The sequence below is a fragment of the Struthio camelus genome, chromosome 3, assembly GCF_040807025.1.
Source record: "Struthio camelus isolate bStrCam1 chromosome 3, bStrCam1.hap1, whole genome shotgun sequence".
NCBI lineage: Eukaryota > Metazoa > Chordata > Aves > Struthioniformes > Struthionidae > Struthio > Struthio camelus.
The window spans coordinates 19,600,979-19,673,067 of record NC_090944.1 but is presented as its reverse complement, the minus strand read 5'-3'; the positions used below and the strand labels follow the sequence as shown (position 1 = coordinate 19,673,067).

Here is a 72,089-nt window from a genome sequence, read left to right as displayed (position 1 = left end):
ATTTAATCCCAAAATGAACGTTCTTTCTTGAACAAATGAACTGTGGCTTCTGGACTGAAACTGGCTTTTCATAAGCCTTTGACTGTGCAAGTATTCAAGAGCAGTGCATTAAAAAAAACCCGTAACTAACCAAATTTATTTTTCTGATTGATCATATCCTTTATAGAAGTCACTTGAATTGTTGCTATAGTTACTTGTTAAATCAAAGCAGGAGTTGTCTATTCAATGCAATTATGATTTTATGAATAGCCAAGTTTTTATTACTCCATTTTCTTACACCGGTATCCTCTTCTGACATCAATGACGAGAAGTCAAAGCTGCAATTTGGGTAAAACTTCTTTTATTTATTCACTGGGCTGGATCTGGGGAAATGGTAGTTAAGAGGTGGCAGATGAGAGGTCCTTCAGGAACATCAACCCAATGTTGGGGCAGGACTCTGTTTCAAGAAATTAAGCTTATCAGAGACCATGCTGCAAGATCAATTTCCCTATTAGACGTTCCTTCTCAAAGGAATCTCGCATAGCCCTCAGCAAGTATCACAGCAGGCATGGTTTAACCATGGGGCCTTCATGCTCTTCAGCACTCTGGTGAGAAATTTGCATTCCTCGAGCCCTGGGGTTTGTGAAGTGCCATCACAGCACATCAGATTTCCTCCTATACCTTGAACTCATATCAGACACAGGGAGAAAAATGAGATATTATGCCGAATCTTTTTTCCTCCCATCTGCATCCCTATCTGAGACGGCTCTTCGCCGTCTATCTTTCCCCTGCTTCTAATTTGCCTGCAAATCCCCCATCACGTGAAGTAATGCAGACAGTAATGCAATGTGGTCTCGACGCCTGCCAAGCTGCAATGGCCTTGCAATGCAGTTAGTTCATATAGGATCGCACAGAGAAATTATGAGCAGGATGCTTGGTCCTTCTCTGCTCCTCTAGTCTCTGCTGACATTAAGAAAACACTTCGACTTCCATTGCTCAACCAAACATGGTACAGCATGTCTTGCCTGTATTGAATATTTGCTCATATGCCAGGAAAAAGACTATTTGTACTTGGAAGACTATTTGTAACAGACCATCTGTTGACTTTTGCCATAACACTATAAAAATGCAATTTAAATAAATATTTAACTAGAAAAAAGAATGTAACTAAATACTCCGTGCTTTTTCCTCTAAAAGTTTTATTTAATATTTGGGGTGGAAGGACTGTATGTGTGTCTATATATAAAGAGCACCTAAGGGAAAAGAGTCCAGAAACATTAAATCATAGTATAGAGAAACTTTGTAATTGTTAACCATCACAAACTGGCGCAGAGACACATCCTTTTATTCTCTGCTCTCAGATTCTGGGATGGATCCTGTATAGGTTTTACTCACAAGAAATATTAAAGTAGTAAACTTTTTTTCTTTCATATTCCTACAGACCCATAAACAGGGTGGCAAGTAAAAGAAGTGCATGTTAGAAATGCTGCAGCTGTTCCCCACATCCAGTATGCCTTCATTTTCAAGCGTACTCCTCACTCAATTTTCTTTATTCAAAACACATAGTAAAAATAGCAGCTAAGGAGAGAGAAAAGTTCTCACGGAGGTTTATATACTTTCATCTGACACCCTTATTGCTGTCACACACTCATGTATCCTTTTCCCGCTTCACCCGTAAACCCACACAGTACCAGTTTATAAGGAGTGTTTGACTCTGCGCTCTTTCAGACACTGCCCAGCACCACTGCCAGTCTATCTTATGGCCCTCACAACCCACCAAAGTTCAGCTTGAAGTGGTCAGTTACTCTTGCCAAGGTTGTTTTCATCTTTTATCTCAATTAGATCTATTAGCAGTTCACCCTTGGTTTCCCACACCCTTTATAAGTGTTTTGTCTACCAGTCTGCCCCCTGTTTTTCTGTCTGCCTCCTCCTTCTATGCATATATCATCATTTATGCAAAATGAAAGATCCCCAACAGGAGGAATGCCAACTGACACAAATTATTTGAAATATTCATGCAGAACTGAGGTTTAACCTAAACTCCCACATTCTAAAGGTATTTGCCTTTCTTTTCTTTAAACTTTTGACACTTTGGGAGCTTGTCCCAGTGAGGCACGGGAACACGAAAAGTTTTTTCCGGATATGACTAAAGTCACCTCACCTAACCCATTTCCATTCAAAATACTGCTGTGAAGATTGTTTCTCCAGCTAGTTCCCTTCTCCTGGAGAAAGCTATTTCCCTCCCGTGGTTATAATACCAAAGCTCAATTATTTTACTCACAGCAAGTGTGCCTCAGGTTAACGTTTTCCATCCATGGTCACAGTGTGAGACCTGGGAGTGCCATCATGCCTGTGTATCCATACCACACATTGGCATGACCCAATCCACAGACACTTGTTAAGCGCTTTGTAGCATTCACTTCTACATGCCCAGATCACACATCTGCACACAAAATATCTTGTGTTATGTTCTACCAACAACTTATAGCAAGAGGTGGGGGAAAGAGAGGAAATACGAAAAAGAAGCTGGATATCTTGATAAAAGATTGCCTCACTGGTTTGCTAATGTCTACCTATGCCTGCAGCTTACATAGGCCAGTGGTGCAGTCATAGTCTGACAGCCTCTGCTGACCTAAATATTTGCATAGTGCAGAACTAGTGTTTCTTCAGGACTCTGATCTCAGGACACACATATATATTTACATCCTGTGGGTTCCTTCCATGTGCCAAGTGCATGAATATTGTCTTCTGTGGAGGAAGCCCCAAGGCCTGACCTGAAATCAGAGTTGACTAGCATCCAGGAACAGGACCCAAACTCTCAGGAGGAAAGGAGAGACTCCCTTGGGGCTGTGTGGAGGGGAAGATTTTGCAATGAAGAGCTATTCCTAGAGCACTGACTCAGAAGGAAAGCTATAAGCTGTCAAGTGATGACATGTTGTCCCAGCAACTATCAAAGCGGTTACAGTTATCCAAGACAAACACTTTTACTTCCCTAGCTAGCACAGATTATGGACAAAGGACAGTAGCTAACAGCCAGCTTCTAGAGAAAAGGATTCAGAGTTGTACTTCAGAAGCCACTGGAGGTCGTGCACAGAGTTTAAAACAGCTAGAGAGACTATAGGACTGAGACCCATTTGTGTATGTGTGTCTGGTGTGCGTGTGTGTGTGTGTGTGTGTGTGTGTGTGCGTGCGTATATGAGAGAGAGTGTGTGAATGTGTGTCTGTATCAGCAACTGGAATGGGGCTTCAGGCCTTGGGGGCTCATATGTCCAGGTGCCTGCAACTGGGGAGATTGGGGCTCCAGGACAGCTGCTGGGTCAACTAAGTGTTTAAGCCCAGCTGCTAGAGGGATTCACATTGAACATATGTGTGTGCGTGCGTGTGCGTGCGTGTGTGCGTGTGCACGCGCGCGTGCCACTAATGGACCTTCCTCCTGATCAGCCATAGAGGGGAATAGGATGAGGTTGCTGCTGCTGTTTGTGTTTGAGTGAGTGCTGAGAGTGTCTGTCTGTGTCGATCTGTGTGGCTGGCCAGGTATATGTATACATATATGTTGTATATGTGCATTGGTTTGGCAGTCTACTGGGGAAATACTTGCTCAGCCTTATTCAGCTACTGGTTGGACCTGGGGACATGGAGTTGTGGGACCCCCAACCCATGAGCAATTGGATTTGGCCTCCTTACCTAACATGAAGGACAGTTTGGTTAGAATAAAGAAACAACATCAAAATCTTTCAGATATAGTGCTATGAACAGTGGGCTAAGTCATCCCAAACCCTGTGAATTCAGTTTGCTGCAGGCAGAACTGATACTGTCCCTAGATTCCTCTAAGGCCTCCCATAATTATGTCACTGCCATGTCCTTCTTGCTCTGGAAAGATGTAAATCACTGAGATAGATAGAATCAGAAGTCTCTCATGCTCCATTGTATCAGCCCGAATGATGCTTTGCCTATCAAGGTCTATGGCATGGACAGTTTGGGCTAAGACATCATTAATACTGACCCAGAAGACAGCCAGAGGCCATCTTCTAGAACTGATGAGAGAGCGGCAAGTGAGGGAGGTTAGGGAAGGGAAATTTCCAGCCTACCTGTCTACAGAGGTAATGGTCACTCAGGGAGACCTCCTGTAGTTACTATATGCATTATTTTGTATGGTAATTTGAAAAGTAACTGTGTCCCGGTGTAGTACCTGAGTGGTAGATTCACATTAAACATTTTGTGTCAGATGATAGCCTCCCCTCCTTCCCAGACTTCAGATCTCACTGTGTTATTAGTGGAGACCTTGGTATCTCAATCTTTCTAAAAGTTTTAAGAGTTAGGTTGAAGGAATACTACAGGAATATATTACAGATATTTCTATACAGTAATCAGAGAAAATCCAGAAGACTGGGCACACAAATGTGGGAGCCACAGTGTATGGCGAGGTGTTGAACTGGGTTGGGGCACATTGATACAATGGTACTTTGGGAAGGGATGGTAGCTGGACTTGAACGTCTAGGGTCACTCTAACCTGCCTTTCTATAGTATGCTGAGAAGGTGCTTCAGGAACTGGATGATCCTGAGATTTCTGCCTCTCTCCTTTGCTGATTGTGGTAGACTTGCTCAGCATTTCCCCAAAAGTTCAGCATGCCAGGGTGAGTTAGATAGGCAGTGAGTTTGGTCCACAAATGCTACATCTATGTGACAAACTAGCATAGTGCTGTTCTCAGTGCCAGGCTGACCTTCGCTAGCCCTGCAGGCAGCTGGCACTGTCTTGCCATAGACCTGCTATGAAATTCACTGTCCAAAGAGGGTGGCTGCATCCGAACTGCCTATGCCAATTTGTTCTTGGGCCAGCTTTAACTCCCAGAATAGGCCCAGAAATTTTTCTGGAAAAGTGTTAGTTCACCTGCATCAAAATGATTTTAAAATTTTAACCTTATAGATGAGTAAAGACCAGGGCCTGTGCTAGTGTCCTTAATTTGCTAATATAGATGTAAGCTGGTACTGGGAACATAGTGCTATGTTGACAGTCACTTATTCTCCCAACATTCTGCTCCTGTGCAGTAGAGAAATAGTATCTAACCATTTTCTTAGTGGGGGCTGAGACTAAGAAATTGGGAGTGATGCACACAAGCACATTGGGTGAAGGAGCAGTTTTCTTATGCTTCAGAATTTTGCTCTTTCAAGGCTCCTCTCTCCCTTTTGTTTTGAATAGAAGCTATTCACAAGTTTTTCTTATGCCTATCCTTTCTGCAGTGCTACTGAGAAGTCAACCTTTATGCCCATTGACATATTCATGACTTCTCACATCTCACAATTTAAGTAACATACCAGTAAACAGCTGTAAGTTCCCTTCACACTACTTCAGATTTCTACTAGAGCCTGTCCTACACTGACAAGCAATGAAAAAAATTAATGCTAAAGAGGGAAGCAGTATGTTGAGATATTTCTTGTTGTTGGTTAATAGTTTCATTGATCTCCAGTGTGCTGCTTTTACTTATTGTCCTATCATTAGAGTGAATTTTTTTCCAAAGAGCAGGGCACTCTTTTTTTCTACATACTGCTGGCAGAAAGGTAGGGTGGTCGTTTGTGACATAGGTATTTCACACATACATACACATATATTTATATATATATAAATATATATTTATATGTGTGTATGTACACATAGGTATTTCAAAATAGCAATGCAAATAATATTAATTTGATCTCATTTTTATGTGGAATCAGTTCATATAGAAAGCCTTAGTTTATAGCATTCACAGATTAGCCCTTACTTTAAAATCCTATAAAAAAGGCAGAAAAAGGAAAAGGAGAAATGAAAACAAACAAAAATTTGAAAATCATTAGAAAGGACTCAAAGAAAATTCTCCTTATGCACTTCCATTTTCATTATTCCCAGTAATATATCTTCTTCTAAGATTTTTGAAGTTACAATAAGAAAGGCTCTGTATATATTCCTTTCTCTGTTGCTCATAAGATATATTTTTCTCCCTTAGAGGTTACTGGGAGTTTAACATAGTGTAATATGGAAAATATAGCTCTGACTCATATTCTCTTCACCTACCCCCCAACTAGTCGCCCCCCACCCAAAACTTAGGACAAAGTGAGTTTAGTTTGATGTCTCAGCTGTTTTGTTACGGTCTATGCTAAATTTGGGGAAAAATGCTAAATTCACAGACTTTGATAAAAAAGCCGTTTATTTCCTTGCCAGATATAATGAAAACTGAAGCAAAGGGTCAGTAACAAACATGCACAAAAGTACATGCTAAAGTTTAACATGAAGACTCACATCAGAGAAGGTTTGAATAAAGTAAAGTTATGGCAAAAAGTCCTTTAATTTGCAACAGATTTTTGTTTTGATCAACAACTGAGGACATATCGATGATTAACTTACAGCTGGGTGCCCTTAGCTCTGCAAACTTGTTGAAGCACCTAGAAAACAAGACAGATACTTCCTGTCCTCTCAGTTCTTGAAGAATCCATATAACTACATATTATAGTCACCCTAAAAAATACTGAAACCTCCTGAATGAGCTCAAAATCTTACTCTTGAGAGAATATTTGAGGAAAAAAGAACTATAGAAGAGTAAACATCCTATTCAAGCCTTAGATTTGATGAAGAGAAAAAATCTGCATGAGGAAAAACTGCCAATTTACTGTTTCACAGTTTTTGTTTAAAAGTATCCAATATTTAAAATATCAGTAAATTAATTGTAGCAGTGATCGTGGACTGCAACACAAAATGCTACAAGAGACTATTTGAATTGTTGCAGGAGACTGTGTGGTATCCATGCGAATTGCATAATGCGATGACTGTCATTTTAATGCTAGTGGGTCTTATAGACGTTGTCCCCAGAAGCATATATATTCACACACACACACACACATACACATATATATATAATATATATAAAAATATATATTTATATGTGTGTATGTACATATGAAGGGCAGAATCTTCTGTTGCCTGTTTAAAGCTATTTTGCACAGTCTAAGTAGCATCTTTAACCATCTAGTGACAGTTGGTGAGGAATTTTCCTGGATCTTGGGAGCTAGCTACTACCAGAAAGTGAGCAGAAGGAAATCTTCACTGTTGTGCCAAGGTGACAGCAACAATGAGGTAGAGTGAAGGTGGATTAGATTGCTGCTCCCATGACTCCTCATTGGAAAATGAGACCTTCACAGAAGACTTATAATCTGGATCTGCTCTTATGCTGTTCCGTGTTTGTCTTTAGGTAGATAATTACAAATCGGGGCACCAGTTCAACTAGACATAGTGGCACACAGGAATTTGAATGCAAGCATTTAAATACAACATAATGAACAAAGCAAGATTTCAGCAACTAATGATATCTTAATATTTAAAAAAAAAATACAGAGGTTTTTTTTTTTTTTAACCACTAATCCTTTTAAGGAAAACCACCCAACATTTCCATTTGGATGCAACTTCATGAGGCAACCTTCATCCCTTCTATTTGGCCAACATTAATCCAAAATGACTTGTGAGAAAAGCTCACAATATTCCTTAGGCAGAGCAGTGAAAGCCCCAAGATTTAAGTTGCATAAGATTCCACTGATAATAGCATGTTTGGTATTTAGTAATGAAAAAAATCTGAGGCATAAATCATTGACTTTGTCAACATGTAGTACAGTCTGATGATTGCAAGAAGAGATAAAAGCTCTGATAAATGTTTTGTTATTTATAAACTTAGTAGGCATAGTTAGGAGTTCTTTAATTAAAGATTTAGTGCTCTCGGTCCCAGGCCTCTTGCCCTTCTCTCCAGAGATGCAGATGCATCTAAAACCCATATAAAGTCAAGCATCCCTGCCTGGTTTTAAATTTAACATAGCTGCTTAGTCAGGCTATTGGTCTTTGTCAGATAGTGGGTTACATCCACATTTGCAGAGCTTCCAGATAAAACAACAGTATAGCGCTGGAGCCTCCTTAACTACAAAGAATTAGTGTACATTAACATTGTTATTTTTAGAACTGGGCAAATACTGGAAACAATTACTACCCTAAGTTGCTTATTATAAATAATAGAGTCTAATTTCTTTCCAACACACAGTATTTTAAATAGGAAACCATAAGCAACTGTAAATATGATCATAAAGCACCCTCAGAAAGGGAGAAAAGTCTTGTACTTTAGGACTGAGAATCTAGGAAGCAGGATTAAATTTCCAATTTTGCCATTTATTTCCTATGTGACCACAGACATGTGATTTCACCTTACCCCTGAGACAACTAGCTCTGTACCAATTAGGCAGTCTGGAGTGTTGGGGGACCAGGATGGCAGAACGTATGTTGAGGTGCTGTGTGTCACAGCAGAGGTGGCTCCTCCAGAGACTGCTCACCAGAAGCTCGCTGAGTAGCACTCAGAAATGTTTCCCCATCACAGACTGTCACTACTGAGAGAGTCACAAAACCTGCAGGTTTCTTCTGGAGGCTCAAAAATCATTTTACTGGACTTCTTACCTCCCACAGTAACAGACATGTCAGTAGGACAGACTACAGGCAAGAGCTGGAAGCGTTCAAGATCCTCTCTACCTACTACTGGCAATAATATCTCTTCTAGAGGAATTTCATCCACATCATGATACATGTCCAGGTCCTAAGCACCAATAACAGCTTTACTTTGACACTAGCTTTCATTAGTTTGATATGTCAAACACCTGATACCCATTACTCCAAGTCTAGGTAGTGCTTATCCTATCTTCAAAAGCATTCCAGATACCCTGATACCAAGCACGCATGGCTAAAGACATCCCATACCAAATCCACTTGTAGCCCAGAACAGAGGCTTGTCATGGAACAGGTATCCCGTCTTGCTCTTCTGATAGTTAGGCCCAGGCATGAGGACCGGAACCAGAAATGAAAGGCTGTCTCCAGCAGGACCTAATTATGGGTATCAATTCACGAGCACAAAGGTCCCTGACCCATCCCACATCCACACTGCTATAAGACTTCTTCCTTTCCTAGTAGTCACTGGATTTTGTCCTATCCTGCCTTTAAACAAACCTTCTCATAGAAGAAAGTGTTTCTCTTCATTATTTCCTGCTTTCTTTCTAGAAACTTCTGCAGCTGTAAAGGCATTCAGATAACAAGTCATGACGTTCCCACCTCAAGGACTTATCCTGCTGAAGCTCCCTCTTATCTTCCTTCAAGGGATGATCAAACTCCACAGTTTGTAGGAAGAATCTGAAGTTATTTTAGGACTCACAGCAGAGTCAATTCCTCCTTTAAAAAGACCAATGTCAGCTACTCCGTATATAGATATTTTTTCCAGCCAATAGTTGATCATAGGTACTACTGGCATGTTCTTACTTACTGCCCATCAAGATCAAGATGAAATAATTATGATCATTAAAGGATGCAGTTTGAAATTAAGACCTCTCAATTTATATATCATCACATAATATCAATATGTAAGCTAAGTTCTTATTATAGTCTGCAGAGATTTAGTCACTACAGTGAGTGGAGCATGGCAAAGAATTTAGCTCATCCAAAAGCAGACACCTAATGTAGACACCTCTGGCAGGATTCAGAACCCTAAGCAGAAACCTAGTGCCATTTGAGATACCCTAACTTACCCAAGATACAGAATCACAGAATCACAGAATCACAGAATCGTTTAGGTTGGAAGGGACCTCTGGAGATCATCTCGTCCAACCTCCCTGCTCAAGCAGCGTCCTCTAGAGCATATTGCCCAGGATCACATCCAGACGGGTTTTGAATATCTCCAGGGAAGGAGACTCCACTACCTCTCTGGGCAACCTGTTCCAATGCTCTGTCACCCTCACAGCAAAAAAGTTCTTCCTCAGATTTAGATGGAACTTCCTACGTTTCAGTTTGTGCCCATTGCCTTTTGTCCTGTCGCTGGGCACCACGGAGAAGAGGCTGGCCTCATCCTCTTGACACTCCCCCTTCACATACTTGTCCACATTGATGACATCACCTCTCAGTCTTCTCTTCTCCAGGCTCAACAGGCCCAGCTTCCTCAGCCTTTCTGCAGAGGAGAGGTGCTCCAGCCCTCTAATCATCTTGGTAGCCCTCCGCTGGACTCTCTCCAGGAGTGCCATGTCTCTCTTGTACTGGGGAGCCCAGGACTGGACATAGCACTCCAGGTGAGGCCTCCCCAGGGCTGAGCAGAGGGGCAGGATCACCTGCCTCCACCTGCTGGCAACACTCTGCCTAATGCACCCCAGGATCCCACTGGCCTTCCTGGCCACAAGGGCACACTGCTGGCTCATGGTCAACTTGTTGTCCACCAGCACTCCCAGGGCCTTCTCTGCAGAGCTACTTTCCAGCAGGTCAACCCCCCTATGCATGCATAGCCCTGGCAGATACTGTATGGCACCAATAAGATACCCATATGCTTGTTGAGAAGCAGCTATACAATAGATGCAACAGTTTATAGTACCCAAATTAAAGAAATATATACCTATATTTAGGTGCATAGCTATATTATATACCTATATCTTATATAACCTATACTAAGGAAATGTATACCTCTCCATTAAGGAAACTTAATCCTGCTTCTAAATCTAAGTTTCTGAATTTCAAATAGAGTGCTGTACAAGGTGCCTCTTCTGCTTTCCTAACAGAAAGGCGCTCTGATTTCGGTCCAAAACAGTTCTGTGGTATTGGTCCTACTGAGCTGTACGGGGAAAATTCAGGATTAAGAAATCTGCTTGATATAAATGAATCACACTGCAGATATGTTGAAATGTAGAAACTGCCTCATTACCCAGAAAGATGTTGGAAAAAGTATGTTGTTTAAAAAAGAAAAAAGATAGGATATTTTTGTTAAATTAGGTTACTTGGATTGTCTGCAAGAACTGTTTACGGTTAGTAATGAGGGAAAAGGGTAACCATGCCAACATATTAATTGTTCCTATAAATGTGACAAAAATGATCTATCACTATAGCCAGTAAAAATTACATTTTAATTTCTTAATATACTTAAAAATGGTAGAAAATAAATATACTAATTTGAAAAGTAAAGTGTAAAAAACAAGATAAAGATTGATTCTCCTAAGCTATCCTCAGCTATTTCTGAATGTCCTGTCACCACGTTTGTCACAGGCTATGCTAGAATATAGAAGTAAACCAGTGTTTGATTTTAGCAGTAACTAGTGCTCTGCCTCTGACTTTCTGAAATAAGTTTGATGTCACTGGTCAGAAATTAACCAAGTAAGGGTAGCAGTTCTCAGCTGGGCCATTTTCTAGCTGTGGGAGCAGATAATAGACAAAGAAATCCGCCACTGTGACTAACTGGTGGTTTCACTGCCATTGGATCTGCTTTGCCTGCTGTTGGACAGCCATCTGTGAAGCTTCATCCTGCCATCCAAACATGCCCTTGCCAAACACAAGTGCTAAGAAGTGTTTCCACTGCAGATTTCTTTATTAAGCCTGATAGGTTAGTGTAAAGATATCCAGGACCAGTGCTGCACTTGCAGCTGCTGGCTGTTTGAAAGAATCCACAACCTACCTCCAGGTATAGGTCAGGTTACTACCAGAATCACCCATAGTGTGCAATTAGGTACGGATTTTCACTTCAGCATAGACAGTGAGCAAAGACACATACATTTTATGAGGAGTGCAGTCTGTGGGTGGCATTTCCCACCCTTCTTCCCTCACTCACTGGTAGTTGAGATTATGCATTTAACAGACCACCAAGATATCATGTGCAGTGCTGTAGAGGGTTGGGGATGTTTCCTCTAACTGCAGGTGATAAGATGTATATAGCTTTAATAAGTGAATGGACGTGAGGACTCTACCTTTTAGAAAAGTGCAGTGATTGGTAAGATCTTCATTAATTTCTTTTCTGAGGACAATTCAAATGGCTACCTCCAACATAAACGCGCTTCTACTTCTTTAAAGGTATTAATTCACTGAACATCAGACTTCTAATGGCTCAGAAGTGAACAACAGTTTTTGGCTATTGGTACTCCGTTCTGTTTCAAAAAGGTACAGCAAAAGAGGGAGGAAGATGAAGTGAAGGATTAGCTTCTGGGAAAGTGATAGTTGTCCCTGAAATATTCAGATGTAATTTCAGTCACCTTGGACCACATCTGAGCTGCAGTGAGAGGATAATCTCCTTTTGACTTAACGTCAGTATGAAATCAAAACTATGCAGTCATGTTACGTTCAGTGGTCCAAAATCAATTTTCCAGTAATAAACTCCCTGAAATTTTAGGAAACTCTGGAGACTTCTGTTCAGGCTCATTCTTAGCCTGAACAGAGAAGTGGGTTCAACTTCAATTCAATCAATTTATTCGGAGAGTTACATTAGAATGTGACAGTTAAAATTATCCAGATTCATTAACAGAGACAATAACGGTCAGTAATTCAAAGGGGGAGAAAAGTAAAATATCTGGCTTTCCAACTGAGCTACATTAAGATCTAATAAACACTGCCAAGAAGGTATCCAAATTGCTAATCGAAATAAATCTGAGGATTACTTTGTTCTACACTGTTTTAAAGCAAATAAGTCTCTTCAATTCAAAGTCTACGTTAAAGCAGTATTTTCTGCTGCAACTCACTGTCCTTTTGTTTAACAGGGCATCTCCTTCATGGCTTTCTAATGGCATCCTGTTGGTACAGGACATCAACAACTCCTGTCATTGGCAGTTGCTGTGGGTGCCCTTGAAACAGGTCCAGCTGTGGAGCACATGTAATCAGCTCTCTCTTCTCCAGAACATCATGCCTTGGGCCTCCATGGAGCAGGGTGTTACTCTGTGTTCACCTTTAACAACCTTCTCCCTCCAGCCCCCAAGAAGGGAGGTCTTGGGACTAGCGCATTATCTTATAGCTCAGGAGGGTTGGATTTAATTTCCTTGATTTACTACAGGCTTTCTGTTTGACTTGGGGCTAATCACTCTGGACTAAGGCCGCAAGGGGATTTAGGTACAACCCAGATCCTCACTCACTCTTGCTTATCCAATACCTAATTTTCTGCTGGTTGGCATGTGAAAAATTGCCTCAGCCCTGATTAGAGCCAGGCAATTTTTATGGAAGAAATCTTTGTTTGCTCAAAAATGCACTTTTGTGTTGATGGAAACTATCTGCAAATTTGTACCAGATTTGGTCAATTGTTTCAGCCAAAAACAAAAAAAAAAATGGAAATGTCAAAATGATTTGTTTGAACATTTTTAAGGAAAATATTTTTTGAAACTGTTCCATTTTGAATAAATAATCAAATATTCAGTGAAACATAACTGGGGCCTGACTTGCTTTCATCTTAGGTGAGAACCCCCCAAAAAGTTCTTTTCTTGCTTACTCTCTGTAATATCTGAGAGGGGGAAAAAAAAGAGAATTTATAGGGGAGAGACTGAATGTATCCAACAGAGTGGTAAGTTAATGTTCTCTGTGGAAAAGAAGAAACTTGAAACTCTTGTAATTAGACAGACAAGACAGGTTAAAAGTGATACTACCTTCCAGGCAAAAGCCTAAAGTGCTGGTCTATTAACAGATAAGTCAATGCTCTTTTATACCTGCTAGAAGATTCAGGGACATTATCTCCAGTTAATAATCCCAAAATAGCTGTCTGTTTTTGAGAGCTAGGGCCCACCTTTTCCTGCAGTATTCTTACAGACCACTTACTATTATCTCTCAGATCAGTTGACCAGCTTATAACCATTCCGATTCTTTCGAGTCATGCATGGCTTTATCAGTTCTATTTCAGTTATAATTCAGAGATGGAAAGCCCACTGGATGGAAGGAAATGTGAAAAGTAAGTACTGCAGTATATAAAGTCCCTCCGTAGACTTAGGCATTTGATTTCTTTTGTGCCACAGTTTTATGTCTGTGGATAATTTTCCCCCACCTCTCAAGGATATGGTATACTATTCTGAAAGCTTAAGAAAAATGGTACCTGCTTTGGTGAATGCCATTATATTTAGGACATGACTAATTCATCTAAACCTAGGTGTTCAATGGTACTTGAGATGACCTGGGGCATTTGCCTGGCCTCTAGCTTCTGCTTGAGAAGAATATGGACTTCCTATGGGAACTGCACGTCTGCCTTCCCCATATGGAGGTACTGCATTCCCCAGCGTGTCTCAAATACAGCTGAACTGAACCCTAAAAACCTTAAAGGTTTTCCTTGACTGGGATCCTGGTATTCAAAGAAAAAGTTCTTGCAAGCATTGTGTAACTTCTATAGTAAAAATAATACCCGTAAGTGCTGTGGAGATCTGCAAACAATCTGTATGTTAGACAATCTAAGCTCTGTTAGTCAAATAGTTTTAACTCATTGCATAAGCCAGAAGTTCTTTGCTGTATTCTTAAGAGACTAGCAGGAGATAAAGGCAGGGAAAGAGCCAAATTATTGTCTTCAGTTTATGAATGATCAAAAAAGTTTAAGGTTGACGCCTGGGCAAACCTGGGCATAGTAGTTTGTTTTTTTTGTTTGTTTGTTTTTGTTTTTTCCTTCCTAGCTAGTTCTCCCATGCGCATCAGTTTAAAAACTTTACCATGCAGGTTTATGTTTAAAACTGGTGTACGTCTTAGTTAGTGTAACGAACGTTTTTAAACTTATAAATAAGATAAAGACTTAGCCTGAGTTTCAAAATTTCCAACGGTTGAGTAGAAATTGAGGAATGAATTATGATGCATAAAACTAACCTATCGGAATTATTCTTTTTTTACATTCTTTCTCTTACTTTTTTTTTCCATTTTCACACTTTTTTGATGGGTGAAGTGCATGATTCCCTCCTGCTAAACCAAGGCCATTGTTTTTGAATGCATGGATATATGTATACACATATGTGGGTGTGTGGGTAGGTGTGTGTCTGTGTGATGTCCCCCCTCTGTTGGATGGCTCATAGTGAAGTAAAAGGACTATGTGCTCATTTATAGGTTAAAGGAGCTTTTGAAGCTGCAGAACCCAGCCTCCACTCCCTGGTTCTGGGTGATTTATATTCTAATGATGTCTGTTGTCTCCAGCACATGGATTCAATGAAGTGTGAGATGCTCTGTCTATAAAAAATGTTAGGAGTAAAAACATACAGTACATTCTTCTGTTTGTTAATAATGTTCAACAGGCATCTGTGCAAAGAATGTACAATAGTCAGTTTACTTATGTATAAATGAGGTCTCAGTGACTTCTGTAAGCTCATAAACTTCATTATCTATATCCAGTAAGCTATTTTCAATGCAAGCTTCCTTCTGAATGAACTAGTTATGGGCTGGTTCTCTGTAGCTCACAAATTCATAGTTTCTCTTCTAATTTAAAGAGTATTCAAAGTTCCGTAAGTTAATCACAGCTTTCTAACTTGAGATAAGGCTTGATGGATACCTTTTTTCCACCAAGCAGTAACAATCCTTTAAAATTCAGTTAACTTACTTTGAATTCACTGAATCATTTAGTTTGTCATAACACAGTCTTTTATAACTTTTTGTGTATAAATGGGGAAAATTAATTGCTTCTGGCAACATCAAAGTGTTGTTTCACTATACATTTAATCATTAGCTTTAAATGCTCCCAAACTAATGTTCCAAGACATTGTGAAGAGGTAATAAGTTCAAAGCAATATGAAACATAAAGCAGGACTCCAGAGTGAGTTAAAAGGATTTTCTTTAAATGCATAAGAGCTTTCAAACCCATTGTACAAAACTGTGTAGGAATTTTGGCCAGAACTAAAAGAAGAACCTTACTCCCATATTTGAATGAATTACCAGATCTGCTAGATACTGTATGCCCTTCTGAACTAAAGCAATCTGTCTCCGAGAAATAAAAAGTACAAAAATAAGCCTAATTGGTTCTGATACATGTCAGAAGTTGTGCTTGTGACATATTAATGAAACTGATGAATGACATACATGCTTAATATAAGGTCTCACAAAACGTGTAAGTATCACAGCGTTGTTAATATCAGGAACTTGAAATGGTGACTTTTCTTTTTCTTGTTCCGATTTCTTTTGTTTTCCTTTTTGATGAATAGCTAGTTCCAATTGCTTATGAAGGTACATATTTCAATAAAAAAGATTTGTTTTGAAGGAGTGATTTCTACAAACCATATGATCAGCACTCAAAATATCACTGCACTTGGATCCCAGGTGCTCAGAATGTCTTAAAAACACGCTTTTGTCCTGGGGAGAGTCACAACAAGGTGTTATGCAGAGATAAGTCATTTGATAATCTTACAGACAACAATGCAACAGAGATGAGGCTTAGGAAGGTCTTGTACACTTATTTTAAGGAGATTTAATGCCTGCTACAAAGCCTATTGCAGTCAGTAAGTCTTTCCTACGTGGCATTTGGATCAGGACCATAATGTCATTCCATACTGCCTTCAACCTATGTCCATAATTGGTAAGCTGAGAGCAGCAAGATCAAGGCTGTCCTTTTTGCTTTAGTTCCACGCAAAACTGCACACAGGTGAGGTTCACGCTGAAAGCATTTACTGCTGGTGTATAAAACAGAGATCTGTGAGTGTATGCGGGTGCATTGCCACATTGCCGCATTGGATAAAGCACCGGACCAGAAGCTCCGGTTCTACCATGGACTTACAGTGAGGGCTGCCTGAACCTTAGCTTCTGTAAGTAGAAGGCACTGCTACAGATTTTTATCCTTCTCAGAAGTTGTTACATGTAGCAATGACCAAAGGGTTTTTGGAGGGCATTCCTTGAAGTCTGCAAGATACAGCTGTCTTATGGTGAATATGTGCACCCACGACTGCAGTTTCTTGCAGGTGTAAAATCATACTCATCAATTCAGAGAGCAGCCTAACACCCTAAATGATATATTTCGATAGTTGCTTTTTTTCTTTTTCTTTTAGTGTGATCTCCCCTAGGTTATCAGAATTCTAGACTGACTTGAAAAAGGAGGCTTGCTGATCATCCTAAACATCTGCTTACTGGGCATATGTACAGAAAAAGGAGAAGACAATCAGGTACAGGTTTACAGACAGGCTCCAGTTGTCAACAGCCTTTACGCAATTCCATCCAAGTATAGTAGCTCAGACTATCTCCAGAAAGTGTGGGACACTGTGTTTTCCTGTGCAACTTCCCCAAATGTTGCTCACCTTTTTGAAGCTGAGTAACACCTGTTCTTTCACCAGGCGTCCTTTGAAGGTGCAAAGAATAACAATGAAGACATGTTGTAAGCCCTGTAATGAAACAGCCTCTTATTAATTAAACAGTAATCAAGAGCTGAAGGAAATTGTCTTTTCCTTGGCTTATTCAGTTCAGTCCATATTGTTTTAAATCAAGAAATAATCTAAAACTAAAACATTCCCTATATAAATCTGCAAAAGATCATCTGAGATAGACAGCACCACATATGTTTATAGTTGAGAATCTGGCAGCCAGAAGATGTAACAACTGATGGTCAAGATGTTCTGGTTCAGAGTTGGAAAGTAAATAATTCCTGAGAGGAAGGATTCTACAGTTCTGGGCAGCTGATCCGGTAATAAAATAAATAAGCAATAAAATCCACTTCCTGTTTTGAGAGTTCACATTTCATACTGGCAAAATTCTCCTATTAAATTCAATTTCTTGCTTCCATAAATAAACCTGGCACCTTTTTAAACACTTTTCCATCTGTTTTACAACTAGAAGTGTATTATTTAATGCACTCTTGGGATTCACACCAATGGGAAAAGAACTACTTGTGAAGAATACAACATTTTAGTTGGAGAGAGTACAGAAAAATAATCACTAGCTTTCCTAAATTCTCAAACAATTGTAACAGGACTCTGATGTAATCATTTTTATCAGGAAGGAGAAAGAATTTTTTTTTTTTTCATTTCTCTTGTGTATAAATGTTATTTTTATTCAACATGAAATGGATTTTGAACCAGAACACAGATATTTCTCCTTCTACAAGAGATGGAAAATGGCTCCTGTATAAGCTAACAGTGTAAGGAACTAAGCAAGTCAGTTAATCCCAGAAACTCTTTCTGTCAGGGGCAGTCTTTATTGACAAAAGAGCTGTAATGGTAATGAAAAGTAGTCATCTTTAATTTTTGGAGCCATCTGCATTTATAGATCTGAAATTGCTCTACAAAAGTCCCATTATCTTTATTTCACAGATGTGCTAGTGTACACACATCATATAATAAAATAAAAAAGTGAAATCATTTGTCCAAAGTTATCAGCAAGCCAGAGGTACATAAGTTTCTTGAGACCCAGGCAACACCAACAGATGCTTGAATCTCTCGTATCTCCAGCTGAGAGCAGCACTGAGGACATCTTACAATCCCCAGGGCTTTTCCAGTTGTCCTTGCTCTTAAACTGAGATACAGTGCTGGAAGTGACAGAAAGCACTTGACATTCATGTCTGTGTTCATTACTCACTGATCTTTCTGTCATTATTTCTTGTAAATAATTACAAAAGATAAGTGGCTTAGATTGCTTATTTTTAAGTATGAAATACACTAGTCTCGGATTTAGGGTATAGAGCCTCTTTTACTTCACAGCACTCCACTGAAGACCCAAACATAACTGAGCCTACAAAACCCCAGCACATGAAGCAACTTTTCACTGGGCAGAGAGAAAAAGCTTACAGAGAAAATATGTTTACTACTATATTGCAAGGACATGGCAGTGCGTCTCGTGCAAGGAAAACACAATATAAATAAACTGAGTAAATGTCCTCCTTTTGCAGGGAAATGTATGGGGAGCGACAAAGGAGAAACCGTCTCATCGTAGATGGTTCTTTGCGATACTGTTAAGGCTGCTTACCTTTAACTAAATCCTTTGACATATGCTCCATGCAGGAAGAAGTACAATATTTTTTATTTCACTTGTGATGGTAAAGACATCTGTTGCTGTACAGAAAGAGAATTTGGGTGCCGTGAATGACTTGTTCTTCCCCAAATTCAGTCAGTCTGTTACTGGATTGCCTCTGCAAGGGAAATGCTACTTGGAGGACTGAAAATCGCGCGGCAATGGACAGTCTTTCCATCCTCAGGCTGTAGAAAGGTGGCATAAAATGATTAAAGAACATCTGCTGTGGAGGGAGTGATAAAATGTTCACAAGCAATAGGCAGCAGCTCTCATGGCATCTAAAGAAGTCAGATTCATACCGTGGAAATGAGAAAAGATTTTTGTTTTCCAGGTGACCTTATACCCACTGCACAACAAGGGAACATAGGCAAAGAGCACCAGCTGCAAGACAAAGACTTATTGGTGAGCACCCCTCTCTCCTGTGGTTCCTTTTGACATTGCCACTACTGCTGTGGCCACAGTCATCCACTGCAGTGGTGACTAGTACAAAATCAGGAGTGGTCTGTTACTTGTGGTTCTTTACCTTCTGTTATGGAAAATAAACAAGGCTTGCTAGTCCTGTTTCATTTCTTTCCCATTTGAGTGCCCATGTGTACCAAACACTCATGTTGTTAGACCCATCAGTAATCGTAACATGAACTACAGAAGGCGTGCAAGGATACTCAGCTCTAACATATGCTGTGGATATTCTCATCAGTCAAAGGCCCTAATCCACGCGCTATAGGCTTTGAATGAGTTTGACCCCTCTTGGTCAGACATCTGTAGAGAGGCCTCTTGAAGTTTCCAATACGATGCATTTCCTTGGCATGCTGGATCCAGATGATTTTCTTATTTCTGCACTGTAGAGAAGTTTTACCTTTCTAAGCAACAGTTAGGAAAATTATTTAATACTGCATTTTTGATTTGGCCTCCACAATGTCTTTGTTGCTGGGGTAGATTTACTAGGGGATCAAGTGAACTAGGGGCAATAGTATCTCTTGATTATATCTGTCTTCATAAATTAAACAGTTCCAGAAAGCCTTCATGGGGTAGCGAATGTCATCATATATATTTGCTAAATTGTTAGCAGAGTCTCTGGCGTGGCTTTGACCAAGGTCAATGACTACTCTCCCAAACAATTTCTGGGGAGACTGGGAAGTTGAACTGGGCCAGGAAACCCTCCGAAAAATCATTTTGGGTGTCATTGCGGTGTTTTGGAGAGTAGGGGAATTCAGTTATGTGGATGTTGGTCTCATTGGCAGTGAATAATTCTGGGCATTAATTTTCCAGCCTCACAGTCCTTATGATTTCTGCTTTGCGCATGGCAGTAACGGAATGATAAAATAAGACTATTGCTGAGGTATCTCTCCTTATATCACCACTGCAGCTGAATCCAATTGGGTATCAAATGACTTTTAGGTTAAGAACAGATTAACCAGACATGGTTTGCTTTTCTGTATTTCCCCTTCTGCTCCTGCTATTTAGATTTTCTTGTCTCCTATAATGTTAATAGCTATTTTTAATAGGTAACATGCAAAATTCAAAAGCTCTTTGGTCTAGTTTGTTTCAAAGAAGCATCTTGGTGTTTTTTAATTGACCTATGCAATTTTGAATTCTCAGCCCTTTTCTCAGCAGGTAATGTCTCCTGTCAGCTTTTTCTTTCTGATGTTTAGGGACTAACAAGAACCCAGAAGCTTTTCCTTCGTTCACAGCTTCTAACCTCTCCCTATGGATTTCAAGCACATAAGTCTTTCTTGCTTTTTACAAACACAAGTTATTTCTGATAATCTCAATAATCAGCTTATTGATTCATATAATTTTCCTGGGCTTGTACAGGATTTTCTGGTATAATGTAGTACATATAGGAATTGCCTTGGAGGTGTGTGAATGTGTGTGCATGTAAGTCTAGGTACATATAACCATATATACACATATATGCATATATATATGACATGTACATACATGCATACATATATTTCAGGATGATAAATGTGATGTAGAAATGATCTGCTGGGCAGGTCATCTGGCTGTCAGTGTTATATGCAAATGAAGTGCCAGTGGATCTTGTACAAAACTCCAAATTCCATTTTAATAGTGTTTGGTTTTCCGCTCACCCTGCTCCTTCTGCAAAGCTGTTCCAAGATGTAACTACTGTAACAAATAAGAATTTTCTTCTATTCTCTAGACTGAATTTATTTAGGAACCAATTTATACCTTTCTTTTGTTGTGCCAGCATCATCCTTTGGTTTAAATCACTGTTCTTTCTCCATGGCATTTACTTCTCTGTTGTATACATGGATTGTAATATTGCTTCTAGATTTTGATATGCCAGGCTGAACAAGTTCTCACATGACAAATTGAATAAACCAGCCTTCTTCTGCATCTATTATTCATTGTGGGTTACCAGAACTGTACACAATATTACGTCTAACATCTCATTAGTGCTTTTCAAAATGCTACATCTATCTCTATATCATTTTGGTAGTAATCTTGCACTGAACTTACTATGGTGAAATTCTTCATCTCCTCAATGGTTTTCAGCTGATGAGCTCTTCATATTAAAAAAAAAAAAAAGTGATTTTTGTCTTGTTGAATCCCAGCTCACCCCTACAGTTCTCAAGATCACCCACTTCTGTCTCTCTGAGTTTCTTCCATACTCGCTCTCTCTCCTAACTCTGGGCCTCTGAAAGGCTTCATTGGCACAACTCACCTTTTGTATTAAAGCCATTCGTGGAAACAGTAATGCTCTGTCTCAAAAATGATCACCGAGGAACAAAGCTATTTCCTCCCACTCATGGAGCTCTTGTAGTGCCAACTGTTCTGGTGCACTTTCTAGCCAAATCCTAAGCAGCTTTGCAATGTCTCTACTAATTCCCATCTTCTTTGGCTTTACTGGTGATGTCCTAAGGGCCACCACATCAAAAGTTTTTACGGATATTTAGAATGATTGTATTTGTCTCGTTTCCTCTTTCTGGAAATTCATTTATTTCAACAAAGAAAACCAATGGTTATCATAACCTACCTGAGATAAACGTTCAGTAATTGACCTCCCTGACTTTAATAATTCTCTTATTCAGAATTTCTTTGTAAAATAGCAGATTATTGAAATAAAATTTAGGTCGCCAGTGGCTACTCTGATCACTTCCTCACTCGTACCTCTTTATTCTACGAGTGATGTTTACCGCTCTCCAAACATTAGGCACCACCTAGGCTTTATAAATTTATTAAAAATGCCTGCTGCTCCGCTTAAAATGTTATTTGCTAATCCCTTTTTGGTATCATACCTTCTTCCTCCTTTTTACTCTCCTAGAGTACATTACATACATTGAATTTTACTTCTTCCTAGACTGTGCAGCTTTCCATCTCTGTACCTTTTTTCTGCATTCTACCTTTTCCCCCCATGATCAAAATCTTTGCCTATTTCCTTGAAATCTGAGCTAAAGCATAATTCAATTTTCAGCCTATACTGATTTATTCTTAATTTCTACTCTATCCTCACCACATTCTATCCCTTCTCCTTTTTTCCATCCTTGTTCTTTTTATTCGCATGGATGAAGAACCTTCTGCTATGTGTTTTAATATCCTTTGCAAGGTCTAACTCAGTTTGACTCTTTGTTATTCTCACTTTATCTCCACATTTTTTGGCCTCTAAGGCAGTTTTCTTTGATGATCAGTCATTTTTTTTCCCTAATCGTTGTAGGCACTCTGCTTATTTCTAATATCCTTTTTTTTTTCCGTGACTATTCATCTGGTCAGCTCTGGAACTACTTTCTATAAGTTTTCTTTTTTTTCTGAGACAGAGATTCATGATAAGTTCTGCACCCTTGACTTTAAGGCTTCTTCTATATTTAAGTATCAAATTCAAGCCCGGCTGAGTTAACGGTCTAGTTTCTGCTGTCTATCAAAGTTTACCTTTTGAGAATTAAGAATGTTAATGAATATGATTTAAATTTCCATTTAATTTAAAATAATCAGCTTGTGGTAACTCAAATCCAATGTGCTTTCTTTGAAAATAACCCATTCATCTCTGAAATCTTCAATGCTTGTCAACATCAAGTTTAAATTTGAAGCATCTTGAACTGAATCAGTGGCTATGTGGTTAAGAGGTAGGCTACAAACTCAAGGACACAGCACCCTATTATTTTTTATTCTGCTTTAGATCTAGGCTGTGTTTATTACTTATCTGACCATTAGTATTTATGGCTATAGCTATGCTCGTAAAGACTACTGTGTTGTCTCTCAGTCCCAGCAGGCACCGTCTGACCACATCCATACTTGTTAAACTCTCTTTGACTTCAGAACATGGTGGTGACATCTGAACTCTCTGCTGGGAACACTTCTGCGCCCATTCAAACTCCTGAATAAGAAACTGCTTGTACACTGCTAACTGTCTGGGTCAAAACCACACTGAGCACCATTCTGACAATGTAATTGTATAGTCAGTTACATTCGGGTGCCCATGTCCATGCCCCAGCATTGCTTAATTTACAAGGCAGGCTAATCTGTATCGTTGGCTTTGCACTCAAAGCAAGTGGGAAGGGGGAGAAGAATATGAGCTCTCCTGCTTGCCTAGCAGAAAGGCAGGAAAGACTTGAGTTGCTGCACTCCTTGAGTATGGCAGTCTTTTCACTGGGCAAGGAGACACTGATCTTGGAGAGATCCAAACACTGTTGTGTTAGGAAAGACAGTATGGTCTCCAGTGTGCAAGCCTCTGGGCTGGTCACAGAATCACAGAATGACAGAACAGCTGGGTTTTTAAGGGACCTCTGGAGATCATCTAGTCCACCAAATCAAGCAGGTACAGCCACAGCACATTGCCCAGGACCGCGTCCAGACAGCTTTTGAATATCTCCAAGGATGGAGACTCCACAACCTCTCGGGGCAGCCTGCTCCAGTGCTCAGTTATCTTCACAGTAAAAAGTTTTTCCTTAGATTCAGATAGAAATTCCTGCGTTTCAGTTTGCGCTTGTTGTCTCTTGTCCTGTCACTGTGCACCACGGAGAAGAGTCTGGCCTCATCCTCTTGACACCTTCCCTTTAGATATATATAAACATTGATCAGATCGCCTCTCAGTCTTCTCTTCTCCAGGCTGAGCAGGCCCAGCTCTCTTAGACTTTCCTCACAGGATAGATGCTCTTGTCCCTTAATTATCTTTGTGGCCCTTCATTGGACCCATTCCAGTAAGTTCGTGCCTTTCTTGAACTGGGAAGCCCAGCACTGGACATAGTACTCCAGATGTGGACTCACCAGTGCTGAGTAGAGAGGAAGGATCGCCTCCTTCAATCTGCTGGCAACATTCTTCCTAATGAAGCCCAGGAGGCTGTTGGCCACCTTGATCTTGGACAGATCTTGGACAGATGCTATATGGGGAATGAGACAACCACTTCGATAATAGGTTTCAGACTTTCGCTGGGAAATGAAAAGGCTCAAGTGCCTGCGTTCCACTCCAGGATCTAATGTGCTTCAAGAGTCAGAGGGCTGTTTGATATCCAACAAAGCAAGGAGTTGTTAGGCTTCTTGGATATGATTTTCAGTCCCTTGAGACTTGCTGAAGATGTTTTTGTAACAAAAACTCATTAAGTAATTTACATTATTAAAAAATAACTTGCTTTCAGGTTCTTACGTAGGAAATTTGGCTCCAATTAGTCTGACATTATGCTACAATGCAAAATGGAAAATTCTGAAGTCAGTTTAGGTGGACTGATCACCTGCTTTAAAGTGAGGTAGCATGCTGATAAAAAGATTTTTGCTTTCTGGTTTCTAACCTGAAGTTCCAGGGTAAAATTCAGGGAAGACACTGCAGTAACATTTGTCTTCTAACTGAAAAGTTCAGATGTATTTATCAAAGAGCTTCAGTCTATTGAAATTTCAGATTATTCAGTTATTTGCAATTTGATTTTCAGTGAATGTAGGAACTTAGGTTTTGACATACTGCATTACACCACAAGTCAAAACATGCCAGATCGTCTCTGAGAAGCCATGAATGATGAACGGCAAATTCCAAAACATGGACAGGTTATGAACAATGGCTAAGTTTGGAGGTTTTTCATTAAAACTGTTCACATTTATATAAGCTATTACATTTGTGAATAACATGTAACTTCACAGGAATAAAAATTGCTTCCTGAAATAGAATCTTACCAAAAAAAAAAAAAGCTTGCCAGATATTTATTTCATATCTCATATATATAATTCTAAGAGTTTTCCTCGTACCTTTTTTAATGAAATGTTTCACAGTTATAAGATTGGATATTCTTTGAAAATAGAAGTCTATGTACATCTTTTTAATATACTGGATATAGAGTATGCCTCATCTAATTAAGGAAGATGTATAGTAATTAATCAGAAAGAAAGGAACCTTCATCCTGAAACATTATTACCTAGAAGTCTCCTCTGCCTCTTTATTCATTTTGTTAGATACCTTGCATAAAAGTCACCACCTGATGAAACGCAATGATGAGAAAGCCTTTGAGAAAGCCTGTCTCCTGGGAAGAGTACACTCAGGCAGTGCCACATATTATGGATGAAAAGCCCAACATTTACAGCTGAAATCTATTGTTATTTAAAAGTTCACAAACAATCAGTTCTGGTCCCAAATCACAAATAGCATGGGACCCCTAGAGGCATCATTCTTAAACATCAGATGTCCAATTCCTAAATTATTTTCAATGGAAATAGAATGGAAAAGGAAGATATACGGAGGAATGACAATTCAGAATGTTGCCATAGATTGTCTTTCGAAGTACCAAACATGAAAATAAACTTTTCATTGTACTGAATAATTGGTGTGGACTGGAATTATAGCTTCTTTTCCAATGTAAGAGAATTTGAAGCTGCTTTTCAGGGAGTACCTGCAGGAAAATATCCCCAGACCATATGTCAGATTCATCTTCAGATTTTTTATTAATAGAAGACTGCTGTCCGGGACTCAGATTGTTTCCCAAACAGATCATGTAAACTGTAAGTTCCACTTTGACAGACACCAGAAAGTAAGCACAATCAGAAAGGAGGAGGATGGATATGTAATGTCTCCTCTGAGGCAATACGGCACAAAAGTATTAAATTCTCATCAGACAGCTGATATATTTTACAAGCTTTCTGTTTTTCTAGGACATGTGTCTTTCCTGGCTGGTATTCTCAGAAGGGATGGTACATGTTGCTTCTGGGAATGCCACCACAGCTGGCCTTGCTCTAACAGTTTCCTTCTTCTGTTGAAATGAGTTTGCCATTTTGTTAATAAAACTTATTTTTCCCCTTCCCCCTCTTGAATTCTTTTTCTTCTGTGTCGGTTTTTCTAATCTGTCTCCAAATCTTGCTTGACTGCTTTCATATCTTTCAACCTTTATTTCTCTTATTTAATAATTTGTGTTGCTCTGTAAGTTAGCTTTTCTCTCTACGTCATTTGTTATATCAAATCCTCATCTTCATTTCCGATAACCTTGATGTATCAATCATCTGCTTCCTTCACTTTCCCCAGCTGTTCTAACAATGCCACCTATAATGTTTCCAAATGCTGTTCATTGTCATTCTTAGAACCTTACTTTCTCCAACGACCTGGAAATCTTGTGTTTTCTATTTGTCTCTGATCTGAGTGTTATTTAACTTGTCACCGCAACAAGAGTCAGACTTTTGTCTGAGAAAGTTGCTTGGCTTTAGATAATCTCGTTTGATGTTTTTCAGTTACAAGCTTTTTAATGATTGCTGCAGTGGTATCACTAACTTGATGATTGGCACAACATAGAGCCTTTTAAATTAAAAGGAGCTGTACAAACAAACTTAGCCTTTTCACTTCTACCTCAAGACTACATATATCTTTTGCATCTTGCTATCTAGTTGCTATTTATTAACTGTGCTGAATTTAATGGGCACATTGACTTTTTAAATATTGTACTAATATGATAAGATTTAATTTTGTCCTAAAAGAGCCTCCAGTGTATCATGCAGTGGTTTGAGTCTTGCTTTTTTTGGTCTTTAATTTCACATAGACCATTTTTAGTAAAGTTTTCCTTTTATTTTTGATCTGTAAATAAAACCTTCTATTTTTACATCTTCTTCTTTCTCCACCAATACCAGCACCATTAATTATTAATTAAAATATATTCTTGTAAACTGATAGCCAGCACAGTAAGATAAATATTTTTCTTATTGGCCCTACTATGATTCACACATTTCTTATATGGTGTTGGTATTTCTCTAAATGGAAATAGAGTGTGAATTGGAGGAATAGTGTCATGCTTTTGCATTTTCCAAGAATCATATGGCAATGCAACAGATAGAAGAGGAATAGTGTCATGACTTGGAATTGTGACCCACAACCATCATTTACAACGGCACTGTGAATAGATGGTGTGATCTTTTTTAATAGGGAGTTTCAACGGTTCAAGGCACTACATCAACTGTAACAAAAATGTACCTTTCTCAATAAATAGCAATGTGCCCTTGTGGCCAAGAAGGCCAGTGGTTTCCTGGGCTGCATGAGGCAGAGTGTTGCCAGCAGGTCGAGGGAGGTGATCCTGCCCCTCTGCTCAGCCCTGGGGAGGCCTCACCTGGAGTACTGTGTCCAACACTGGGCTCCCCACTACAAGAGAGACATGGCACTACTGGAGAGAGTCCAGCGGAGGGCTACCAAGATGATTAGAGGGCTGGAGCATCTCTCCTATGAAGAAAGATTGCAAGAGCTGGGCCTGTTCAGCCTGGAGAAGAGAAGATTGAGAGGGGATCTGATCAACGTGTACAAGTATGTGAAGGGGGAGTGTCAAGAGGATGAGGCCAGCCTCTTCTCCGTGGTGCCCAGCAACAGGACAAGAGGCAATGGGCAGAAACTGAACCACAGGCAGTTCCGTCTGAACCTGAGGAGAAACTTTTTTGCTGTGAGGGTGACAGAGCATTGGAGCAGGTTGCCCAGAGAGGTAGTGGAGTCTCCTTCGCTGGAGATATTCAAAAGCCGTCTGGATGTGATCCTGGGCAATATGCTCTAGAGGACCATGCTTGAGCAGGGAGGTTGGACTAGATGATCTCCAGAGGTCCCTTCCAACCTAAACGGTTCTGTGATTCTGTAAACCAATAGAACGTTGTGGCATATTTTACATAAAGCTAAATCCTCATGATCTGCTACAATATTATGGACATTGCCTGCAAATAGAAGATATTCAAACCTTGCTCTATTTTCAGGTGCACATTTGGTCTTATCATGAACTGGTGCACAGGAATAACCTTCCTCTGTCCATTTGCCGTTTTCTTCATTTGCGTGACTTGATATTTTAAGTCCATGATGCACATCCTGAAGAAGGATGAAGTAGGACTGGGAAATGATCAGCTACCAATATATATTTATTTTTCTATCATTGCGCCTTCCTGGCTTATAGTATGTTATTTGGCAAAGGGTATATTTATTAAACGTGCTGCCTCTGGAAATGTTTGTATGGGTTTTGTTTTCAGCAAGCTTTGGCAATGTGCAGCTAAATTCTGTTGTTGTAAATGGATATTTGAGTGAGACCTCTTTCTGTACACATCTTATCTGGAATATATTCTTATAGTAGCACTATATGCATTTGTGCAATTTGAAATAAAGATGAAGAAGAAAAGGAGGCTTAAGAAGTTGCAGGTGACTCCAAGGGTATCTGCTTCAGTGACATTAAAAAAAGTGTCTTTTGGATGTTCATTTATGAATGCAAATGTATTTTATGGAGATATTTTTATGAGCTTTGGGATTGTCATGTCTGAAAGAATTCAGAACGGAGCTGCGATCCCTCAAATTTTCAAGCTCTGTCCTAACTCCTCCTTCTCTGTAACCGCATGATTTTAACACTAGCTCCTTACTTTCCTGAAGATCAATATAAGCTACTCCTTTCCATCAACAGATTAGAATTTGCTTTACTCCAGGCATATTTGGAGGAGATAGCAAAGCATTTCCACTACTGAACTTCATTAATTTATAAAATGTTGAATCATTGAATCTGAGATGTGAGATTCTGTAAATTTCATAGATTCTTATAATTTTACATTAAGCTCTGTGATCTCTGAGATTTTTCTGAAAGCTATACTCATTGCAAGTGTATGATCTCCTCTTTCCTGAATAGTAGTAATGATTTGGTTTCCCTAGCTCCTGGACTATGCTTATTGGAAGAGGAATATCTCTTTCTCTCAGCCTTTCACACTGAAGCTGTCCTGTTTTGATTGGAACTAATTTTGAATGGAGTCAGCAACAGGATAATTCTGTTGCCCATAGTATGGGACATTCATGTGAAACAAGAGGATTTTGTGCAGCTCCTGATCAAGCAGAGAAGATATTTGAATCTAGGTTGTCATTGCTGAGGTTCCTTACTCTCTACGTGTCCTACCTTCCTCCATTTTCTAAAAGGCACTTAAATTACCACAGGAAACAAGCAAAATTAACTATTTTAAGATTTTTAAAGGTTTTAATTCTGTCCAAACTAGTCACTAACTTTGACTCAGCTAATTAACTGCTTCCTGAACAGTTTCAGATCAACCAGAAAATCTTCTACTGTAAAAAAAAAAAATTCATACACACAGGAAAGATTGCTCAGTCCTAGTCAGCAGCACTGTTTTCTTTACATTGAAATCACAAATTAAAATAACCATTTAATCCTTCAGGAGTAGATTAAAAAATGGGAGTAATGGGAGATAGAAGAGTATTTGACTATCATCTGAAGCAGCTTCAGCACAGTTATAGAATAGGCAGTGTCCAGAATGCACAATGTTTGCTGTGCTTTGTGCTTGTAATGTGCTGTGGAAAAGGAGGTATAGGACAGATCTGCAGGAGGGTAAAGTAGGGACTTCTTGGAAACAATTCTGAGGATACAGGGCAACACATGGAAGATGGGAAGATGATCCAAAGATATTTGCTTAAAGATATTCTAGCAGGCGTAAGCATAACCAGATGTCTCTATGGTCTGCTTTAAAAGCATAGGAGTGGATGGAAAGATTGGCCAGGAAGGAATTTCAAAGTAAGAACTGTCACAACTAAGAAAATCAGTCAGTGGAAGGATGTAAAGAGAGGACTACAAGCAACAAGCAACTGATCTTTGCAGCAACCTTCTGAATAGGTGTTTGTGGAGCAAGATCGCCCCAGCCCAAGAAAAGGATTCTTCTGCAACTGAAGTGCAAGACACTGGGGGCAGGGCAAGACTTTTAGCTGTGGAGTTGGCAAGGAAGAAAGTTCTCAGAGATCTTATACAGAAAGAACACGCACAGTTTTAGTCCTGCACTTAGACCTGGGGAAAAAAAGTTGCTTGGGGCCTAAGTCTGCTAATAGGTTAGAAGGTGATGCTCTACTGATCTTGACAGAATGCAAGGCTGAATGGTAAGTCACCAAAGCAGTGGAAAGAAAGCAGTGAACTGATACGAGGAATATACCGAGAGCTGGTGAACTCCTTTTACCTAACCCTGTTCTTAGAAAAAACCTGAACCATTTTTGCTGAGGTAATCAAAATTAAGATCAAATTTGAGAGAGATGTGAGGCATTTTTAGGCCCATACCATTACAGTTCAGAAAAGCTGTAAGCAACTGGAAAAATTATTATACAACAGAAGATTCTTGGCAGCCTGAGCCCCAGGTATTGCTGACTGTGTAACCCGTTAAACACCATTCTGGCAGGGGCACAGAGTGAGCATATATGAAAAGACTAAAATGATATTAAAAATAGCATAGAGAATTAAATTAAAATATGACTGCTAGACAGTACCTAACATATGCAAAAGGTTTCCACAGAGACATATGTATGTCAGAACTGTTCATACTGAAACAGCAAATATACTAATATTCTAATTATTTTAGCATCAGAATTAGTTTTATTCTAGCCAAACAAAAGGACCTCGTAATGATATAGGGTAGGATAATAAAAGAAGAATGTTTAACCTTCCCTCCAAACTTATTTAGCCAGATCCTCTCCCAGCAAAACTCAATTGGCTCCAGAAGGGCTACACCACAGAGAAGTTTATTCCAGCTTGATTTTTGCAATGTAAAATTCAGCTCACCCATTCTTCTGTGCTTTCATTCAATTTGAAGAATAGCAAAGCTTAGCAGACTATCTTTCTGTTGAAGAAGAACGATTCTCCAGCACATATAGTTGAGTCCTAGACCTCCAGGGACTATAGTACAGAGAAGATCTGTCCACCTGCTGCCTTATTCCTGGCAGCAGATTCTGGTTTTGTTCTTTGTCAGCATCCTGCCCTGCTGTGAGTGAGACTCCCTGGTAACATCTGTCATTATCAGCATTGTGAAATACAGGAATTTCACAGCTGAAACCTTTTTTGTTCCCGTGTTGATTATATTGTTTTCTTTTACCATTAAATAACAGTCCAAATCCAATTTTCAAATATTTCACAGCTTCTGTAATTCCAGCACAACTCATGATGTAGTATCCAACTACCTCATGAATCTGGCAGACAACCAGTTCATACCAAATGCTGCTATAAACACCCAGGGTAGTGAAGCTAGGTTCCTTAATGAGGTTTATGCAGTTATACCCAGATGATGGCTTCAAAATTCCAATCCCTTACAACAGAGATCAAATCTCTGGTGGAAAATTCTTATATGACCTGCTCATAAGACAGAATATCTAATGCAGGGTTTTCCATAGTAAAGCTCAGGAAGTGTGGGCTAGATGAGTGGACAGTGAGGTGGATTGAGAACTGGCTGGATGGCCGAGCTGAGAGGTTGTCATAAATAGCATAGAGTCTAGTTGGAGGTCTGCAGCTAACAGTGTCCCCCAGGAGTCAATACTGGGTCCAGTCTTGTTTAACTTATTCATGAGTTACCTGGATGAGGGCACAGAGTGCACCCTCAACAAGTTTGCTGATGAGACTAACCTGGGAGCAGTGGCTGACACACCAGAAGGCTGTGCTGCCATTCCGAGGGACGTGGACAGGCTGGAGAGCTGGGCAGAGAGGAACCTCCTGAAGTTCAACCAAGGCAAGTGCAAGGTCCTGCAGCTCGGGAGGAAGAACCCCATGCACCAGGACAGGCTGGGGGTTGACCTGCTGGCAAGCAGCTCTGCAGAGAAGGACCTGGCAGTGCTGGTGGACAACAAGTGGAGCATGAGGCAGCAATGTGCCCTTGTGGCCAAGAAGGCCAATGGTCTCCTGGGGTGCATGAGGCAGAGTGTTGCCAGCAGGTGGAGGCAGGTGATGCTCACCCTCTACTTAGGGGCCTGGGGAGGCCTCACCTGGAGTACTGTGTCCAGTGCTGGGCTCCCCACTACAAGAGAGACATGGCCCTACTGGAGAGAGTCCAGTGGAGGGCTCCAAAGATGAAGAGGGGACAGGAGCACCTCTCCTCTGCAGAAAGGCTGAGGGAGCTGGGCCTGCTGAGCCTGGAGAAGAGAAGACTGATGGGGAAATCTCATCAATGTGTATCTAAGGGAGGGTGTCCAGAGGATGAGGCCAGCCTCTTCTCCGTGGTGCCCAGCAACAGGACAAGAGGCAACGGGCACAAACTGAACCACAGGCAGTTCCGTCTGAACCTGAGAAAAAACTTCTTCACTGTGAGGGTGACAGAGCATTGGAGCAGGTTGCCCAGAGAGGTAGTGGAGTCTCCTTCGCTGGAGATATTCAAAAGCCGTCTGGATGTGATCCTGGGCAATGTGCTTTAGAGGACCGTGCTTGAGCAAGGGGGTTGAACTAGATGACCTCCAGAGGTCCCTTCCAACCTCAACCATTCTGTTATTCTGTGAAATTACTTAGCACATAAATAAAACAATTGATCCTTTCAGCTATTATGAGATTCAAAACCATGAAGTATTTGAATTTGTTAAGAACAATCTTATCAGAGATTCCTAAAAAATCTATATTTGATGCCCTAGTTATTCTGTAATTTGCACATAAAAAGCAATTGGTCAACTATTTTCCATCAAATATTTTTCTGAAATTTTTATTCAGTAGAAGGATTCTGAAAAGAAGATCCTACTTTCTCAGTTTGGGGAACAGAAAAGCTCTTTTCATTTCTTAGGGTTTTAGTTTGTCAGTAAGAAACAGAAGGGAGTGTTTGAAAAAATGTGCATATTCTTTTTGAAGTTTTGGGTTGGAAGAGGGACAATAATTTATTCTGAGGGTTTTGCATGCCACTGGAACAGTAATCACTAAAAACTTATAAAGCAAGAAAATGGTCACCCTTCCCCTAAGTAAAAAAGCATTAAATTGCTACATGAATAGGCATTTTTTGTTTCTTTTTATGACTATTATCAGGACACGATATTTATCCTTATAATTTAATTTAAATAGAGATTTTGCAGATCTTTGTAAAGTGGTCTGTAAACATTTTAGACTTATTTGGAGAATATTCCAATTTTCTGAGACTTCTTTGACACATACATTGTTCTAAGGTAGACCCAAGAGCTTTGAAAGTGTTTAATGACAAAATATGAAGAGTGCATGCCTAGAACCCCAGACCAGCAAACAGCCGAATGGGCTCTGGTCTTCTAGATTTCATAAATTGTACATTCCCATCTTCTACATTTCTACAGTTCTAATCTTCCAGACACTGCTAAAAAACCTCATATAAAAGGAATTATTTTGTGAAAATTAAAATATTGGTAAAGTTTCACAGTTTTCAACTGTATTTCCACCAGATGTCAGCAACGCACTCTCTAAACTCAAGCTGTCAGAGGTTTCAAACTTTCACTGGTGTTACAGAAATCATATAACGTTCTGCACGATGTTAAAGCAACCTGTGGGAAAAAAAAAAAGAAAGAAAGAAACGACTTTCATCATTGCTTCTGAAGAGACTCATGACATTATGAAGCTTATCCAACTAATAACATTATTCTTTACTTAGTTTCCTCTGGGGAGGAGATTTTGTTACATATTGGACCACTAATATGCTCATTGTGTTATCTCACAATTTTTATACAATGAAGTCTTTCTTAGTTCTATATAAGTTTTTCTCTATGCTACTATCAATATTAGTGCCTTTGGTTTTATGAATAACCTTGCAGTGAGATATAGAAAAAAGAAATATTGAATGTATGTTGAACACTAGTGCTATGTTTATTCCCCTGAATATCTAACAGAAGAAGAGAAGAATGCTAAACCACAGGGAATGGTAGAAGCACTGGTGTCGGTAGCACAAGTTATTATCTTTATGGCTCCTACTTCGTCAGGAATTGAGGCATGCAGCTATAACATCCAAACCAAATATGGAACATTGACTGGCTCTGCTATAGTTTCATAGGGATAACTTCACTGTTACTGATTAATTGAAATATCTTAAAGCTCAGTCAGATAAAACAACAACAACAACAAACAGCTGAATTACCTCTATCGAAGTGGTAATGTGTATGTGGTGCCAACGCAGACATGATCGTTGTTAAACCAATGTCTCTGATGCTGTACTAACAGATTTTAGAAGACTGTTTTTTGTTTTCCAATGGCTTCTAGAAAAAAATTCACAAATTCTTTTGGAACAGTGTTGATCTGTCACAGAAGCTGAACTTTCAGGTTTGGCCAAAACTGCTTAGAAAAGATTCCTCGTGTCAGGGATGAAATTTCTGGTTAAAACCACGCACAAAAAAAAAAAAAAAAAAAAAAAGTAAGTCCCATTTCTGAGTGAGAAGAGAAGCTTGGGAACTCATTCAGTTCATGATCAGCCTGACTCAGGCCCAAGGCTCTTAGCTGTCCAGGGAAGCCTCCTGACTGCTGGACTGAAGATCTGGAATTATAAAAGCGTTTAAGCATTGAGCTTCATGAGAACCAGATAACAAATTATGTTTGGCTATTGAATTTTAGAGGCTTTCTCTGGACCAACGAAAAATATTTATACAGAATGGAGCAGCTGTACCAGGAAAAAAAAATGGAAATTCATACTATCATCTATGGTTAGAGCTCATCCCCAGGAAACAGAGGGTAAAGGTGAATTCTCTGATCACCATGCAAATATCAGTGAGTTTGTTCTCTCCTTTTCCATGAAAACCTCAAAAGTTGTTGGGTTCATGCCAATGAACAACTGAAAAAAATGTTGGAGGCCATGGAAAAGCTAATTCCTGCCCAGTTCTAATTATAAGTCTGGCTAGTAACACTTCATATTATTCAGGTTTTCTGATATGTATCATTATATGATCCAGTTTTCAGCTGCTTATAGCTTTGCCAGAGCATTAACCATCTGGAACGAAATTTTCTATGACTTTGCTTGCCCCAGGCTTACTTTTTGGTAGCTGTCAATCAAATCAGTTCATGTATTTCAGAGTGCCAGTTAGGAGGAAAAAAAAAGACTTTAAAAACATTAATAACTTCTGTTTATTGTTTTGTTTAAGTAGCATGAGCTTCCTTGCACTCTATACATGGGAGGTCAGAAGTAGCAGAGGCATGGTCTGTGCATCTGTGCAGTCTTTGCTGACCTCTGGAGAACCAGCCATTTCCCCAGATGATGAGCTCTTTCAAAAAAGAATAGCAACAACAACAAAATCAGTTAACACATTCTGAGTAGCAATATCTTTAATTTTAGCTCCTGGGATCTCCAGAGATTCTATACTTACCAAGCATACTCAAACACTTCAGCTTGTACTGAAATGAGCCATTCCTACAGAATGACTAATTATGTTCTCGACAGCTACAAAGACAAAACCTCCTCTCCCTCTCTCCCATCCCCATGGCTTCTCCCAGACGGGCCAGTCACCAGAAAGTAGGAAAGCCACATTGCTCTTAAAGCTGACAGACAGGCAAAGCAGAAGATAGAGCCTTCAAATTTGTGATCTTAAGTTACGCAAATACAAAAGTCAGAATAAGGTGGAGGGCGGTAGGATACGAAAAAAGGAAATCGTGGAAATTAGGATGAGTGGGGGAGGGAAATGCAACTGGAACTGACCCAGAAAAGACTAAAACATGATGAAAGAATTCAGAATGGATCTGAGAGCCAGTTAGATGGTAGGGAGAAATCTTCATTTATAAGAAGACGTAGGAAGGTGAAGACCCCTCTTTGTGGTCAGGTTCAGGAGTGAGAGATGATGCACACTCAAATTTTGTCCTTTCATGGACTCAATGCAGATCCAAGGCAGAAGCAAAGCAGGCTCATGCTCTCAGTATGGCTGTAGCGATGTGTTCAAAACAGAATTGTGAGGGTTTCTATTTGCCATGCAGTTCCCAGAGTTGCCCAGTGTCTCATTTTAGAGAAAAGAGAAACAGTTGTGAGAAGAAGGCGTAAATGATTTTTCAGTGCACTGGCTTCACTGAAACTGAGAGCAAGAATGAGGGGGAATCTAGGCATAGATAGTCCAGGAGAAAACATTCTCATTAATTGCACAGAACTTTTCTGTCCCCAAAGCAATCCTGGCACTCAATGAAGCAAGTTGCTTTACAAAAAATAGCATTAACTATATAATTCAAGCTCATCTCATGGTGCATACAAACACGGCTGAGAGAAGGGAGAATAACCTAAATCAGGTCTTTCACGAAATTTTGAACATGATTTTCTTTAATTTGTTTGCATTTAGTAGACATTAGTGGAAATAGATTTATTCAAGCTCTCAAAAATAAATTGTATAATTCAGGCTACTGTACCAAAGTCTAAAGCTTGACCCAGTTTTTGTTTGCTCTCTATTCAGTCAAATCTCCCTGTGACTTTAGCAGGATTAGACTGGGTAAGGGCTTAGCAGAGCTCATCAACGACTTCATGATTTGGCTCAAAGCTCAGAGGAAAATGAACTCTTAAAAAGGGCTGTCATGGAACTTGCATAAATTTACCCAGTCAAAGTATGGAATATTCAGTGATTCACGGCGTGTGTTTTTTATTAGAGCTTCTCTGAAACACAGTGGGCTTGCTTAGCAAGGGTTCACACAAACATTTTCTTTGGTTTCAGGCTGTAAAGGTTTACATGCTCCAAATTTCACTTTAGGTTTTGGATTCCGGTCATGAAAATGCCCTACTTTTACCCAATTTTTATATCCAAACCATAGTAAAATAAATTTTGCATGAACTTGAAGCAAATTCAGACTGGCTGAAGCTCACCTATAGCTGTAAATGCAGATGTTTGGTGTGCTCTTTGCTGTTCTTCACTGCACCACTGACATCATGTTGATATTCACCTTCCTTCCCTTAACGTACGCCAGATTGCACGGCACATTTATGAAACTGCAGAGTATGAGAAACTGAATGTCAAAGTCTCAGGTCATGAGGAAGGTAAAATGATACCATGACATTTGAAGGTTTGCATCAGCAACAGGTCTCAAAAGAGATTGTCACATTTAAAAAGATTCTTCAGTGTTGTAACTCCATTTTATCAAGTATGATAAGAAGCATGATGATATTATACTGCACAATACAAACTGTCCTTTTTCCTACAACACATGTGCTATGTTAGGAGTTCTCCACAAGCATATATGAAGCTAGCTTACTAACCACCAGGTTAATAAGGTTCCCAGGGAAAAATGTTTCTTTGCTATGTGCCTGTGGGGCACCTCATATATCAGCACCATTGTTTATTGAGCCGCCCAATGTCATTTCATCGTTTTCTTTTTCTCTTTTACATTTGTTGTCGTATTGGTCCCTCAGTTCCTTAGAGGTCATACTTTTGTTCCATTACCTTTTTTTTTCTGTGTGTGTGTGTGTGTGTGTGTGTGTGTGTGCGTGTGCGTGTGCGTGTGCGTGTATTGATATGTTACAAGATTTTCATGCTAAACTTAATTTAAGGGTAGAAATTAGCATCTACTAAATTTGAAGCTGATTTCTTCAGCTGTTCTTCTGCTGAAAGAAACAGAAATAGGTAATACAGATAGAGACCTACAGGGCAAAATGCTTTAGAGGAAAGAGACAGAGTAGTTGATTAGGATGAAAGTTAGCCCACCAACAGAGATGCCCAGCTTGTCCTTTCTTGCAGCCAACACAGAACATAGGGGAATGCTAATAATTATTTTACTCACTTTGTTTTCTAGCTACTTGGTGTGGCTGTAGTGGTACAATGAAACTCCACTGACCAGCCCTTTACCAATGCAATAGTGTCTCCCAATTACCCCATGAGCTCTCAGCTGGTCTGGCATACATATAAACTCATTCCCTTCCTCAAGACTAAGAGCAGAGTTTTCTCTCTTCCCCAAAGAGAATACAGAAAAGCACACACTGTCCCATGCCATCCCTCACAACAGATAATAACCGAGAGCTCGATTTCATTGCCCCATGCATAGTCTGATACCACCTGAGCTGGCCATGGCCAACCACTTGTCACTATAGAAGGATCTTCCGTAGGTCCCAGATAATATCAGCCAGCACCACAGTGATGTCTTGGATACCCTCGAGAGTGTAAAACTGCAGTAGATACTTGCATTTAGGCAATTTCTACCCTGCAGCTATGGGTGAGATTGTTTTTCTTGCTTCTTCAAAGCACCTGGTGAGCAGTTTCCTTGCATCCTGTAAGTTTCTTATCCGATGGTAACTGTCATGTGTCCTCTTTAACTAGTAAATACTTAACAAATCAGCCTGCTGAAGTGTCTGAAGAAGGTCCCCAAATAGATATGGGAAAGAGATAAATGCCTTTGAAAACTTCTGCGAGGAAATTTTATTTGCCTCATGCTAGGGCACCCAGTTTTGACAGAGGTCTTCAGCAGTCCACCAAAAGTATGTGTCTCTTTTTAGTAATTCTTTATTTATTTCATGTTCATTCCCTTTATACGTGCCTAAGGTAGGTGAACTTCCCCAAGGTAACGCATGAATTTTGTTATACAGTTGAAAGCAGAGCTCGTATGTCCTGACAGCTAGTTCTGAGCCATAGCAGGCTGAAGCCACTTATGAAGCATATGAGGGAAAGCAGGAGTTAGTGGAATTTCTTGCCACATTTAGGAACAGGAATGTTAGTGTGTAAGATTTGAAGGTTGAAATACATTTCATTGCAGGGGGCAATGCTATTGGAAGAAGGACTCAGGGATACAGGAACTCATAGAACAGTGATTCAAATAAATAAGGTTTATGCAGTGCTAGTAAAATAAATGTTTCAAATCTAATAAAGTGCTTAAGGCCAGGTTTTAGTACAGGCAATTGAAATTATTCAGGTGCTTAAAATTAAGGCCTAATTGAGTAAAGGGACTTAGATACTACCTCAGCACTGCAAAATCTACTACTGGAGCTGTATCTCCAAGTCTCTGTATAATGTATTGGGGTGGGGGGGAGGCACCTAAAAATGGGCTACAGAAGCATGCACTGGGTAGGACACACTGGAGGGAGGGATTTATCTAAAATACTGACTCTTTCCTTAACTAACTGCTCTTTGTAAGTGCTTTTGTGAAAGCCTACCTAAGACTGCCTTGCTCTTTGAGTATGGTTAGTTAAACATAGCTGACAGACAACTCCAGAAGGGCAGCCAGCTCAGCAAAGAGAGAACCGGCTTGGGAAGTGAGAGACCTGGACCGTAAGCCTTCCTCAGCCTCAAAGGTTCAAGTCAGCTTTCTTTTCTCCTCACAGGAAAATCCATGAGAAGCTGCATGATGATATGTGGCCCCACTTCTAACTCTATAAGGCTCTGCAGAAGAGAGAGAGCGTGCAGAAAGGACCATGGTTTTGACTGCATCTCTGATAGCAGAGTGATGTGCCCCAATTTTAAACAATATGCTTTATCCTTAGGTTTATCCTTAGATAACGTTCATAATACACTAGACCAAAAGCAAGACTCCATCTCACAGGAATAAGCACCCATTAGTGGGTTACCAAGTCAGATTTTTTCCTCTTTTGTATTTTCTCTCTATTTGTCCAAAGAATCCTTCATGTTTTTTAATGTGTGGTAGTACAACTTCAGGAAAAAAAAACAAGGAGTTCCTCACTGTCTCCTATGACTTGGGAGTTAGGACATTTGTGGCATATAGGAGATGTAGGTTTAAGCCCCTGGCAAACTGAGAAGAACACTACATTCACATTTTGTGCTTCCTGTGGGTAAGCTAATCCCGAGGTAGGATATAAAACCTGGGCTCCACTGGCTAAGTTTTTCAATGTTTGTGCTGTGCCTTGCACTCGATGTTGTTATTTTGTGGTAGGTTTTTCCCTTTTCAGTGTGCTTAACCTAATCTTTGAGTTTCATGTGGTTTTCAGTAGGAGATAAATGATGAAATACTTATCTTAGTCAAGAAAGTGGTAGCTCTGAGTATACCAGTAGGAGAAATACATGTGCCTGAGTAACTTTACTGGCAAAAATAAAAATCCCTATGGCCCTACACTATTACACGAAATTTTTTATCAATCATATTCTTTGATTTAGGCACCTAAATCCTATATAAACTGCCCTCTAAGTTCCTATATTCCTTTGTTCATTAGGCCCAAGTTACTGGTCCCACTGTGAGTATCAGAACATAATCTCAAATGCCTCACAACATTCCTGTGAAGCAGAGAACAACTATGTTCTCAATTTAACAGATGGTGAACTAAGGCACAGAGAGCTTAACTAACTTGAACAAAGTCACGCAGGGAGCTTGTGGTAGTGCAGGCAACTGAGCCTCGGTTCCTCGTGTCTCATGCCTATCCCCCAAATTCCTTTTCCCTAAAGTGCATAAGTAAGTGCTTTGGGACAAAAAGATGATGCAATAAAAGAGCCTGGGAGAGGAGAACAGGCAGAAGAAAATGATCTGACTGAATGAATGGGCAGGATAGGTGATAACATGGATGCCTGTACATGGACTGAAGGTGGCCTCTGTGTCTGTGTCCTCTGCTTTTAGAAGCTTTCAGCTTAACACATAAATAGGCTCCACGATTGCACGAAACAAAAGCTAGTGCCAGCCTTTGCTCAATGTAATGTTTTCCATCTGCTTCATAAGAAACTGAATAACCTTATAGACCATCCCAGGTACACAATCATGTAACAAATCATTCATAAAGAAAGTAATAAAATGTGGCTGAGAGCTCAGACTTTCACAGAAAGCCACCATACTGCTGTACTGCAGAAAAGAAGGCTGTTCTCATAGCCTAGCAATTCTGGTTGTAAAGGACCAATTTCTGGATTTGTCCCAGCCAGTTAAGCGGTCTGTGTTAAGTGTGTGGTCATGCTAGCCCCGTAGATTTTTGGGGCAGAAAAATTGACTCCAAATGCCCGGATTCAAATAGTGCTAGGAATGAACTTCTGTCAGGAGACACCTATCGAGCTGCATTGGTTAGATACAGCACATAAGACGGCAATAATTTAGACTGAGGAGCTTGAATCTGGAATGAATCTCTTGCCTCCAGACAGACAATGCTCCAAAGCTGTGATCCAGTTATCACCTTGGTCACTCCCTTGCTGCTCCCTGCACTTCAGCCACTCTCCCATTTACTAATATATAAAGTGGGGCAAAGATATAATAGCAAATAACAACAAGAGGAAAAGCCTTCCAATCCTGGTGGGTGCACCCCTTCCCAAGCTGAGCATGCAATTCCAGAGTGAATATGGAGTTTGTGTTCTTCTTGTGCATGCTGCGATGTTACAGCTAGCTCCGCTTTTGACCAGCCATCTCCTTGTCAAAAACATCATTCAGAAACTTTAACAATAATCCATTTACCTTTTTTTTTTTTCTGAATTTCAACAGGCTTAAGTTGTTAACAGAATAAGGTAAAAAGTTGAACCCAATTACCCAAGTCATTTCCTTCCAAATATCTCTTCCCAATATCTTCTGCAGATCAGTTATGAGGACAGCTTGCTCCTTTCACTTCTGTGCTAACTGTTAAATAACCTGCAGACACTGTCCCAAACTGTCTGCTTCCATATTGTCTATCAAAACTTACAGAAAAAAAATCCCAAACGTATGCAGGGGTTATGGAGGGGGGAGACTAAGAAGTCTGTTCTCCATTAGACTGTCTAAAATGAAAATTCAAATGCTAGATGGCGATCTGATTTATTCATCCTTTCCCCCTCACCTGCCAGTAGGTGAAATGGTTAGCTGGGTTAGTATGTAGTCAGAATCCCAGTCGTCCTGCCTCCACATGGCAATCTTTGCAGATGATGGGAGAAGCATGCGTGGTTTTAGACTAGTAAAATGAAGAGAGTCATGAATCTCAGTTAATCCTGCCTCATATAAGCAAGAATATTCATTGTTTGTATTGAAATGATAATCAAATGTCTGAGATGAACAGATCCTTCTCATTTAACATTGTTGACAAATGAGAGCAGGTGAAAAATAAGAATCTCTTTTTTCTGCCATAAAAATACTAAGGTGTCTGTGGCAAAAAAAATAGAGAAAAAGAACTACCAAATTTTCCAGAAACATAAAAAATTCTGAAATAAAGAATATCAACATAAAGCAGAGGATAGTTAAACCTCCCAAAAAATTTTCAGGCAGTTGGGAAAAGCAAACTTTGTACACACACACACACACACACACACACACACACACATATTGTTTAGGCAAAAACTTAATTTTCTTTTGGTAAAAAAAAGTGAGAATATTTTGAACTATATAAATGGAGAAGAAAAACAGTTTTCCTTTTCTGTTGGGAATTTCAGTTGCCATCTGGTTAATAGCATGGTAATGCTTTCCTCACATAACTTGGAACAAATGTCCCACACTAAAGAGAAGTAATGCTGAAGGAGGTGAGCTGCAATTCCCTTGGCTACCCTTATGAATCTATCCCACAAGTTTACAGCACAGTACATCACTACTAATCTACTGTTTTGTTTACATGAAGATAACATATACCAAAGTACTTGGGCCAGATTATTTGCCACGTTGAGGTTAACAACGTAGCAGCAGCTTGGTGAGAGAAGGGTTTTCTCATCTTAAGAAAATTTTGAGATTTCAGCATTTTCCTGGTCTCAGTATGAAACTGAGTCCTTTCAAATGTCTGCAGAAAAGTAACTATATTTTGAAAGCCGCCTTGCACTGACTCGTAGACTTGAGTAGACTTTTAGTTTAGGTTTTTGCACTGCTTTTTTCCTATATCATACTGTCAGTCACTGTGTTATTGACCCTTTTAATGAGGGAAAGAATGTGTGTCCGTATTATATATCTACCAGATATTCCTACCTTGACCAGACGGAATATTTTTAATTGCTATATCTCTGCAAAATGTCTTAACCCTAAGAAATGAATACTTTCTAATAATAACAAAAGCATTTTGATAGTAAATTCCTAAGATACCCTCTCTGAAATATTTTTAGTAGGGCAGGAACTCAATTTAGTTTACCTTTACCAATTCTTAATGTTGCACTTTACCTTCTAAGACTTTTGCAATGCTCCAGGTAGCCTGAATATTTTGACAAGCAAGGTCAGTAAACAGAAAGTTAAGTAACATGGGAAGAAATATCACGGCTTGTCATAAGACCTGGCACTTGAAATGTCAATTTTCTCATATCAACAGCTGATTTTATGGCATTACTAGAGCTAACAACAGTGATTCATGGACTTTCCCATGTAAACTTTGAGAAATTTAATCAGCAATTATGCTACATATTGATGTGAAGTAATATTCACTTTTAAAGCAGTCTTTGTCTATTCACACACTGTGCTTTATGTTTCAAATGTACCTGCTTGCCCAGTTCTTAATATGATAGGAACTTCCTATGAGCTTGTGGAGGAGGTCTGAGAAAGAGGGAAAATGCACAGTTTTCCATCTAAATTCATCTTTGTAAGTGGGTGTAAAATGATACCATCAAGATCTGGTTAAATTTATTTCTGTAATTTTCCAATCACCACATTTTGTATCTGCTTCTGTTCCTGGTCTGCAGGGTATATACATTAAAGTCCTATTAAAGTCATAGGCACAATGTTTGCAGAGAAGCATGTTATTCAATCTAGTGAGGCATATTCGATCCCTGCTTTTAGGCCTGGTAGTGGTAGTCCCAAATTGGGATAGTCTGAGAGGTTTTGAAGACTTACATTTTTGTGGGAAAAAGTTTTCAAATAACATATGCCCAGGTCCTGTGTTTAAGTGTGTATTTGGTATTTTTAAGCCCTGTGGTTCGGTGAAATCAGCAGGCACAAAACTTCTAAACCACTCAGATGTTTCTGAAAAACTCTAGCATGCCCTTGCATTTCACCACGGGATCATGGATGAGGGATCTCTCGTTAATGACCTTCTGTGCACATCCCTTATCCACAGGCAGAAAAGATTTCTCCCGAAGCAACATAAAGCACTTTCCCCAGGTTTGCAAACCCCTTATCAAAGAGAGCTTTTTTTTATCATTCTTTTCCAGAGAATACCCTGCCTGTCCCTTTCTGATATTAAACTATCTTAAATAAACAAATCAAAGAAGAGCCTAATGACTTTTCAGCCTGCTAAAACCCTTTTGCCATTGGTGAGCAATCTGACTGAAGCAATCAAAATTACTTCTATGAGTAACTGTCGATTCATACTCCCATTGGCAAGCAATCTGGACAAAAGTATTTCACTCGGTTAACTTTACCACCTTTGATCACTTCTCTGTGTTCACCCTGAGGAAAAATCTCACCACAAGAATGGTGGAAAATCTTGCAAATCTGAAGGTGTTTTGTTTTATTTATTTTTTCCTATATCACTGTCAGGAAAAAATAAAAAAGCAACAACAAAAACCTGTCACCATTTCATTCTATTGATACAGTATGGCTTAAACCTTCACCTCCTGTAAACTAGTAAAATCAGTGGAGTTTTGCTGAGTTGCCCCAGCTGAGAATTTGGCCCAGCGTATCTACATCTAATATCACATAAACACACTATATGGATGGGGTTATATGTGAAAATCAATATTAAATTCATCATATTTAGCTGCTACAGACCACAGTGAACACTTGCTCTCTAATGGTTAAATGCCCTTTGGATCTGAAGCCCTTTGATTTATTGGAAGAAACCTGCTGGGCAGAACATACTGTGGAGCTGATTAATGTCAGCTTCTGTCATCAGTTTCCACTTAGATTCTTGGCCAGCTCTGACATCTCCTCCCTTAAGGATCCAGAAGAATTTGAGGACTGATCCAAGAGCTTTACTGGCATGGGATTTGCAGAATGTGGTGCTTGCAAAATAAGGAAGATGAATGGAAGTAAAATTCCATGTTCTCTACTGGACTTGTTTCTTTAACTCATTTCTCTGGAGAAAAAGACCAATGCCAGGACCACACCAGCAAGGGAAACAAATCAATAGCATGTTCACTGGTTTTGTTACAGATGTCTTGCATTTCCTTTGCTGCTTTATATGCTCCCTCGTAGCCTGTCAAATTGGAAAATGACTGCAGCGAGAATGCCGAGCTACCATAGCTGTCTAGATTTACACTCACCATTGTATGAGGAAACTTATGAGCTACAAACCAGTTGGTAGTGCATGCCATTTGAGGAGGACAGGCCCTTATCTGAACAGGGCTAATAAAAAGTGGCAACTGTTGTGATTTGCAGGTTGATTGTTCACTAGAGATATGCGCTTTTTTAATAGTAGAACATGATTGCCTTTGTCCTTTCCCCTCACCCTCCCTCAGGAATAATGGCTGTTTATGGCAGATAATTTTCGTACGTTCAGCTTGACACATTTCCTTTGCAGTTTCTCATTTGGAGAAAATGACTGTTGTATTTCTTCTGAGCATAGAATTCTCCTGTTGCTCATCACACACACACATACTTCTGCTACAGGAATCACACGTTTCTATACAAATCCTAATATGTCATACCAGTTGCTGAACACATTCTCAGTAGTAAGGAGAAAATATGAACAAACGGTCAGATGTGAATTCCTAAGATGAAATACTAAAAAACATCCAAGTATAATTATACACAATGTTATGAAACTGTGGAAACCTTAAATCAGGAAAAAGAGCTGCCTTAGAAGTTACATTTAAACATTTAAACTTCTGGGAAACTAGAATATAACCCTTCTATTAACCTGAAGATAGGATTTCCTGTCCTGCATTTCACCAATGACAAGATTTGTCAGAAATATTGTCACCTGGATTAAGAATATTGCACTGCTCTCCTTTAGGGGACGTAATATTTTACTGTTAGTAATCCTCACTGATAAAATGAGTCTAACCTATTCAGTGCCTTTTCCTCATCCCACACTCACTGTGAATTTCATACTTCTCAAGATGAGCTGCAGAAGCAATGCTGCAAAGAGCTGGAAGCCTTTGTCCAGTTCCTTGCTTTTATTTAAATCCTGTTCCCCATCCCCTCTTTTACATTCTCTCACAACTGCTTGTGTGTTTGGGTGAAAGAGGAAGGTTACAAAAGGGAAGGAAAAGAAAAGATTTATTTTTTCCTTAGGAATACACAAAAGAAGCTGATAAGAGTCTACAGGACTGCACAGTTAAGCAGATCATTTTCAAACATAGCTGTAAGATTTTGTTGGGGATCTACTATTGTTTGTAGGGAACTTTTCAGACAGGAAGAAACTGAATGTCTGTAAAGAGGATGGTTAAGACGGAGCATTACATACACAAAAAAGACCTTTCCAATGGCAAATTAAGTCAATATATAGATTTCCACTGACTTTAATGGCCTTTGAATCCGTCCCAAAACGAGGTCAAATCTCCAAATTAAACAAACTTTTAAAAAATGGTGTTTACTACTCAATTATCCAGGATAGTGATTTAAGCTGTCTATACATTCCAGCTATTTTCAGTGTCCTCAGCCTCAGGGCAAACCTGTTGGCAAAAGTTTATTGAACCCAAGTTGTTTCAAAAGAAATATCTCAGACTCTGTGAACCAGCATTTTTCAACAAAACATTGTTGAACTGGAACATTTCTGACCAGCTCCACTACTGATAAAATTAGCAGATGACACACAGATTGGCAGTGTAATAATTAATGACAGAATGTTCTGGACCAATTAGGAAGCTGGGCCAATTTAAACAAAATGTTTAATACAGCCAGACGTGAAGCTATGCATTGAAGAGCAAGGAATGAAGAATTTGTCTTCACTGTCCTGGAAAGCAGTGATTCCAGAAAGGATCCTTATGTCCTGGTGGAAAATCAACAGAGTATAAGCTCTGATGCTTGAAAATGGCTAATGCAATCATCACATTTATAAAGACAGGAGCAGTAAAGTGCTTTTACTTTTGTATGCAACACCGATGACCCAATGCAAAGATTAAAAGAGTTTAGATTTTGCTGGTTATCAGAAAGAAGATGAGAAATTAACTTGATTACAGTGTATGATTACAGTATCTTCTTGGAGAATAAATGTCAAACGATAATCACCAGAGAAAGTTGAGTAATCAATATAAAAACTGAGGCTTGTGGCTGGAACCAGACCAGTACAGTTCAGAAATATGGGGAACCCATATTTATAATGAAGTAATAATCAAATGAAAATGAAATCCGCAAAGGTGGCAGATTCTTCATCTCCTGACAGCTTCACAGCAAAACGGAAAGACATGCTCTACCTTTCACTCAGTATCAGGACAACTGAGGAAGGTCGAACAGGCTACAGGAAGTTAGGATGGATAATCGTGTCTGCCTTATCTACGAAACCTGTGAAATAAGAACCGACAGCCGTAACTAAAAAATAGCTAGTTAAAGCACTGTTAGTATCGTTAAAATAGTTCAGAAATCATTACAGAAAAATTTCTACTAAAATGTGGAAATATATAATCCATTCTACTTTTGTGTATTACCTTAATGAAAAGGACCAGGTGTTCATTCCTGCTTCCATTGACTCCAACAGGGTGTTTACCGGTGTTGTGTGTGGTAATAACCCCTTAATCATTACCACCACAGACCTTTGAATCTGATTTTCTTTGTACAACTTTCATTCAGTCAATTATTAGCAGTTGGATTTTAACTCCTTAGTTAGGCTGAAGCTAACAACTACCTGAATGACAGCGTCAAAAGTCAGCCAAAGTGATAGGACAGGGAAAAAGTGTCCATTCTCTTTACAAGGTGTTACTTGAAATGTTTACATGACTAAGCCAGATGTTCACAGCTGATCTGCCAGGATGCTGAATAATTGAGGATTTAAATTATTTCAGATTATTAGAATACCCCGAAGAGAGCTCAAGACATCAGCAGAAGGCTGAAATTCTCCAGAAGCGTTCTGTCAAAATGGCATCCTCATCATGCGCAGAAAGTACGCTACACACGCACGTTTTAAGCTCCTAATTGTAATAATGACTCTGGTATCAAACCTTTCTGGAGGATTGATGGCTAGTTGAAACTAAGGGGTCTCAGCTGAATTTCAGGCCACGGCTCCTCCCGAGTAGTCATTAATCTTCAGGAAATGTCCTATGCTTCAATCAAGAGTGCTTAAAAGTCTCTGTATTTTTAACTAGATTATCCATAGCAAGTTTCTGAAATAAGCTGGATAAAAAAGGGGTATTTCCTAACAAATCTTAAGTGTTAAACTAGTTTTCACAAGGCTGTTTTCTTAAGTTCCTGTTCTGTGGTCCTTCGCCCCACCAAAGTTCTCAGTGATCTCACTGGAGATTGGCCTTTACCCAAAGCTTAAATATTAAACTTAGTAAAAAATTTAAAGTAGGATTTTCAGATTCACTTAGCATCGTCCCATCGTAACTCTCACTGAGGTCACTGTGATATCTAAATTATCTTTCAGCTTAGTTCCTCAGGTCACTTCTCGGTCCTGGTCACCTGCAGACCCCTATTATTTCAATGATAATTTGCTCACAGGTCCTTCTTTGAAGTAAATCAACTATGTCCTTGTGGAAAAAAAGTCACATACCTTTGCCGGGATGGTTAACTTCAGAAACCACTCCCAAGAGGTGATGTGGAGGAATTCATTAGATTTGTCTCCCTCTATCCTTTATAGTCCTTTCACATGTTCTAGCATTCTTTGCATCTTCAAATATGCCCTTGTGCCATATCACAGAACACACAATTCATACCTTCTATTGCATGCTAGGCAAACACACTCCTGTTAGGCTGCAGCACAGTCCTCACTATTTCTGACACTCTGAACTGAACAAAGAACCACACACAAAAGATTTTTATGATTTAAAGTCAGGGTGGAATCACATGGGGCCCAGCAGAGATCCAGGACCATGCACTACACAGTGATGACGCAGCCAATATAAGATGACTGAGCAACATGGACACAAACCACCCTTCAGCAGATGGACTGGGAGTCAGTAATCAATTGAATGCACTTAGCAGTGCAGCCAATAATAACATTTCCTGGGAATAAAGTGAAACCGTTGCTGAACTGTTTGCAAAAGTAGTCCTATCATCATTTTCCCCATAAATCATTGACTGTCATGCCAAACCTTGAACAATCTGAGAGCTATGCAGGGCTCTTTCTGGAATGATTCCTTTAAACATAGTTCAGAAAAGCCACCAGGCTTTTTCTCCGTTCTGACACCATACCTGTACTGCACAAATACCTTCAAGAGCCAAGGTTTTGTCTCATTTTTCATGGTCTTTGGAAGCACTCAGATAAGGAACTTAAGGGGTCTAAAAGGCCATAAAGCAGTAAATTTCCAATCAGAACAGTTCCTGAAAAGCAAACTTAAATATTTAAAAGAATCAAACACAACAGTAATCTATAAGAGGTTCTTAAAAAAATAGTAAGTAAATACAAATGTTTGCTAAGAGCTTCCAAAATAGCATTTGTTTACATAACTTTTCAAGAAAAGAGTTTGACAGCAGTGGAATTTTGAATAACTTTTCCAAATACTTACACTAGTTTCATTATTGACCTTTGCTTCAAGGCTCTACACTTTGAAAATGTATAAAGAATTTCCTTAAATAAAGACAGATACAATCCTTAGGCATACCAAAATGTGGCAGAAATAAGCATCACACTTGAGCTTACAAATGAACTTTTGAGCCCAGATACCAACCGACTGCCTACCATTTCCCACTAAGAGTATTACATCTACAAAGAGCAATAAACTTTTGACTCTCGTCAGCTGTACTAGCAGAGATTTTCCCTTAATAGCAGTATTATTAAAGCATATGGCAGACCTGAGCAACTTCCTGGAACCCAATGCCAAGAAAGCTAACAATGTACTGTTTCATCCATATATTAGTTCACCGTTTGGAAAGTCTGGGGCCAAGAGCAATCTCAAAGGCTAATTCTTGAAAATCAATGAGCACTGCTAGAGCTGGATGGGGTTGTCCTGCCATGAGGGAAGTCTGTGATTAAAAATAAATAATTAAACATAAATAAATATCCTTCTTTGACTGTGCAATAAATCCAAAACCTTCTGATGTGATGCTTTTCATGCAGCTGTTGTGTAGAAGGGGGAAGACACATGAACACCACTCTCAGTAGCGCAGCAGTTATGACTCTATTGATGCACACAGCAGCCAGCTCTGAGTTCCGGCTAACGTCTCTGGTAAGCAGAGGTACTTTGCTCTCCAGATTCTCAAATGAGTGCTATGATCACAGGACAAACAACTGTTTTCTGGGTCGAGGAAGGTATCAGCAGAAATTCTAGCTTTAATTCCACAAACTATCCCAGTACACACTGGGTACAAACTGATGTACTGCCATGGAGATTTCACTTTGGCAAACAAACATTTTCCAATACAAAATATTTTACTGAGCATTTCCCCCTTAGCTCTACTAAATGACTAATTTGCCTCTGTGAAACACTGGAACTGGAATATTCCCGTTGGTGATAAGGCCTTAAAACATAAATGGAGAGATTTTTCTGTGGTTTTTAATGTGTGATTCCTTACATAGCTAATGTGAAGGAAAGAATATGCTGGGGTATACCTTTAACTCTCAAATATCCAGACTCTAAACCTTCAGCTGAGGAAAAATACTTGCAGGTATTTTTATCTTTTCAACGTTTCTGATTCTTTGTCCAAAATAGTGTGTGTTTTTTGAACACTTAACCAATTGCTTCCCAGAGCAAAACGTTTGGAATGAAAGAACAATTCGTTAAACTACAGAATGGCTAATTTTAAGGGGATTACCCTTATCAGAAAGAGTAATCCACGGTTTACAATACCAGTATTATTTTTTAAAGCTGGTGGATGGAGCAGCTGCTTTGTAAAGTTATTAATTTCCTGTAAAGAATACTGGATGCTTAGCAATCCGAATGCAAGGCAGGATGTAGTTATAGAATCATATATGTGCATCTTTTATACATAAATTCCCTTTGGAACTCCCTTTTCTTTTAAAACGATCAATATTGGCTCTGCTACCAGAGACCAAATATCACCCACAGACACAATAATGCCCTCGGCATTTGTTAGAAGTGGGTTGGCCACATTAATAGCTGACTGAAGGGCCGATATTTGCTGAACTTCACTCTTTTCAAGAAGGATAGTGTGTGTGACATCAAGATAGCTGGTTTTCAGAGTGCTCATTACTACAACTGGCAGCCATCATGCTTGAGGAAGAAGTTCTTCCCACCGCATACTTGGGGCAAAGATGTAGGTTTCTAAATGGGAGACCTCTGAATATTTCAGAAAGTAACAGATAAAATCTAGACTCTGGCGTTGGTCCTCCCTCAGACTGTGGATTGACTGTACAAGTGCTTCACAGAAGTCATTCAAACTTCCTGGGAAACTCCACACTTCTTTCTGTAGTTGTAACAGAAATGGAAGGATCTCTGCAGCCGCTTTATTTCTGCGAGCCCTTGTATAGACCTTTACATATCATCTATGCTGATATCTTTCTGTTCTTCAGGCTCATATGTGTGGCAAGGATTACAGTATATCTGGATTTCCTTTGAGACATCTAATTTTTTCTGCTCAGAAAATTGATCCAAGAGATATTTCAAGACTCTGAGGCTTGCCATAATTTGACTGCCAGACGAATCTCCTGTGCCTGTGGAATTCAGCCCCAGATCATACGCACAATATTCAGATATTTGCGCCATTTGGTGCCTACATAGTAAACCCATGCATTCCCAATACATCGGATTTTCTACACATGCACACACTATCTGGGCAGCACATGGGCATTATTTCTGTCCAGGAAATGCTGGAGAGAAATGTGGTAACCCTACCTACCCACACTGAGAACCAGAGCTAATTTTTTCCCCATGGTCTTTAGTGAGCATGACTGTTCAGCCCTTGACCCTCATCCAAAATAGTTTCCGAGTTTAATTCCAAATAAAATCTTGAGCAATCTTTACCATCAACACCATCTTCTATCTCCCTTATATTGTACTTCTCCATCACAGAGGACTGAGTGCATAATTTTGTATGTATATGTGTGTTTAAGTCATACATCTCAGTCACTCCCACCCTTTTGCTAGAGGATTGTTGCCAGCTGCCTGCATCCAAAATGAGTACAACAGACACAAGACCTGAAACAAAAGTTTCCCTTTTATACCTATTTGGAACTGGGGAAAAAAATCTTTCCCATACTTTTTGCTGAGTGAAGATCTGCCCTTCAGCCTTGTAACGAGTAGCCACATAGCAAAATTACCTCACCTTGCCTTACCTTCCCACCTATTAATGACCACTACTTTCCTTTTCTTCCCAGCAGTGCATTTGGTGGAAACTGGAGGCAGACAGTAAGTTTAGTATTTCTAGGGCCAAAAGGCAGGAAGCCCTAAAAACTCCTTATTTCAAACGCTGCTTAAGACAGCCGTGTTCTTTCCCGCAGAGTGGGAGTAATGAGAGCCAATGAGAGCTCATCAGCGCAAAATGGCAGATGGAAAAGACAGGGACTCAGAGTTAGAAGGGGAAAATGGGGTGGTCACGTATAAAAGCTTTGAGGTTCAGGTTCAGAATAGAACTTAACATTATGGAGAAGTTTAAGTTGCATATATTGCATTATACTTTTCCAATTGCACAGTCCTCTTAGGCTGAGGACCGTAAGAAGCTTAATTTATCAATAAGTCTTTATGGCTTCTATAAGACTGACTTCTGTTTAACTGGAGGGGGAAAAAAAGTGTTAATTGAAACTATATTTCTACTGAAAATGATAGTTTCGAATAAGGCAATCAGCTAGAGTGAACATTCACTACCCAGCCCAATTTAGCCCATTAAACCACAAATCCTGAGGAGCTAGGGCCAGATTCCCCCAGTGTGTTCCAACTCCTATGTGTTACTGGAACCATACAAAGGAGCTGGACATCAGCCAGATCTGTCCAGCTGAGAGCCTGCGCAGTGTGGGAGCCCTCAGTGTGCACAAAGGCAGCACAGATGGTTCCTGCACTGCCACCCCCTGCTCCTACCTCTCTTGGCCCTGGCACAGGCACAGTGTCACAGGGAGGGGCAGAACACTGCTGGCTGTGCTCATCTGACAGGCAGCCCTACAAGAATCGAAATTAACAGGAGGAAACCAGAGCAACGCACAAGCCTCAGTGCAAAACCAAATATTAGGGAGCTCTGCCTGACAGCCCCTTGGCAGCCTCCATTCACCAAAGTCATGCTGAGAAGAAGCACAGTGAAACAGAGCCCTAATATTTTGAGCTGCATTGCTTCAGTCACCAAGGAAACACTAATTTTGTGTTCTTGTTATGGCTTTTTATCTTAGTTCTTAAAAACATATTGCAATAAATTAACTTCAGAGGCTTCAAATCCAAGGCGAGCTGAAGAAGAAATGAGGTGGGCAAGATTTAGGTCAAAAGCTGAGATCGTTCAGTTGCCTGAAGTCAGACATACAGGGTCATTTTAAACTATGATATCTCTCTGGCCTCCAGATACTACTCCAGAAAGGCATGAGTCACCTGTAGGTCCTGTATCCTATCTTCTGCTTTGTGCTAATGTCTTAAATGTCCTGAGACATTTTAATGGTGCTAGACACCTGATAGTGGGAGAACAAATCAAGTTCTCAGTAGCTGGTCAGCTGAGCTACTTTCTCATCTCCTCTCACTATGTTACCTAGATCTGTATTGGTTCCTGACTCTTTCAATTAAACTTCCAAGCCTACATACCAAGCATATTCTTAGCCACCTGCATTTAGACATCTGAATTTAAGGGATTGGTTCCATTCCCTACACAGAGGTGGCCAGGACCATTTCAGATCCCCTAAAATTTTCCAGTTGTTTCCAACTGCAGCGCCACAAGATTGTGGATCTCCCATATGCCTTGTGTCAGAGCTCCCAGCCCTGTTCAAATTTCTTAGATTTCTAAAACATCTCAAGGGCACTGGAAATGTATTTATGCAACTGAACTGATCCGTAGGAGTCTTTAACTGAAATGGAATCACACTCATGAATTTAAGTATCTCAATTTCAGGCTGAAACCTACTTGAGACCACTAAACAAATATCTATTTTATTGAGATGGCTCTGGAGCAGACATGGGGCATTGTTTACTCCTCTCGGTTTCTGAATGTCCTTGGGCTTTCTGGATGATATTTGATGCTGTCCATTCAAATATCTCAGCAGCTTCTGGTGTCAGAAAGGGAGTTACAGCCAGGACAAAGCACTTTATGTTAGGCCAATAACCACCCTCACAACATCTGAGTAACACTGCCCATTTTTTTTCGATAAATTATTTTGTTACAGGAGGTCTTGAACTAATACAGAAACTCACAGAAAAGCCTCTGCATGAAAGAACTGAATGTCTCCACAGTAGTTCATGTTGGAAGAAGTGAACTGAAAGAGGATAGCAAAGAAAGAAAATCCTTTCTTAAGAAGCAGCAGACTGGGATGGAGGATTCTTACTGCATTTATGTTAGCTGAATGAGACAAATACGAATTTCTTTCCTGACACCTCTGTTTCCAATTTCTCCTTCAAAAACAGAACGGGTCCCCCCTAACTTCATCATGCCAATAAACATGTTATAACACCACACCCAGAGCTATCATTGCACAAATGCCTGGATTAGAGGGACAGTTCTAAAATGAGAATGGAATTTATTGTAGCCATGGCAGTAAAACATCCCTACTAATCTAACTTGTCAGCCTCCTAGGGCTGCAACACTCAAATGAACTTAAATAAAAAGATACATGAAATGTCTAAGCATGTAAGATGAGGCTGGAATTATGAAAGGATATTCAGCATAATAAGAGGTATAGTAAGTGAAGGAGAGGTTTGAAGGGAAAAAGACTTTGAGGGGAGAAAGGTATTACTAGAATGAGAAGGAATCTCTTGAAAGGATTGCTTCTTCTCTCATTAGTGCCTTAGGGAAAATTGCTGCTGACCTTTCACAGGATTTCTTTCTAGTAGGGTATTTAACTTTGTTTTTTCTAGTGGATTTATTTAGCAGTTCTTTTCAGGTCTGAAAATTGAAGCCTGCTTGAAACTCAAGAACAATCAGATTCATCCATGCTTGTTTTTACATATCTTTTTGTGCTTCAATAAGGAAGCCACTGAGACTGTGGTGGAAACCTCCAACGCTTTTAGAAAAATGAAGCTCTTCAATGGAGAGAGTAGTTTTTCAGAGGCAGGAGCTGCGGCAGGCTCTGTGGACCTGACCCACAGGGTCAATGGGAGGTGGAGGCCTCCCACACGCATGATATTTCAGATGCGCACCCTCAGGAGTGTGCACACATTTGTTTACAGAAGGCTACACAGTCTCTATACTCCCACCACTTCTAAATGCCGGCGTATACGCTATACGATTTCACACGTTGTCCCAAGACATCGTCTTGGGCTGGCATCACAAAAAAAATTCTCCTCCCTATCCCAGAAAGGTCATAATACACTCTTTACTTACACCACTAGTGATCATTGCTTCTGCCATCGTAGACCGGCCGCATCGGCTAGCAAGGAAGGGGAAGCTTAGACCAGGCCTCAGTGTTCCCCAGAGATGCCAAAGAGGGAGTGACGAATCAGACATCCCGTCAATTAATAAATCCAGCCTGCAGCAGGAGGCAGCCTGGGTAAAGATGGCAGAGATTCATTCTCCAGGCCCTGCTAACGGGCCACCCTGTCCCTGTCCCCCCTGGACCTCCCCTCTGCTGGCCTGGCCCCATCTCCACCCAGCCCGGGGCCATCAGTCACTGCCCCGCACCCGGCCCCGGAGGCCCCAACCCCAGCCCCAGCCCTGGCCCCCGCGGTGCCCTGACGCACAGGTGTACAACCAGAGCCACGAGTTAGACCTAACTGTACAACCACAGTTTCCAAGAAAACCCTGGCATCTGCAGTGCCTGGTGTTGTCCTGAGAGTTGGCAATTTCCTGTGTTCGGTACTAATGGGAATGGCTCCTTAATCCTTCAAAGCGTTAAATGCACCAAATATTTGGACTGCGGCAAGTATTACTATTAATAAATGGCAGGGAACAGTGGGTTTCCTGTGTACATATGCCCTTCTGATGAGGTACACATAACATGTGGCTCCTAATACCAAAGATGGTGTAATCCTTCACTTGTCAGCACCGCACTAAAGGTCAGTCTGGTTTTTCTCACTTTACAAACTTCCATCTGTCAAGGGATGCTTAATTCACAGCTTATTCTCACATCTACCCCAAGGCTGTCTAAATTTAAAAACAGCCATTTGTTTATGATGTTCTGTTTAAAAAAGGAGCCGGTATTACAAGCCATTGGTTTGTCATAAGAAAAGACTTAGAGGAATCTTTTAAAATAAAATCTAAAGGGGTGACTGTAGCCTTTCTTGTGATTATAAAAGCTGACACTTATAAAAATCATCAGCTTTCACTGCATAAAATGTGTACTAAAATATACCCTTCCCCAGACTGGACTAAGCGTCTCTGTGTTTAGGAGACATAGCACAGATGCCGAGACTCTCAGTGAAATGACACCTGAGTAGTTCTTTATTATCTAATAAGATATATGTGCATTACGGCAGCTCAAAGAAAAGTACATCAGAATTGGGCCATGTGAAACATTTTTATGTATGTATGTATGTACGTACGTACGTATGTATGTATCCATTTTAACGAAAATGTCCTTGGCAATCGAATAAGAAAAAGGGCACTGGTTTAATAAAGCACTCAAGCATGTCCATGAAGTTTGAACACAGAAGAACCTGGGAACGGTTTACAGTACTGTTGCTCCAATGGTTTGCTGAATTTTGCAGTCTCCATTTGAAGGCCCATTCAGTTACTTTAGCAATATTTGTTTACATAGGTAGTAATTAAATATTTATGAAATAAGTCTTACTGCAATAACAATAAGTAGATTACCTATACTCAGAGCAGCCAAGGTGAAGGGGTATGTTTAATCACTCTCACGGCTTTTGGTGTAAAGAAACTAGAGAGAGAAAGAAGGTGTATTCACAGTGGTACTTGCTATATGAAGCTTCTTTATGAGTTTTGTTTCAGAACAACTGTGGCAGTGACTTTTTGGTTAACGAATGTCCGGCACATCCCACACTCTCTTTTCATGCACTTCACTGTGCAGTTGTCAGATGGAACACACACACACACATATATATGTATGTGTGTGTATGTATATATATGTGTGTGTGTATTTCAGTTTATTGAGTAAGAAAAGCATAAGAGCACCTGAGTAAGATTCAAAAACTGTGACTATGCCAGTAACTTAAACAATGTAGGGTTCAAACCAAGGTATTGGATCACTATCATCTATATTGCTTAATTTCTAGAGTAGTACATGGCACAGGTTAAGTCTAGGCCAACCAGTCTTCTTCTGCATAATTCATGGGTGCAATCTGAGGGTTTATGCAAACCAGCAAACATTCCTAATAGCTAGTATAGACACAACCTTGTTTTGGAGGCTAAGAGAGTTTAATAGTCCAGCAGGGCCAAGCTATGCCAGTTGTCTTCAGCATCAGAGCATACTTTTTAGGTTACAAATGTAGGTGTATCCTTGTTGTCCTTGAAAGAATTAAGTGATAGAAAGGTACTATACATACAAGATACTATACTCAAGATTTAGCTAAATTGTCATACAAGAAAACAGTGTTAGAGATTCAGCCTCCTAGTCTTTCTCTCCCTTCACTAAATTTAAGAGTGTGTTAGAGCTTTGTAATCCAGGAACATAACAGACTTGAGGGATTTAGGACTTCCTGAAAATATATGGCTGATACTGAAAGGACACATTGGCACACTGTAAGGACACACTGAAAGAACCTTTCCTTTAGTGAATTCACAGAAATGCTGAAAAATTTGCAGAAGTTGTTGGCTTATTCATGGTTTAACCTCTTCCCCTTCCCCTTTTTTGGAAGTTATTTGGAGCCTGAATCACAGAATAACAGAATGGTTTAGCTTGGAAGGGACCTCTGGAGATCATCTAGTCCAACCCCCTTGCTCAAGCACGGTCCTCTAAAGCATATTGCCCAGGATCACATCCAGACGGCTTTTGAATATCTCCAGCGAAGGAGACTCCACTACCTCTCTGGGCAACCTGCTCCAATGCTCCATCACCCTCACAGTGAAGAAGTTTTTCCTCAGGTTCAGACAGAACTGCCTGTGGTTCAGTTTGTGCCCGTTGCCTCTTGTCCTGTTGCTGGGCACCACGGAGAAGAGGCTGGCCTCATCCTCTGGACACCCTCCCTTCAGATACTTGTCCACATTGATGACATCACCTCTCAGTCTTCTCTTCTCCAGGCTCAGCAGGCCCAGCTCCCTCAGCCTTTCTGCAGAGGAGAGATGCTCCCGTCCCCTCCTCATCTTTGGAGCCCTCCGCTGGACTCTCTCCAGTAGGGCCATGTCTCTCTTGTAGTGGGGAGCCCAGCACTGGACACAGTACTCCAGGTGAGGCCTCCCCAGGCCCCTAAGTAGAGGGTGAGCATCACCTGCCTCCACCTGCTGGCAACACTCTGCCTAATGCACCCTAGGAGACCAGTGGCCTTCTTGGCCACAAGGGCACATTGCTGCCTCATGCTCCACTTGTTGTCCACCAGCACTCCCAGGTCCTTCTCTGCAGAGCTGCTTGCCAGCAGGTCAACCCCCAGCCTGTCCTGGTGCATGGGGTTCTTCCTCCCGAGCTGCAGGACCTTGCACTTGCCTTGGTTGAACTTCACGAGGTTCCTCTCTGCCCAGCTCTCCAGCCTGTCCACGTCCCTCTGAAAGGCAGTACAGTCTTCTGGTGTGTTAGCCTCTCCCCCCAGTTTAGTCTCATCAGCAAACTTGCTGAGGGTGCACTCTGTCCCTTCCTCCAGGTCAGTGATGAATACATTGAACAAGACTGGACCCAGGACTGACCCCTGGGGGACACCACTAGCCACAGGCCTCCAACTTGACTCTGCGCCATTCACCACAACCCTCTCAGCTCTGCCATTCCGCTAGTTCTCAAGCCACCTCACTGTCCACTCATTCAGCCTGCCCTTCCTGAGCTTGCCTATGAGGATGTGATGGGAGACAGTGTCAAAAGCCTTGCTGAAGTCCAGGGAGACAACATCCACTGCTCTGCCCTCATCTACCCAGCCAGTCATTCCATCAGAGAAGGCTATCACATTGGTCAAGCATGATTTCCCTTTGGTGAAGCCATGCTGACTACTCCTGATCACCTTCTGGTCCTCCACATGCTTAGGGAGGACCTCCAGGATGAGCTGTTCCATCAGCTTCCCAGGGATGGAGGGGAGGCTGACAGGCCTGTAGTTTCCTGGCTCCTCCTTCTTGCCCTTTGTGAAGACTGGCGTGACATTGGCTTTCTTCCAGTCCTCGGACACCTCTCCTGATCTCCAGGACCTTTCCAAGAGGATGGAGAGTGGCCTAGCAACAACATCCGCCAGCTCCCTCAGCACTCGTGGGTGCATCCCATCAGGGCCCATGGATTTATAGATGTCAAGTTTGGACAAAAGATCTCTAACCTGATCCTCCTCAACCAAGGGAGAGTCTTCCTTTCTCCAGCCTTCCTCTCTTGTCCCCAGGGTCTGGAATTCCTGAGGACTGGCCTTAGCAGTGAAGACTGAAGCAGAGGTGGCATTCAGCAACTCTGCCTTCTCTGTATCCTTCGTTACCAGGGCATCCGCCCCATTCAGCAGCGGGCCCACATTTTCCCTAGTCTTGCTGTTGCTATCGATGTATTTGAAGAAGCCCTTCTTGTTGTCCTTGACATTCCTTGCCACATTTAATTCCAACTGGGCCTTAGCCTTCCTTGTCACATCCCTGCACACTCTGACAACGTCCCTATAATCCTCCCAAGTGGCCTGTCCCCTTTTCCACATTCTGTAGACTTCCTTCTTCTGTTGGAGTTTTGCCAGTAGTTCCTAAGATGTGACTTAGTCCACACTCTTGTCCCTGGTGGTCACTATATGCACAACATGTCCTGCACCTAATGCTAAAGGACCAAAAAACACCAAAGGACACAATATTAAACAAAGTTTTCCGTGAGATCCTCTCAAGTGCACTAGCTGATATAGTCAGCAATGCTCCATGAAAATTAGTAAAAACTATGTCAATTGTGGCTTGCTTCAATTCTGTATATATCTTGTCATATATGGCCTTTCCTCTGTAGCTTTAAGGGTAAGATATTCACTGCTTTATGAGTGAGCTGAACAAGGGGGTCTCACCTGGGTACTGGAAGATACCGGAACAGAAGCCAGGGTCTGGCAGTTCAGGATAGCAGAAAATCTGCAACTCTTGTCACTCTTGAAACATAGACACCATAGCAGCTATGCTTCCTAAACTGTATTTAGCATGCTTGACTTCACGTGAATCACAGTCACCCTGAATACTCCAGCCTAAATAGAAACTAGAGATCTCTTTTTGCTAATATGCTAGTACAAAGAGCCATTCATAGAAATGGTTGCCGACAGGGAAATGGGGCAGAGCTGATTTTGTAAAAAATCATCTAAGTGCTCCCCATTTTTACTATTTGTCTTGTTCTAATCTCTATCATGTCCTTACAAACACCCACAGTTATGTACAAAACAACACCCTGTACAGCAGCAGGCCCTCTTTTATATTACTGAACTGTCAAGAAAAATCTTGTGCTTCTACTTTTTATAGTCACTATGACTTGACCCAGCTGAGAAGAAAGGAAAACATAGTGACAGTGCCAAGAAATATACTGAGTTACAGTCATCATCAGAGTCTTCCATTAATCACGGGCAGAACTACAGCAAAATAAGGAACATCTTTTTTAGGTTCTCTTTGTTTAAGTCTCCTAGGAGATTTATACAACTCTATGTCTATCATGAACCTAGAGGATATATTTTTAAGGGCTCACTTACCCTGTCTAAAATTGAGCAAACAAGTAAAAATAAATAAAATAAAGCTGGCCTATGTTAAGTGCAAATGTTATAACAGTGTAAACTACATGCTAAAGAGTTTTCTTTCTGAAATAAAAGCCAACCTCTTTCTCTCTTTCCATTGTTTGCAGTACCTTCTAAAGTTAGAAACAAAATACTCTCTTTTCTGACTTCATCCTTCCCGCTTGACTAACGCTGGTATTTCTCTCTTCTCATTGGAGCGATACCAAATAAGCCTATTTCACATGTTTCTTTGCTTTTGCATTAGGATCATTAGTAGTAAAGCTGCTTGTGTTCCTGCGCTCATATGGCAATGTCACTCTCAAACAGAACTCCAGAGTCTTTTCTGTGTGCCTATTTTGCTCTGAAAGACTGAACATGTATGCACCAACCTACCGCTTACCTCTTGCCCACTTGGGGCTTTGAGAGATAACTTGAGAACTGCAGCTACTCTGAACCTTCTCAGTGGCATGGTGCTGTCCAGGTGCCTTCATGCGTTCAGGGTCCTATGCGCTCCACTTACACCTCAGCCTATAATCGTTCACTTTCTGCACCACCTGCAAATCAGATATGGAAGATTGCTCTGACACTACTTCTGTGTAAACATAAGCATGATCATGGTATTGTTCACCCAGAAAATTCAGAGGGAGCTAAGGTACTTATTGCAGATGAATACATGAGCTAGTATTTTAACTTCGTCCGGGTTTTAAACTAAGTTCTTTGGAAACAATAAGCACAAGGGTTATATAGTGTATGTACCATGTATACTCAAAGTGCTGGTACATTTTGCTATAATGACACGCTTTCTCCCAGTGTGTTGCAAATGAACAGTGAGCAATATGAAGAGAAAATAAGTCTTGATCCTGACTCTCTAAGTTCTACATCATTTAATTTAAAATTTAAAAATAAATAAATAAATTTAAAAAAATATTATTCTGCATTCTTCTTTATGCGTAGTCTTATAAAGCAGAAAATTGAGCTGATCTTTTTTTTTTGGTTATTGAATAATGATTTGTCAAATCTGATACTTTACAAAAAAATGTTTATTTTTAATCAATTTTCTTTGGCAGGCCCTTCCAGGTCCAGGATGAATTGTCTGTTCAAAATCAGAATGAGGTCTGTACTGAAAAGCGTAGTAGCTCCATTCAGGACAGGCATCTAAAGTAGAGCCCTTCTCTAGTTCTAGCTAAATACTTGAATTGCACCACTATCAATTATTCTGGTGGGCTGCTCTCCTCTGAAAAAAATTGCCTTGGTTTTCTTCTGCATTAGAACAAAAATAAATGTGAAGACCTTGAAAATTTTTGCCGAAATTGAATTCTTGTTTTCTGGCCAGCTCTGTTTTTAAAAGCCAACTTTACAAAACAAACAGGAAAAATGCTCATTGCTGCCTGAAGTTGCACAGCAAGCAGGACTTAGCTTTTGGAAACACTTGACAGAAAGGTGTTGCATTATGCAACTTAGGAATGTTGTTGAAAGAATTTAAACCTTACTTTTGGATGAGATTTCTCAGTTCTGGAAAACATTACATTGTAAGCGGACACCAGCCTCAAAGAAACTTTCTTTCCTTTACTTACAAGTGTCTAAAAAACCTAACCCCCAGAAAATCCTTACAGTCCCTACGTCCAAACACCTCAGTTCTGGCAATGTACCCTAACACTGCAATGATACAGCTCCATGTGGCATTTTGCAGACAATAATGTCACACTACTCCATGTTAGCAGTGATAAAATTAGGGCATTGGTAATGTGTACTCACTTGCTTGAAGGAAAGTCATCTTCCAAGACCCTGAATAAGAAAAGGAAGCTGGATTCTGTATATAGAATAAGGAAAAGTCAGTTAGCATCACTGCAGAGTCATTACTTGTGCTCTTCAAGGGATGAATAATTAATGGACTGTTAAATAACACATTTCTACATGCAAAAAATTAATATAAATTTCTCTCTCTCCTTCAAGTTAATTGCCTTTCCCCTACTCTTCCAAAGCAGTGATGTTTTATAACAGTGTTTTTGGAGGAAAAAAATATAGTTTTCATTCAGTTTTTGTAAAACAGATCAAAATGCCTATTTTCTTGAGGCAGAATAGACTCTCTTGGATATCCCAGGAGGGTTCTCCCCCACTTTGTCTCTCTTTAAAAAAAAATGTGTTTCAACTAGCAACAAGAAATATATTTTTATATATGAATTTTTGCATTCTTAATGAAATAAGAGATAGAATGAAAATCCTATTTCAAGTTACACTGAGTAGCTGAATATTTACTTTGAGTTATGTAAATATTATGCACTAGTTTAAATGTTAGGAAGCCCAGCACCACTGGTCAGGAGATGTTATAAGTAGTACCTTTCTCATTTTGCATTTGGGAGAACAGACTTACATTCACTTGCCCAGGGCAACATAGATGTTCGGAAACAACCTGCAAAGAATAAACCCAGAATTACAGAGAGTAGTCCCTGGCTCCCAACCAAGAAGGCTGTGAAAGAACCAATGTATTTTTTATTTAATTTAAATTTCTGTTCAAAAGAAAGCTTAGATTCCCCAACGGAGGAAGAAAAAGTCTGGTTTTAGAGTCATGAAACCTGAGTCCATCGCTCATTCTGCACCAAATGAATGTAGACAAGTTCCTTTTGTGGGACCAAGATCTGAATGGTGTGAATGAAATGCAATTTACAGCCTGGGATCTGCTCTTTATTATCATTTGTTTGAGTCTTAGGAGTACTCAAGGGCCCTAGTAAGGATCATGCCCTACTATGCAAGGCACATTGCAGAATGCATAACCCAAGACAGCCCAGGTCCTGAAGACAGTTTGAAAAAGAAACTGCCAGAGGGAAGAAGGGCATGTGGTCGGGGTCTTGAAAGGCTAAGTTTTTGCTAGTTACAATTTTGTGTAGTTTCTTAGTAAAAATTGGAGGTTGTGCTTTTCATTGATACCCTGCAATTCAGGACACCACTGCCTGTGTGGGTATCCTGGATCCTGGCGGGGTAACCGCCATTCTTCTTGGTAACTAAAGCTCAAAGGCTGCTTTTTGTTGTTATCAAGCAAGCAAGAAAGAAAAACTCCACATGACCTCCAATGAGGTTTGAGCAAAACTGCAATAGGTTTCAGAACTGAAATGCAGCCCCAAAGTGATTTGCATCTGCCCAGTGGGAACCAAAGGAGGAAGGAAATACTAGCAGTACCATCTTCCAAGACACGTCTGGTCCTGTTAATATTTGTTGAGTTGTGGTAGAGTTAAAAAGTTCCAACGTTGTGAAAAATGATGTGCAGAATATGTTAGCAATTAACGGCATATGCCACAGCAATGGAAAGCTCTTCATGTTCCGTGCTATCCACATTGAGATGTGGTCAAAGAAGAGAAACTAGGTTTCATTTTGGCTGTAAGGCAGAATACAAGTAGTCTAAAATCAACGGACAGAAAATTGGTTCACAATAGCTAATCCGTGGGGAGGACCTGATTTCTGCACGGACATTTGTTTAGAAAGTGGATGTTAACACAAAGTCCTGATGACTAATTTTTATTGATCTCAATAAAATGAAAAGAGACACTAGCCTCCTGGAAGTACCTGTAGCTGTGTGCCTTTTTAAGTGTTCAGCAAGCATGAGTCAGTTTCCCAGACAGAAGAAATTAATGAAATGCTGTTTGTTTCATGAGTCACATTTTTAGTTTTCTCTCACACAACAAAAAGGATAGCCATTGCTTTTTAATGGAAACTAAAACATAACCTACTGATTTTTAATAGAAACGAAAACATAACAACACATCTCCAGAACCTGAAACATTAAGTAAAACTTCAATCCCAGGCATAATGTGCAGTAGTTACAAAAAACTGTGATAAAAGACAAACAGGCAATAAGCATAAGAACATCTCATGTGCTCTTAGAAGAGTTGAGGTGTAAGAAACTTTTAATAATTTAAGTCAAAGTTTGAAAGTTTGATGATGGTGCAAAGGACTGAAATGACTGATGCAGAAGGGTCTTGTAGTGTATGCGTGTATGTAGGCAAATAACACAAACTGCAAAACCTCTCTCAGATATGCTCAGTGACTTACTTCAGGTTTTAGCATTGTTCTTAGATAGGAACATCTCAGTTAAACTTATACCTTCATCCTTCTAACTGGTTGCTGCTTCTTAGCGCCTCATTCCATCACTATTTCCCACTTGTCAGCATTTTCTTTGAAAAAGGAAATATTTCTTTGTAAAAGGACTAAAAGTATTTACGAGTGCTTCCACAGAGCTTTAGTAATTGTCCTAGTTTAGAAACTTGACGTCAGAAACTTTTCACCTAACTCCAAGGGGTTTTCAGTGTAGACATCTGTATGTATGATCATTTTCTAAATTGCCCTTATAGATAATGGAGAGAAATAGATCTTTTGGGGTTTTAGACATCTGCCTGAAGCTGTGAAGACTGATGTCCTAGAAATGCTTAAGCCGTCTCCACATCAAATCACCCTCAGGTGACAAAGTCAGACATCTACATGTAGAAAGGTGAATGCACATGTTTCAAAGCTACATGCACAGCTCTCATGTGCATGCATAACCCAAGACAGCCCAGGTCCTGAAGACAGTTTGAAAAAGAAATATCCCTTAAAATAATTCCCCTTAAGCAATGTCCCTTAAAATAATTCCTAAGCCTTACCAGTGTGTTCCTTGTGTCCTAGGTTTTAGCAACAGTCAGAACCTCATCAGAGCAGCACGTAGGTAGCTATGTCTTGAATGTGGTCTATGTTCAAATAACATTGACTCTTAGACATGCTGCCTTTGCTCTTCCATATTTTCTTCTCTCTCAGTTCCTGTGTGTTTTTTTGTCATGCTACATTTGTTGAAAGAGAAAGATATGAAAAAAACCTGATCAAGTTAAAATCTGAGTGAGAAATTTGAGTGAACTCCTAATGTTGAGGTAATACCAGAACTAGAGAGGTGTGTATAAACTACTTTTTTTAAATCTCCATAACTGCACCCACACTAGGGATTTCATTAATATAAATTCTATTAGTTTCTATGTCAATATTGTCAAACTGGTACTTGAGTTGGCCAGAAAACAAGAATTTTATTTTGCATAAAAATCATGGTTTTAGAAATCATTTTCAGTCTGCACTGGGACAGTGCTGAGATCATTCCAGAAAAATCTGCAGTAAAAGTGCATGTGAAAGAGCCTTTACCCCGAGTATCTTATAACTCCCCAATGTGCTCATGGGGACTACTGTATTGCAGCTGTGCAAGTAAATATTGTCCAGGGACCAATGTCTGCCTTAGGGCCAGCTGGTATGGCTTGTGTTGATGCAGCTAATTGCTTTTACCCCCCCAAAACATGCTAACTACATCTCTACTGGCTCAAACTATCCCCTCAAGCAGGACAGGACATTTTTGGGAGAGTTATAGTTAGCCCAAGCCAAAACATTGCCAGGGACCATGCTAATGATTTAACTGTACTGATAATCACCCGCTGGTGCTCAGGTTCATGCTCTGGCCCTGTCCTGCTTACTAAAATAACATTGCTCAGGAGACCCTATTTCAGGCCTTGCTCTTGTTCTTACATGCCAGAGGACTTCTTCATGCCATTAGCTATTTTAAGAAGGGATTCACTCTGCCTGGTTTTGATGAGAAATTCCAGCCTTAGCTTGCACAACATTCCTGACAAAAATTTAACAGAAACACATGCACTGGTGTAAAATATTCAGATGAATTTGCATTTTTCTTCAAGAAATCATGCCATTAACATATTCCACCAGTGCAATGTTTGATTTAAGAAGTGCCTCCAATTAAGTATTCATCTGTACTCCAGTCCTTGAATGTATCTGGATGGTTTTCCAAGGCCACAGACACTAAAGCAGTTCACTCCATAGCAATTACACTGTGGCTGGTAAGAGCTGGATTAAAAAATTTTATGATACCAAAGGGTATAAATACTCTTCTTTTTTTCCTTCTTTTCCCTCATTTTCTTCCTGACTGCAGTGGCTTCACTCACTGCTAAAAGAGTTGATAGATACAGAGTGTTTGGAAACTATTAGTGCACATACGCTTTGTCCTACATTAAGTCCTAAGAAATGTACTTCCTTGAGTATTTATTAAAGAAAGAACCAAGTATGTGAATATCGGTACAAAAATAAACAAAGAGATTTAACTGCGATGAATGACTATTTGCACCACATGAACTTTTCCCCACATATGCTTATGTTGTCCCTCTGCATGCATCTTCACTTATTTCCTTTTTCCTTCTTGTTTACTAAATAAGTCATTACATCTGTAAAGGGAAGTGTGTCCTCTTAATTCCAGCTTACTTCAGAACCTGCTTTCACACCATGGAATAATGAATAGGGAAATCTCCAGTATGTTTGAAGTGGTTTTAAAATTCTTCCCCTCTTTATAAGACAAGTTATGTTTATCAGTAGCTTTAACTTTAGGGGATCTACAAAGGGACTGGTATGTCAGCAGAAGACTTATAGGCCTCCCTAACAGTATCAAAGACATTAGGGCTCTCTCAATGGTAGGATGCTAGAGTTGCATGCTAAAGATAGCAGACACATGCTTCATGGAAGTAGCACTACTGAAATATAAACAAGCCCCCTTCATCCAGACATTTTTGGTTATGTTTACAGATTAAATCTCAGGATGTGTATATTAGATGTTCTTGTTTCAGGATATTAATGGCAAAATGAACCTGTTTTTGATGTTTAAGTCACATTAATGTCTGATGGACTGTTAAAATGTTAAAGGGTACACCAGACATGCTGCAGTATGTGACATATGTTAGTCATACCATACTAGCTAGGAATTTGGATTTGTTTATAATGAACATAAATTGACTGAATTTAACCCCCCTCTACCTCTCCCAACAGTTAAATCACATTAGGTTCCATTTCCTCTGAAAGACAGTCTTGAAAAATTAGATGAAACTTGAAAAGCAGTTGTATTCAAATTTCAACAGTAGTACCTACAAGTAACCTGTTTAGTCATATGAATGTATATGATCTGTGGACATATAATTGGATATCAGCAGAGCATTCAAAAGGTAGCTTCTTGCTCTTTAGGGAAGGTTGGTGTAAAAATTATCCAGATTCTCAAGCCATCTTCAGAATAGCTGCAATCATTGAAATAAATCATTTTAATCCTAGATACCTTTGTTCTCAGGGTCATTAAATTCACTCTGTAATATAAAAATATTGAGTGTGATCAGTGTTGAGACTGAACTCTAGAAAAGACAGATATACAGATAAGAAGATAAAAGGAAGGAGGATGGTCTAGCTCAGATTTTAGAGCTGATGCTACTGAATTTCACAACAACTAATATTGTCTTACTATTTCTTTATTCTCCCCATCTGAATCTATATCATAGAACTTGTTTAGATTAATACTATAAACTATTTTGGAAAGGGACAGCGACTTTACTCTTAGCTTGTATGAGGGAGTCTTGGTCAATGACTAAATCCTGATATTTTAAAAAAGCTGCAATGTATCCTTTTCTGAGCATTGTCAACTTGCATAGGAGTGTGGAGTTTTGGAGGGGGGAGAGACGACATTAGTTGATTGTTGAGGGTGTTGATTTTTATTAATATGGTAATATTTGGAATGCTTTTATTAAGAAAAAACTGAAATAGCTGTCAAAGGCGAGGATCTGCATGTACTTTGGGAGCTGCTACAGCAACAGGAGCTTCTTTACTATGCTTAGCCTGCCTGAGGACAGAGGACTCCACGGGGAGATGCACATCTGCCCAGAGTCCAGCTGCAGAAAGTGTGACATCTCAGTGCTGGAGTCAATCTACATTGACCCAAGCCCCAGAGGAGAGCCTAAGCTGTGGCATGGAAGGCAATAAGAAATTAAGACGTGTCTAAGTGCTCAGGAGCAATTTTGGGCTGAGTTCTGTGCTGGCAATGAGCAAAGCAGTGAAGACAGTGGCTGAGAAAGAGTGGTTGGTTCAACAGCCCAGCCAACATTCAAGCAAAACACTATTGGGCAACGCTTTGAAATATGGCTAGGGAATTGAACTCATAGGTCCTAGGAAGATCAGGCATAGAGGACCCTTTTCTATCCCTATCCTCTCTTCTGTAAATACATCCCTTTTCCTCATGCTAGGCGGTACAGCTAAGGTGACCCAGATAGCAAAGACATCTCTGCTGGCTTTACAACAATCAGATAATCTATCTTTGCAGAGGAAACATTCAGGAGGAATCTCCGGATGGTATGCATCATTTTCCACTGCTATGAAGCGAGCTGTGAAGCAGCATAAAATGACCTCAGGAGACTGAGGGATTTGGCTCTGATAGCAAATTTGTATTTCAAGACATTGTTGTATAAACTGATGTTAATAAATAAATATATCAGTCCTGATATCTACAAATCTGTAGCTATATAGAAGTAATTCCTTTCTGGTTTCTAAAACATACTCTTCACAGAGGCATGTAAGAGCAACCATGAACTTTAACCAGTTAGGCATTTTAATGATATCAACTAACACAGCTGTATTTTTGGAGATAATAATATTTCATTTTATGTTCTCTAACTACTTTAAATTTTGAAAAGTGACATAAGAAAGTATTACCAATTTCTCCTCAGCATCTCTTGGAGAAAAGTGTTTTGGTACAGAGTATTCTTGCAGTTGTGGAAATACATTTCAAGTCCTGGCCCAGTGAGTGTGAAGTCCTCTGTGAGGAACAGTGAATCCTTTTTAATTTCAGCTTTTTAAGAGGTTTATGGCTGACACACTCTTGGTGGGAGATCAACAATAAATCATATCTATGCAGAAGATAAATCTGCAGAGGATTTTCAGGTTTGGTCCTGTTTCAGTTAGGCATGACTTCCGAAAATTTTGAAATTATCTGGAGGAGAAAGTTTTAAGAAAAATATCTCATATCAACTAAAATGTTTCAGAGAGAAACACTTGATTCTGATTGACTTTTTAATTATATAGAGAACACAAAATGAAACACATCATAAGAATATTAAACATGAAAGACCATTCTGAAAGGAAATATCCGATGACTGGTTCCAAAATTATAAAACAGGACAGTTTGGCAATGTCAGAATATCCCTTCCTATTTGCCAAAATTTAATCTCAGTAAACCTGACAGGACTGTGAGAAGTATTTTGGTTTCAGAACAGCTGCATTTTTCAATTTTTCATCTTTTTTCTGGCCTGCAATAACAAAAATATTGATTGTACAAACGTATAAGTAATTCACCTGTATCTGTACATATTGCCAGTGAAGAGTAAGCTAATATTCTTAAAATTAATTTCTATTTTGATAATCATCTTTGAACAAAACTAAAAATTAAATGCTAAAATGTTCAATTTAAACATAATTAAAATTTGAAGCAATTAGAAAATGAGTTCTTATAGTATTATAAGAATATGACAGACATGAGAGCTGATTCAAAAAATTCTGCTTTTCATCCTGGCATCAAAAATGGGAATTATATCACCTTATTTTGTTATTTAAACATTATTCATAGTTGGTTATTCAGTGTTCTCTCTCTTTGTAGTTAATGATGTGATGAGAGAGGCACTTCCACTGAAAGTTTCATTCCATCCTAAAAAAGCTGCCTAAGGTAGGTGAGATGATTTTTTCTCTCTATATCAGTGCAGCCCAGTTGACTTCTCTGAGGAATGCTGTCACATTTTGGGCTCGGGATTCCAGGTCTTCCAAACCGCTGCTAGGACTAGGAAAAGAGACAAAAAAGAGAAAATAACTCATGATCAGTGTTATGACAGCTCTTTATATCTCTTAGACCATTGCTTACAAAACCTCTGCTGGGCATGATGTCCCGTTCTTATCATTCTGTGATAAAAGAAAGAAAATAGAAACAAAAGTGATTTAGCATCCTAAAATATCCTCCCAGTAGGCCTAGATGGCTCAGCACAGAGGCACTGAAAGAAGCACTGCTGATGCTTTCAGCAACCAAGCTGCGCTGATGAAGGTAACGCTGTTGCTAGAGCTAAAGCTCAAGCTGGGCCATATTTGCCTCATTATTTTCTCTGTACATCTAATGGGCTCCTAGAGCTGTTGCATTCACTTTATACAAGAAAAGAATAGATGTGAAAACAAAGGACTCCCGTTTTCTTTGTTTTAGCCTTTCACTGGAACTGCAATGAAAAGAATAGCCATCTTAAGAGTAAATTATATAACCGAGTGTATTTTGCCTCAAAGGAACATCATAACCCTTCATTATCTGTTAAGTATGGTCCTTTGACATGTCTAGGACAGGATTTAAGCATAAATAGTTGTCAAATCACTCTTAGAGTCTTATGGCATGCTGTAGGTCTTATGGGAGTAGAGTGGAAAATTCATCTCTAAATGAATGTGAGTAGAACTTTGAGAGACTATGTGGATCTCAAATTTGTCTTCAGGGTATACAACGGTTCGTAAGACTGCTACTTTTTGTGACATGGCTTTTATGGTGGTAGAGCCAGAATATTAAGCTCATTACTTCCAGATGGAAAGGTTGGACAAGACAGAAATCCTTGGCATTGGGACCACGGACAGAGTGGTGTGATATGGACATGACATATTGAAGTAATCTAGATAGAAGATACGATGTTAGCCAAGGTTGTCAGTTGGATGCTTTTTAAAACATTATATGGTTTGTAACAAGGTATTGTGTATCCTTCGAAACCCTCCAGCTTGAAATCCTGGAAAGACTATGGGGAAAATTGTGATTATTTTGCTTAAGTTACTAGAGTTCATTTTATATATATTAAGACCTTGGCATCATTTGCCTGCAAGAAATTTTAGGCCAGCAATTTATACTGTACTAGCAACGTACATCATGCTAGCAGCACTTAAATGAGACCAGGTGCTCACTGGAACTTGGGATCTCGTGCATTCTTATTCATGGGATATACACTGATAATAGTGCAGTGCCTCAAATGAGAATGAAACTCAGACATGTTTCATAAACCACACATCTGTTTACAGGGATGTTTTTGCATAAAATCCTTACTGCTACACAGAAGAATTTTTCCACCAGGGGGCATGTAAAGCCCACAAGAATAATCACTCTTCCACTGTATTTTTCCTTGGATGTTTTGCCAATGAGAATTGTTTAGAGCACTTTTAGCAGTTAAAATCCCCATTGTACAAATTCAAAATGTATATTAGCTAAGCAAAAAGTAAGAAGGAGGAGGATATACTACAAAAACTGCAGGATATAGTGCTTCTCATACTCTTTACAGTCCAGACAAACCATGCATCTACTGTAGTGCTGCTCATATTTGCAGAATGCTTGTTTATACCTATGGGACATTTATGCTTGCTCTGGTTTCAGAAATAAATAAGATCAAATTTTATCCAAAACTGGAGCTGTCGTGTGCAACAGAGGACAGGACTTAACCTTTTTGGATGAAAACACAAAGCATATCCTTAATGTAATACAGTACCTCTGTACAATGAACAAATCATGTAGAGCATTTCAGAGGTACATGAATCAAGCAGAGAAAAGCATCTAGAAAATCACATATTGTGACCTCTTTCTTTCATGTACAGGCCCAGTGATGAGCACAGAAATCTTTGTGACACATTTATATACAGCAGAGGCAGATAAGTTCCTATGAAGTTTTTCAAGAGCATCTTACTGAGGTAGGCTATTAATTCCTGTGAACTTCCCTGTATGTGATACATCATCTCCAAACTCATTACTGG

The 72,089-nt window shown here is 39.8% G+C and overlaps 1 long non-coding RNA gene across 1 annotated transcript; it reads right to left on the bottom strand.

The window, feature by feature from the left end:
- Positions 1 to 32,677: 32,677 nt before the first annotated feature.
- Positions 32,678 to 65,260, bottom strand: LOC138066677 (uncharacterized). Its single transcript, XR_011140034.1, has 7 exons — positions 65,093 to 65,260; positions 62,833 to 62,871; positions 62,217 to 62,271; positions 60,862 to 61,015; positions 36,638 to 36,760; positions 33,953 to 34,345; positions 32,678 to 33,365 (listed from the first exon to the last, which is right to left on the bottom strand). It is a non-coding gene; the product is annotated as an uncharacterized lncRNA (long non-coding RNA).
- Positions 65,261 to 72,089: the final 6,829 nt, after the last annotated feature.